Here is a 72,089-nt window from a genome sequence, read left to right as displayed (position 1 = left end):
ATCAGCACTATCCAAGGAGATCGGGTTGCTTTTGCTACCGAGCACATCAATTTTTTGGTCTTCTCTTTCTTCTTTGAGACCATCACCTTGGCCTTTTGATTCTTCACTACAAGGTCATGACCATCCTTGAAGTACCTAAAAGGAAATTTTTCGAAAAGAAGATTTCATCAACGTCTATGCATTGAATAACATACGGCATTTTCATGATGTTCCACACTACTACAACCCTTCTCTTATCCATGCATGGCCTATCTTCAGGATAATCCAATTCGCACTGTGAAGCATGCACAACAAGGTTGACTCAACGTCACACCAAGTCTATTTGGTATGCAATTGTCCATGTACACATATGCCCAATCAAACAAGTTGATAGGTGACAAAGAAACTTAGTTTTTTAAATCACCATGTTTTTTCAGCAATCACATTGTGGACAAAAGAATCTAAAAGGGTTTTTCTAAAAATCCATCATACAAGTTGATAGGTGACAAAGAAACTTAGATTTTTAAATCACCTTGTTTTTTCAGCAATCACATTGTGGCAAAAGAATCTAAAAGGGTTTTTCTAACAATCCATCATACAATAGCCTTACATGCCTTCATAAGTGTGCAAGCAAACTTGCCTAAGACCCTTGCATATGACAATCCTCCCGATGGTTTGGACACATCCTAACCCATGTGCTTCTTGATAAGCTTGCCAATACTTACCAAGGAGGAGCCCATGACCCAAATAACAATTTGAAAATGTGCATGACTTTATGTACCACCTTTTTCCAATACAAAAAGCCCACTAATGCATTCGAGACATATGAATTCCTCCAAGGGTTCCTAATAAACAAGATCCATGTCACCATTGCCCAAACCGATGGTAACAGAGACTTTGAGGATTTTTATCTTTGAAGGAGTGTTCTTTTAACACTTGGGCTAGATGCTGCTAACCTAACCTTGTCCTTCACATAACATAGATTGTCAAGCTGCTCTCTCCATTGGGTGGAATAACAATATGCGAAAAAGCATGCAGCACAACAGTTAGATTTGTAGAAGTTCTAGTGACATCCTCACATGGGCCACTACATCATTTGTAATACTAGCCAAAGGATGCCTAGCATGCTTCGAAGCAGACATAGTAGCACACAGAAAGCAACACACTATCAGAGAAAGCAAAACACATAGACACAAACATACACAAAGAAATACACACAAATGCAAAAAGACAGAAAGCAACATGCCACCTAGCACCCCAACAATGGCATAGACACAAAGCAACATAACTGACACGGACACACATGCCCAAACAAACAAAACCTTAAGACAAAGCTGAGACCTACTCCCCCTTGTTTACAGCGCACTCCCCCTTAATCACCAGCATGCAACTACCTATAGCAGCACAAGGACATAGGCCAAGAAAACCACATATGACAAGCAAGCACAAGCACGAGGGTACATAGGCCCAACAAACAATAGAGGCCCAACGAGCACGATATCATAGGCCAACCTAACCAAGACCACATGCCCATGAGTAGTAACATGCCAACCATCATAACCCAAACATATAATAAGGAAGATAGAGAAGACACAATAATGGGAGAGAGACAAGAAACTACATGTACCTATATCAACCCAATCGAAGAGCACGAGCAGTAGCATGCAACCTAATCAAACACTAATAGACACGTCCTAGGTTGAGGGAGCCATACAGAAGCCTAATGAGGAAAAGCATAAACACACCACATAGAGGTCAATCAAACCACAAACGCCCATGACATGCATGATGGTGCCTCGAAAAGAGGAGGCCACTCTTCCTTTTTATAGCCCACTCCCTCTCTATCACCAGCATATGCAACCACCTACAATAGCATGAGGACCTAGGCCAAGCGCACCACAAATGGCCAACGAGCACGAGCAGGAGAGTGCATAGGCCTAGCGAACGACAGAGGCCTAGCAAGCATAATGCCAAAGACCAACCCATCAATGCTTAACCAAGATTGTATGACCATGAGTAGCAACATGTAACACCACTCCCCTCATAACCAAAACATGTAATAATGAAAGATAGAGAAGATACAACGACGGGAGAGACAAAAACCTGCATGTTACCTTTATGCAACCCGATCGAAGACCACGAGCAACAGTGCATGTAACCCGATTGCAACTGACAAAACTATACACAGAGGCCCAATGACCAACAAGCATGAGCATGACATAGGCTGAGCGAAACACAGATGCCCACGTCTCATGAAGGGAAGTGCCGAAAAGAGAAGCCCACTATCCCTAGTTAAAGCCCACTCCCCCTCGCTATTGCATGGAAGATGTTGGGATCCTATTATTAAAGATAAAGGAAAAAAAATAAATTAAATGAAAATTAAAGAAAAATAAAGGATGTTGGGGTCCTATTGGTTCTCTTAGGACAATACCATCCATGTCAATAATGAAGAGTAGTAATTTTTAGTTACTATAATTACTACAAGTGGGGAGCTATGCATGACAATGAAAGAAAGAAAGATTGTAGAATTCTATAGAAGACCCAAAAAGTCTATAAGACCAAAAAGAATTTTTTTTGGGATGCATGAGTAGGTGCTAAAATCAATGCCATTAAGGTACACTTGAGCCCAATATCTCCTCTTTAGGAGGCATGGTGCTATTGTTGGCTATAGCCTAGGAGGCAACTAAAAAGATGTGGCATTTGATCCATCAGTGAATTAGATGTGAAGACAACATAGAGAAAAGAAGAGCTAGGTGCCACCAAAAGAAAATTAGGACTTACATATTACGTAGGCCTTGTGAATACAATTGACAGAAAATGCAACTCCTTTATACGAGTAAAGGGAAACAATTACAAAACTGAGTCAAAGGCCTTTGTAAAATCCACAAAATAACAATAGACTCATTGCCTCCATGCTCTCACCTGCTCAATGATCGTTCAAAGAGTGAAAATGTTATTCAGGATGAAGTAGTTCCTCTTGAAACCTGGATGACCTATGGTATTTTCCCTCTCCTCACAATAACCCAAGGCTCCAAAAATGCTCCATATGATTTGGCCAATGAATGAACATTATAATAATCTGGTATAGGGGGTCTCCTACTTTATGAAAAAAGACAATAGTGTGGGTTGTCCAAGATGGGGGAAAAGCCATGTTAACCATCACATTGGTTAACATGGTTTCACCCCCGCTCGACCTATCGTAAGGTGTACCATAAGGCGCTTTGCCATCTTATTTGCACAATGGGCACTTGTCTTTTGTAAGACGACACTGGAACATTTAAAGCAGCCTTACCATGAGCTTAATGTCAAATAGAGAAAGTCTACCAACTTAGTGTATATAGTCGCTTAAGACTAGTAATAGAGGTCGAATCATTTTTAAATTTGGTCCTCCTAGTGTGAAAACTAGTCAATTGTATATAAGTCATTTTTAAGTTTGACCAGCCTAGTGTGAAAACTAGTCAATTGTATATAAGTTATTTTTAAGTTTGGCTGCCCGAGTGTGAAAACTAGTCAATGGTATATAAGTTATTTTTGACAATAAGCAATACACAATCATTCCCTTGCGATAATTTACTTGTGAGCTATCCTTCTTCCCTCTTCTTGCTTGCTTGTATGCTTTTGAGGTCATGCTTATTTGATGGATGCATGCTTGAGTAGTATGGGCATTCCTCTTTGATTAGCTTCTTCTGCCCCTGCCTATTATGAGAGAGAACCATCCCGAAGAACCATCTCTTCTTGCCTCCATCTAGGCATTGAGAGCTCTCCCTTCACCCCTTTGGAAAGGAGCATTCCGATGTGACAACGGAGTGAGGATGCAATGAATGAGCTAACGCACCCAATAAGGCAAGACCTAACGACATATGCTTTAGCAAGGCTAAGGTAAGCTCTTGACTTGAACATATTTGGCACCACTACCGAGGACTAGCCTAGGGTTTAGCTCTATTTTTCACTCCATTCTAAGCTATTGGGATCACCCAATATTTCTTCGTGTGATTAGGAGCTTACACTCTGAAAAACATACGGTTTTGGAGCATTGGATGTGTTCAATTTTGAAAGTTATAGTTTATTTTGCATATGGCATTCTATGTTCATTTTTTGGTAAAGTAATACCATGGTATTTTATTGATTTGCATAAAATTAGAGCACAAGAGGCTTAGATTCCACACCGAAAACATGAACATTGAGCTCCATTAGGTTGTCAAATTAAAGTGAAGTTGTTAATTTTTATTCATGCATTTCAGGATTTTTTCATGTATTGTTAAATTGGTACAGTGAAAGCATATAAAATCATCTAAAACTAATCAAAAAACACTTCATTAGTTGCATCATAACCCTTAATTAGGATTATGAATACTAATACTCTATCAAGTCTAAAAAATCACAAAACCCAGGCCAAACTAGCTCTTGGGTACAGGACATTAGCCCACAACAAATAATTAGAGAAAAAACTTAGTCAAAGGAGAAAATTGATGGTGACATTCATAATTATGTCATAGGAGGAGAAATTTCTACATTTGGTCATATGTAACAAAGAGAGGGAGGGTGATTTCCACCTACAAAAGGAGCCCTCTCCCCATCTCATCATAAGATTTACTCTAGTTTTCCACTAGGTTGTCACATTAGTAAGCTAAAAATGGCCTTACATGCCCAATTAGCCATCTAGTAAATGTGAATTAGCCTATGTTTCCTCATGTGTGAAATAGCTTCTTCAAGCTTTCCCATGGTGTGCTTCCTTCAAGCTTTGCCACGGTGTGCTTCCTTCATTTGGTCTTCATAGTGGAATTCTCTTCCCTTCAATTACAACTTGGAGACTAATTGGTTATAAGTCCATCTTATTTCATGTGATTTTGATTGATATTAATGCCACCATGGGTTATGCTTATAACTCTCTTTAATCTTCTTTATGCTCTTCCTTGTGTATCTATCCAACTAGTCATGAGTGAGTATGATACATTTCTTCATATAACTATTATCTTTTTGTGATAATGTTCATCTTCTCAAGTTCCTTGGATACTCATTTTCTTAAAAATTATGTGACCCAACTAGTCATGAGTGAGTATGATACATTTCTTCATATAACTATTATCTTTTTGTGATAATGTTCATCTTCTCAAGTTCCTTGAATACTCATTTTCTTAAAAATTATGTGACCCAACCACCCAATCCATACGAATGAGCCATATCAACACACCCAATCCATCCAAATGAGTCATATCAACACACCCCTTTACCTCTATTCAAGACGAAATATTTTCTTCCAATAAAGACTTGCCCTTCTCTTTGGGGCTGATCGGCTAGCTCAAATTAATAATTCCCTATAGCCTTTCTTATTCCCTTCCATGGATTATAACATCACTTTTGATGTCTACATCTTTGACTTACTTGATAGAGATAAAAAGTGTTTCTTTTCCATGATTTTACATTGAAGCTCTACATATGACTGCTACAATAGCATGACTAGTACGTAATGCATGCAAAGAATTCCTTTTCTTGATCGATGCATATGAGTAATAACAAACACTATTAAGGACCCTTGACGCTCGCTCTCCTCTCTCCAGATGCTCCACTAATCCCAACAATAACCCTACACTGAGCTAGGTCATTGGTCAATAAGGAATTTGAGAACAATAAATTGTGACTAGGGTGTGAGATCTTGAAAAAAGTTACAATGATCTTAGACACATGACAACGTACGACTAGCTTGCCTATCACATGACTCCATCTACACTCTCACTAGAAGGAGGAGGAGGAGAGAGGCTCACATGGCTCATCCAAACCAAGGGGACAATAGTAGGGAGAGGTGGAGGAAGTGAGGAGGTGAGGGACAATAGTAGGGAGAGGTGGAGGAGGTGAGGAGGTGAGGGACAATAGTAGGGAGAGGAGGAGGAGGTGAGGAGGTGAGGAGGTGAGGGTAGTATTGGCCTGCCAACATTAAAGGCTACCCGTGTTGTTGGCACTCTTTCCACTCGTGATCTATCCTCTTCCTCTCAATTTCTTGAGCCTCATGGGTTGGGGGTTTTGTATTCCTACCAGATTTATTGCTCTTACGACTTTGTGAGCCTATTCTCTAAAATGCTAAGTTAGACACCAAGCTATGGCTACTATGATTAAATGAAATGAGCATAGAAGTGTGTAGATTTGTAAAAAAGAATAATCTCTTATCTTGCATTGTATTAGATATTCTAATTCATAACATAAGATTTTTCTTATTCAATTGGATGATTATGGATTAATAGATTTTTCTTATTTAATTGGATAATCATGGATTAATATATAAGATTTTTTTAAAATACATGATATCTTCAGTTAGATTTTTTTAATGGGAAAGAAATTTTAAATATTAAATATGATTAAAATATTAAAATATTATATGATTATAAAAATCATATATTTAAAAATAATTCATGAGTTTTAATTTTCTTTCCCATTTACATATATTATTATAGCTGAAAGAAAAAAAAAACCATACCTTTAACTTATGTATATATATTATATAAAATAAAAAGTAGCTAATTTTTAAATGATATTTTTTTAAAATAAAGAAATATATATATATCTAATATTATATTATTTAAGTTATTTATATTTTATTTAAAAATAAATAATATCACTAGAGTATTATATATATATATATGTGTGTGGAGAATCTATAAATTAAATATATATGTTTTATATGCATGTGTGAAACTATGAGTGGATACACCCATACATGGAGTCATGATGACATGGTAACTCGAGTTGATGATGTGGTAGGCTGGATTGCTGGAATGGCATACATGTGTGTGACATGTGACACCAACTACAAGATGATATGCCATGTCACATGGTGGATGTTTTGATAACATGGATTAATGATGTGGCAATTAGAGTGGCAACTCCCTCCTTGATGATGTGTCAATGCATGTGACATGGTATCAAATAAAGTGGCATACCATATCATCAATGATGAAGTGGCATGCTATGTCATCATTGGCATACCATATCATCAATGATGAAGTGGCATGCTATGTCATCAATGATGAGGTGGCATAATAAAGTGGCACATTGAGGTGGCATAATAAAGTGGCACATTGAGATGGAATGCATGCCATGTGTACGTGACATGTCAAACACATGAGGTGGCATAATAAAGTGGCACGTTGAGATGGAATGCATGCCATGTGTACGTGACGTCAAACACATGAGCATGTGCATGGCCACTTTAGGGGTCACCACCTAGGCTTGGTACATTATCTAATGTGGGTTAGGTAATGTACCAAGCCTAGGTTTAGGCTTGGAAGGAAAGAAACTACTCAAGTAAAGATATTTTCACATAAAATGGATGAAAATAAACCTTTTTGTACTCAAAGTAAACCAACTTCTTTTTTATAGATTCATCATGATTAGCACTACAATCTCACATAAGATTATTGCATAATCACATAAAATGAAACTTTATAATTAATTCACTAATTATTTATTATAATTATTTTATTTTAATTTTAATAAATAATTAGTAAATTAATTATAAAATTTCATTTTAGATTCTTGCATAATCACATAAAATGAAACTTTATAATTAATTTTCTAATTATTTACTATAATTATTTTATTATACTAATATTTTTCTATAATATACTATTTATGTTCAACTACTCTAAGACTTTGAAGTAAATTTCCAATAGAGATCTTGGAAAATCTAACCGTAAAAAATGAAATTTAACCATATGATCACATTGTCCTCATAATTACCTATCCTTGTGTCATTTAATCAAGTAAAAATAAATATTATTTGTGATAAAGATGTACTATAAAAAAGTTATTCTTTTTTGTAAACCTTCAAAATATATAATAAATAGTTTAAAATAGAAATTACATGCAAAAATTACTCTATAAATCAAGTTAAGATCACCATTAGATGTTTTTTTGGCGTGCAAAGTGGGGATGGCATTTGAGTTAAAACAAGAAAGGTATGAACATTTTAAGTTCATACTGTCTACTTGTTCATACTGTTTACCTGTTGAAACTTGGGACATGTTGTATACACTATATTTGACGAATGAAATTTGGCATTTGAGATTTTTGGTTTTCAATCAGACCATATGTTGGTGTACTACTAAGGGTGTGATGTTTCATTAAAAGACCTCAATGTTAAATTCCTTGGCCAACTCGAAGAGATTAGCCATTTTTATTGAAAATTTATTGTTTCTACTGAAGGTAATGGAGCTGACACACTTAAAGAAGCTTGAAAGGAGCTTGAAAGGTAGATTCAATATGTATAGCAGTCAAAGAAATGCAAAGAGCCTCTTTATAATTCATGAGATATTTACTTAGAACCTTTCTATATGCAAGTGATACCCTAAGACAAACTTGCTCATCTTGAGGTGCTCCATTTCCAAAGAATTTTTAGACCCCCTACAAAAGATGAAACAACTAGTAAAACAACCTAATGATATTAAATAAACAAGTCCTCATACCTTAATGAAAAGGCAAAAACTTATTCTCCTTTCATTAAAAAAAACTAATCCACAGCTACAAAATTTGTTGCCCAAAACCTTTCTTTCATTGCTTTGGTTAACCTTTCTCAATCATTCGTGGTCTCCTCTTATAAAGTGTTGTGCCAAGTTAAGACTACACTATCCAATAAATCCTAAAGTATTTTAGTCAACTTCTTCATAAACCATCATCAAATGTGCCTGCTCTAAACTCCATATAACTTATCCTTCTAATCTGTGAAACTCCAAAATGTTGAACACTTGCACTAAAAAAAAGAGTAGAAACAAGAGACAAACTGCACTTCCAAAAATAGAATTCCTTTCTTTAATCACGTTAAGGCCTTAAGGTTACAATAGAAAGATTTTAAGCTAAAACTACCCATCACCTCCACCAAAATATATGACACAAAATTAGGGACTTTATGTTGGTTATTTCTTGAATACAAAACATACCATGATAAAAGCACAACACTTTGTACCTCTCTCTCTCTCTCTCTCTCTCTCTCTCTCTCTCTCTCTCTCCTCTAAATATGAACACATCAAAAGTGCCATTGTAGTCCATAAAAAGACGTGTTACCTAGGTGTAAGCCATTTCTTAGTAGTGTTGGATAAGTGAGTGTTTAGTATTGTGCAATTCGAGTTGTAGCCCATAAAAAGAAGTGCTACCTGGGTGTAAGCCATTGCTTAGTAGTGTTGGATAAGTGAGTGTTCATTATCGTGCAATTCAAGTTTTAAAGTTTTGTGGTGTGAAAGATCCTATCGCTACCTAAATATGATAATTTTGTTTATGTCTTTGAATGTTGGTATCAGGCCCAGTCCTCTCACATTCGAGGAGTTCAACTCATTACTTCGGGATGAGGAGATGAGGATGCAAAGTTGTAGTGGTGGGGACCAATCTTTCTTTGTTAACACAAAGAAGAAGGATAAGAATTCTAACTCCTTAAATCAAAAGAAAATGATTTAATGTTTTTATTGTAAATAAGAAAGGGCATATAGCAAAAGAATCCAAGAAAAAGAAAGAAGATGCCATAGTGACACTCTAAGACCAAGGAAGAATCCAGTCATGTTGTAAAAATAGAGCTATTTGTTACCATTGAAGAAGTGTGGTGAGGAGACAGCTAATGTTGTAGCACATGATGATTCTTAGATCATCTCAATAGTGGGGCTTCTAGGCACATAACCAAGGACTGGTATTCCTCCCTAAAATATGTGGAAGATGACATCATGGTGGTAGTGGGTAATGATGCAAAGTGCCTAATACAAGGTTTAGGTGTACTATTTCACTTATTTCTAAAGAAGGTTCAGCTGTACTATTTCACATATGTCTAAAGAAGGTTCAAGTGTACTATTTCACTTATGTCTAAAGAAAGTTATACAAAAAGTCTTTCAAATATTCTTTAGGTTCTAGATATGAAAAGAAGCCTCTGTTCTATCTCGGCCATCCATGGACCGTGACTTGACGTAGATATTAAGAGAAACCTCTGTTCTGTCTCGGCCCCGTCCATGGATCATGACTTATAGGTTCATTTTGACAAGAATGGTGTAGTCATTCTTGATGAGATGATAAGGTCATTGTGAAGGGCATTCAGAGGATTAACTTGTATGAACTTTTGGCATTTGTAATCAAAACGAACTTAAGCAGCAGCAAACTTTAGCATGAGACATGGGCATCTCAGTATGCAGACTTGTTCAGAGATGAGAAAGGTAGCTTGTTGAGCATCTGCCACCAATTTTTTCAAGTTCGGATGTATGTGAAGCTTGCATGATGGGTTAGTAGTACCAAAAAACTTTTCCACAAGAGGCCAATTTTTGGGGCCAAGGCTCCTCTTCAGATTGTACATGCTAATCTCTATGACATGAATCCATCTTCAAAAACCACACTTGGACTTTGTGGATAATTCTCCAAGGCATAAGGTAATTGGCACTAAGTGGGCTTATAGATAAAAATACAGATTTAATAGTACTTTAAAAACTTTGAAAAATTATGACACGGCTAGCCGCTCGCCAAAGGTTTTACACAAGTTGAAGGTTTTAACTTTCATAAAATTTTTGCTCCTAGAGCCAGGTTAACCATAATCCGCACCATTCTTACATTGGCAGCATAAGGGGGATGACATGTTCTCCAAATGGATGTAAAATATGCTTTCCTTAATGAGAACCTCGAGGAGGGTACAAGAGGATTAATGCATACTTCATGAGTATCGATCACTTACGCAGCCCTTCATATGCAAATTTGTATGTCATTTATGAGCAAGGCAACCATTTTCTTAATACAGTAATACATAAGTTGACACACCAACACATGATAATGCACAAGAAGTTGATAGTTTACTATCCACATGCCAATGGATAGGCAGAACCTTCCAACAAGATCTTGTAAAGAAATCTAAAGAAAGTAGTAAATGAGAACTGAATAAACTGGGATGAGAAGCTGCATTCCACATTATAGGCATTGCAAATTGTGGGGATCACCAAAAAAAGATCTCACAAACATAACATATACTTAGTACAGAGTTTAAGATGACATATCTTAGGCTCATACATTATTGTTTGGGGATTGAGGTCTGCCAAAAGCTAGATAACATTTTCATCTCTCATCATAAATAGGCAAGTGAGATACTCATCAAGGCATTTGACATAACTAAAGGCAAGGCAAATTAGTACCCCAATAGAGGTTGATCTGAAGCTATCCATCGAAGACACCCTAGACCTTGTGGATGAGATCTTATACAAGAAATTGGTTGGTAGTCTTATTTTCTTATGTAATATTAGATAAAACCTTAGTTTTGTAGTTGGTGTTTTGATCAGATCTCCAACAAGCCTTGGGAGAATCATTGGAAAGCATATATGTGGGTTGTTGCAATACATCCAAGGTACTCGGGAGTATGACATCACCTACGTTGTGGGCAAGAATCTTAGTGGATTTTGTGACTTAGATTAGGTGGGTGATTTCTACACCATGTGATCAGTAATAATTGGGTATAGTTTTTCCTTAGTTTGAGATGCATTTCTTGGATTTATAAGAAATAATCCACCGTTACACTCTTGTCGATAGAGGTTGAGTACAAAGATGCATACTTTGCATCATGTGAGGCATTGTGGTTGAGGAGGATTCTACGGGATATGGGAGTAGTGTAGAAGAGCCTCTACAATGCTGCAATGTGACAATTAGAGTTGCGTAGCCATTGCTCGAAATTCTATGTTTCATGATCGCACGAAACACATTAAGATTTATTATCATTTTTTGCATGAGCTCATCATGTTCAGGGAGGTCGAGATGTTCTATTGCTTGACGATAGAGAATTGTGCAGACATCTTCACAAAGGCTCTTAGCAAAGATCAGATAAAGTGGCATCTTCATTAACTCGGCATTAGACCACAGAGGTAGTTCACCTTCAATGAGTGAACATTGAGGGGGGTTGTGAATATCAATGCTCCACCCTCACATTGTATCATCCAAGAACCACCTAGCTCATATTTGTACAATGCTTGGAATCCCCGTATGGTTTAGAGACAGCTTAGACTAGATTTGGCACGCTACCAAATACGTGACATGCTACATTAAACCGTTATCTTATAACGGTCCAAATCTATCATTGATATGGCTGTAGCAGAGCGAAGGGTTGGATTTTACATCAAATGGACGTAAGAGAACTCTTTCTTGCATAGTAATTTTCAAGAAGAAGTATACATGATGCACATGTAGATTTTGTGTGCATGTTACAGAAAGCCTTGTATGGCTTGAAGCAGGAACCCAGAGCATGGTCAAACTAAATCGGGGAAGGCTTGAAGCAGGAACCCAGAGCATGGTCAAACTAAATCGGGGAGTATCTTATCACCATTAGATTTCAGATATCCAATGTAGATTTTTCACTTTATGTGAAAAAGATAAATAGAGAGATCAAAGGTAAGAATAGTGCTATGCATAGTCTAGTACATCTTTATGGGCCAAGTCTACACTGTGGATAGTGGCACCGACTATGATCGTGCACCTACCCAGGCATGTCATGGCTACCTCGTGTAGACATGCCTATATAAATACATGGTCAGCCCCTTCTCCACACAGTTCATGTGAGTAATCACAGTTCATGAGTAATCACGACGATGAGTTTTCTCCCTAGCTTCTACCAGCATACATCCTCTATCTTAGCTGTTCCAAATCAACCATTAAATCTCCTTTCATAGGAGCACACCCATGTGGGGATTTTCCATCTATTATATCACATTAGTAATACACGACGATGAGTTTTCTCCCTAGCTTCTACCAGCATACATCCTCCATCTTAGCTGTTCCAGATCAACCATTAAATCTCCTTTCATAGGAGCACACCCATGTGGGGATTTTCCATCTATTATATCACATTAGTAATACAATGTTCTTCTCTATATTTGTTATTGTGCAATTTAAGTTTTAAAGTTTTGTGCTGTGAAAGATCCTATTTCTTATGAGTGTTCTCCTATATACACTACATGTTGTATTCTCTTACAACAAGAACAACATAACAATGTAGTTATACTTGTAGTATCACCACTCGTGAAATAATATTACACCGCTCATGAAATAAAGCCACATTTAAGATAAAATATTTGAAGACAAAGGGTTGTTTGTGAGGGTAGCCATCAAGTTCCTTCATTGTTTACACCTTCAAACCGTCATTCCATTGTGGGTGTGCCACAAGCTTCCCTCTTAGTATCGTTGCAAAGTCACCAAATACATACAAAAGTTAAATGTTGAAGATATTAACTTTTGGTGTCATAAGGTAGATATAAATATTATCGATTGATGGTAGGCCATGGTAGGCTCCTAAATCTAGTTATACAAGTATGTTCAACGTAACCTACCATCATTGTGAAAACGATCAACAACCTTTCAAGATCTTGACCTAAATTAATTTCTCAAAGTTTAATGGGTATTTTTTTTTGCATTTTTTTTGGCATACACATCATTTCTACCAGCACTTAGATAAAATAACAATGTTCTAATAAAAAAACTTATACTTACACATTAGGAAAACAAGCATGGATGCACATACATTCTTGATAAGGCTTTGAAAGGATAAGTTAAAACTATGGCTTGGGATGGAATGCTCATTAACCTTTCTATATTTTGGATCATAATGTTTGTATTATAATGGTATACAATACATCCTAACACACAGGTGCAGAGTAGATGTTTGAGTATCCATTTCCACTATCAAATCCCTAATGATAGAAGTGCCAAAACAACAATCTTGAAAGTTTAACACAAGTAATCTTAACATGAAGTTTAGGGGTGACAAGTTCACCATCATATAATGACCCAATAAAAAATCATTATGCCTATGCATTTCTATTTAGTGTCAACATGAAAGTTTAATGGTGACTTGTGTGCTTCATCTTTCTTATGTTGAGCCAAAATGTGTAGAAAGAGCTCATTTTAATAGCTAACAAAATACCATTAGAGATTTTAAGCTTCTCAATCTCATAATTCCTTTTGTAAAGTGTTTGCAGTGTGATGATGATAAGTCTTCAATGAGCTAAAAAAAGAGATCATGGTAAATCCAAATTATTTATGTCATAAAATTGATATATATATATCAAAGAGTACTTTATTTCCAAACCAGGATACATGTTCACAATGATCACTTCCCAAAGTTGTTTATAAGGTTTACAAGGACAAGCTTATCTATGTATTGTTAAATTTGGGTAGGAGTGTTGGGGAAACATAGCAACACTCCTACCCCTAAAAGGAAAGGATTATTCACCCATGTTTCCCTAACACTCCTACCCAAGGATTATTCACACATGTTTCCCTAACACTCCTACCCAAGGCACCATTTAGGCTAGTTGAACAAAGGAACACTCCTACCCCTAAAAGGAACACTCCTACCCCTAAAAGGAAAGGATTATTCACACATGTTTCCCCAACACTCCTACCCAAGGCACCATTTAGGCTAGTTGAACCCCTAAAAGGAAAGCATTATTCACACATGCATGGCATGAACAAAGACTTGAGACTATATCCAATTAGGTCCTTGCATGTACAATAAGGATTTATACTAACTTAAATGTTTTAGAATCATCAAAATGAAGATTGAATACATCTCCTCAAATAAATGGCAATTGTTATGATAATTATTACTATCTATTTGGTTAATTAATTGATAATTTAAGAATTACAATGTACTTTGTAAATAGTCTATTGAGTGCAGGAGCTAGAAATGGAAAGGATTTGAAGAGAGTTGGACTACAAGTTGGACTACTTCATCATCAAAGTCTCCAAGTTGAAATTAGATAACACATTTCTTGTGCTACTTAAGGGGGGCCAAATGGGGTTAGCTTGCCTCAATTAATCCCACATGGTGAGGGAGCTATGTGGATGGGCTTGTAATGGTCAAAGGGCCAAAGGGTCTCTATCACTTCCCATGAGACCATGATTTTTAGCTAGGAAGATTGGTTGATGGGCGATCCTCCGTGTCAACAACACCAAGGTTTCATGTGGGAACTTGCTAGTATATTATTAGGGGATGACACCAACATGATGTTATTGCTTGGGTATTAAGGTTCTTGACCTAGGGCATATGAGTTTTTATATATATTAATAGTAGATATTTATATATATGTGCTGAAAAAGTCAAGTACACTTTTAAGTCATATACATGTGAAATTTCCTCACTATAGTCCTTTATTTTTCACACTTGACTTCATTTAAGAGTTTACAAAGCAAAGACCATCTCTCCTCTTCCAACAGAAAACTAGACTGCTCTTGAGAAATCTAATAGCCCAACATAATGCAAGCCTCCATCATTGCCGAGTCAGTGGTGCAACCTCTTGGGGATTGTTTTTCCAATCTGTCCCCTTTCTTGGCCAAATTTTTACTGTGGGCCTGGTTCCCACTAGGTTCTCTATGAATGCACAAAAGTATAACCGATTTATTTTTCTTTGAGGTACCATCTTCTGGTTCTGGGCCCAAATCTAGGTAATCTGCATTTCCAGCCTTCACAAAATCTCTCCTGCAAAATATAAACCAAGGGTTAGGAACCCCCAATATGTTTGAGCCCCCTCCCCCCCCAAGAGTAAGGCATAAATCAGGTAATGGTCCTTTAAAGATTCAGTAGGAGTTGATCCAATCCATCTCCTCTCAACTTATTCAAATTACATATAGACCAACACATGCAAACACATTTATGCATTACATCTGTCACATCAATACCAACAAGGGAAACCTTCTAAAAAATTATAGCATTCCTAGTGCTCCAGACTTCCCATAAGCAACATGCTCTGATTATGTTAAACAGTAACCCTGCATTTTCATCATTAAATGTCCATTTACCAAGAATCCAATCCCCCTAGTAACCCTAAATTCCCAAACATTACTCAACCCATTTTGCAATCCTGCCCCAGGCTCCTCTGATGATTGGGCACTCCCAAAAAGCATGTTTACCATCCTCCAATGTAGACCTGCACTTGGGACAGCTTCCAATAGAAATATTTTTTTGAAGCAATTTAGGTCGAATAGGAAGGGCCCACATGCCAATCCTCCATAAAAACACTTGAAATCTCCTTGGGATCTGACTCTCCCACAATAGCTTTCATCTCTTCTTCCAAACATTTGAACTCCATCTCACTCTCCAAATCTTGTTGCATTATTCAACATTGCCTTCCCCTCTTCTCATCCAGAGTAAAGATCTTTGGTTTTGCCATTTACTAGCTTAACTCCATTGATCCAAGCCCAATCCTTAATCTAGGAGGTCTCATCTACAGCAGTGGGGCACCACCCACTTTGAATATGATCAAGCACATGGATCAACAGATCTCTCTCTCTACCAGAAAGATGAGCTCCCAAGTTAGTTGGTCCAAGTCTTTCCACCCAACCACAATCCAGTCCCCAACAGTCATTCAGACACCTTAGCCCTTTATTGTTCACCTTCTTTGCAGAGGTAACATCAAGTAAACCCAAGGGGGGGTTGAATTTATGTGTCCACCACCAGATCACCAGCTTGAGCATAGAGTTTCTAGTCATTCTGCACCCCCCATCCCAAGTCATCAAGCTTAGGCTGTCTTTCCATCTTTTACATAGCATCTTGCAGAATGCAGAGTTTGTTAATTTGAGAGGGGCCAAAAAAAAACAATTTATCTTTCCAGCCCAAATCTAGCCATCTACCTTTAGCATACACCCCTGATGATTCAACTAATTCCCTTTACCATTATGGACAAGACCTCTAGTGCTGGCTGGTAAGTCAAATTGTTGACACAATTATAAGCCTTAAAGGGAGCCCTTGAGTTCTCACCCTCTTTACTGTGACTCACATCATATGAGTGTCACCCTCACCAACCGCCCGATGACGGAACTGCGGCACCACCTGAGTTTACGGTACTCTGGCCATGGCGAACTTGCAACCGCTTGCAGAGGCAAGACTCGCTCTTCTCACAGCCAAAGCTTTGCAGCAGTTCGAAGGCTGAACTCCTTGGGGAAGAGCGTTTCAATCCAAGCAGAACGGTTCGCTATTTCGAGCAGGGGGCTTCTGCACCATGGAAGGTCACTTTTCGTCCTCCTGCCGAAAGCCGGTGTTGCAGAACGAGGCATCTCTGAACCCTTGTTTGAACTTCGCGAGAGGCAGTCCCGCTCTTTCCACGAGCTTCCCTCCGGTTTGAAAATGGAGGTCATACAGCAGGCTGCAAACCCCAACCCTCACTCGAAGAGTTCTGGCAGGCCCCCCATTGTTTTCCTGCACGGCAGCTACCATGCAGCTTGGTGCTGGGCTGTTCACTGGCTCCCCTTCTTTGCAAGCCAGGGTTACAACTGCTTCGCCCTTAGTCTCCTTGGGCAGGTAGCTCTTCAACCTCTCTTCTATTTGGATAACAAGCTACCATGTCAAAATTACTAAGCTTGTTCATGGTGCAAATGTTAATAGATGGCCTAATGGAGTGAAGATCAGAGAGAAAACATTTACTGCTGATAGGGTAAAAGGCCCTGGAGAGCATGGTCTCCTCTTGCAAAGGAGACAGCTTTGCTGTAGAAGACGTGTGCTCAAGGCTTCTTCATGAAGTCCTTTCAGGGCTCTCCATCTGGTACGAGGCCTCTGATGTTCAGCTTACCCAGAAGGGCTCTTCTCTGCATAGAAGGATCAATAATACCCAGGCCGCCTCTATGGCGAGGCTGAATGATGGCTCTCCAAGCCACCTTGGCCCGTGCTGGTCTGCCATCGCTGCCTGCCCAAAGAAAGTTGCAGATCAACCGCTGTACGTTATGCCCTGAAAAAGGCCCAGCAGGAGGTGATGTACCACATGGTAGTGAGGAGGACCTGGTTCGCTACCACTGCTCTACTGATGAGAGTGATTGGTTGTGCTCTAGTATAGAAGCTTCTTCCGAATGCTCAGCAAAAGGGACCCCTACCAGCCTAATGTTCAAAAGCAGGAAGACCTAGGTGTGACGAGTTGGGATTCAGCACCTGTTCAACTAATGTGAACAATAGCTTTGTTCAGAAGTTGTAGAAGGTGGAGGCCTGAGATTGATAGGTCTTGTTTTGTGCCTTAAGGACATAGCTAGGGTGGCTTTATTGATGAGGCTAGGCTTATATTTCTTTGGCTCAGTGTAAATTGATTAATGAGTGCTGTTATTAGCTGTTGTTTTTATTATCGACTCCAAGCTTTTATAAGTGAGTGAATTGTGTGACTACCAGCCCAAATGGCCACCCAAAAGGCTCTAAAAGAATCTTTTTTTTTTCCTGGTCGGTTTGTGCTGGCTGACTGCGGCCTTTTTTTGGTTGTCCAACACTATTTAAGCGTGCAGCCGCCTGGACCAACATTATCATAATCAACACGTCAACCAAGGTGATCATCGCATTTTGATCAACATCAACCAATTGACACACGATCTACAGCCAGCGCTAAAACACCTGCTCAGCACACATAGCAGCAGCCCGACAGTCATCTTCATCATTCGGCTGAACCAACACAACATATTAACCTACAAGCTGCAGCGGCCTGCTCTCGGTAAATCAATGCATCCAGCAGCTGCGGTGCTGCCTGTCAGAATATGCAGCGGAGATGATGACCAAATCTGGGAACACAACAGCAAAAACGTAGGCAGAAAAACAGCACAAGAGAGAGAGAGATGTAGGCGTGTAACTCTGCTCTATATACACAAGAAGATCCCGAGAAATGATACAAATAAGGTATGGGGGCTGGGGTCCTATATATACATCCCATAGAGGGCAATCGGCCAGCAGAAAGAGTGCCCACGACTGATGAAAAGGTCCCACGACTGCATAAATGCAGTCGGCCAGCACATGAATGCCCACGACTGATGAAATCCAGTCGGCCAGCAGCCCAGTAGCCCACGACTGATGAACATACAGTCGGCCAGCACTGGAGTGCTCCCGGCATCCTCTGGCAACCCTCCCAAGCCTCAGAAAAATGGGAATAAATAGGGGAAAAATACGGGGAGTGAGGAAAAATGATAAAACACCTCATAAGGGCGGGCACACCCACAACAAAGGCCCTGGTGTATAAATCTAGACAGGAGATGACTTCTAACACCCCCTCTCAGCTCCTGGCTGTGTAACCAACCATTGGGAGCTGGGGTGCCGCCTGAGCAAATCCTGAGAGAGCGACTTCGTGAAGAGGTCCACCGTACTGTCCTCCGTCGAACAGAACTCTAGCAAGATGTCATCAGCAACGATCTGTTCACGAACAAAGTGCCTCTGGATGACCATGGGTTCCTCCAGCGGAAGCCCAAACCTGCAATGTAACCTCCTTCTGCTCCATAAAACTGCTCCTGGGCCATAAGTAGATCCCCCCGTGTCCGAATCTCCTCCCCAAACCGAGTCACTCCAACCGTGGAGTCGGACTCCATCCAACAATCCCCCTCCTGTGTACAAGAGTCCATGATCCTTCGCATGCTGCAGAAACCACAGGAAACGCAATCCTGCCTCCCAAAGAGACATCTGCAACCATGAGCTCAACCGCCTCATCAGGAAGCTCCCGTCCAATCTGGTGTCCATCAACCAGATCAATGAACCATACAGCTTCTGAGTCAAAGAGACATCACACTGCTCACAAGGATCAATGCCTTTTACGGTGCACAAACAAGTCCTGGAAACCTGATGAAACCTGTCAACCACCCCCTTTGAATCCGGAACCACAAAGCCTGGAGAAACCACCTCCTTCTGCAAGTAAGCACCTGCTACCTGCCTGGCTTTCCGAAAGGTCCCCGTGGAAAGAACATCCTCAACTACTGGAAGTTCTGTCCCGAACACGACGAGACATCAGAGCATAAGTGACCTGTTCAGCTTCCTCTGACTGACGAACACAAGAACTACCAACATCGGTACTGGAAAGTTCCTGCCAATTGCTGCCATCTACTGGTAAGCTATCCACCATCTGGTCTCGGAAAGCCTGTACCTGCAACGTATCCACACTTGAGTAGCCATTACCAGACTGCCACTCATCACAAACCTGAGGACCTGGGAGAGAGAGTGCTGAAAGCCTGTAAACTCCATTCTCCACTCCACCTTCCCAAACCACTTGGCCTGTTGCTTTGTCCCGGAGAGCAACAAAATGCTCATCAAACTCCACCCGTACGCCAGTCTTGCAAACCTGATGCACTGACAACAGATGAAAACCAAGTGCCGGAACATACAACACCTGGGAGGAATGCTTCCCCCCTCTGCCACATCGGGAACTATCTCCATCCTGCCCTCACTGTGAACTGGGATAGTGGACGTATCCCCAGTAAGAATATGACTAGAAAGCCTACAGAGATCCTGTAAACCGGAACGGGAAGGAGTCATGTGCCTGGAAGCACCACTATCGAGAATCTACTCCCGAGCAACGGAGAGTCCTCCAATCTCCTCCCTGCCTGAAGAAAATGAAGCATCGGTGTCCACCTCCTCCAGGTGCACAAAAGCGGGAGTCTTCATTATTTCCGCTAAGGAATCTTCACCCTTCTCGGTCTTCCGCTTGGGACATTGCCTCCAGTAGTGGCCTTTCTCGCCACAATCATTACAGGTCCTCTCTGCCTTCAGTTTCTCGCGGTCAGCGTCGGACTTCTTCTTAGAAGACTTCTTCGATGAAGCCTTCCCTTTGCCCGAGTTACGGCCTTTCGACCGTTGGCCAGTTAAGGCCTCCGAACCTCCACCCTGAGGAGGGTTCGTGAATTGTCCTCCTGGTCCAGGACCATGGGCACAAGCTCCTCCCACGTGATGGTGCTGAGCCTGCCACTGGTAATCAAAGACGAGTAAAATGCGGAGTACGAAGAGGGCAAATGTGACAGCAACGTGATGGCCATGTCCTCTGACGATATCTCCTTCCCAGCCTGAAGAACTTCCTGCTGAAGAGCCTGCAGCTTGTTAATATGCTCCCGCATCGTCGACGACTTTGCAGGGCTCATAACCCGCATCTGTACTTCCAAGGAAATCCTCTTCATGGGCGATACCCTGTTGTAAAGTGAGGCCAAATGCTGCCATATACCTCTGGCCAGCGTCATGTGCTTTACACGATTGATTACCTGTGGTGTGCAGTTGAGGAAAATAAACGAACGGACCCTGGCGTTGACACGATCCCACATCTGTGTCTGGGCCTCTCGGTCCTTCCGGATTGACGGTAACTCCCCTTCCTCTACTTCCGGCCGTGGAACACCAACAACGATGAAATCGGCGAGGTCGTAAGACTCTAGAACAGATTCCATCATCACCTTCCATATGCCGTAGTTGCTCCCGTCCAACTGACGGTCCACCGGGAACGTGGGGAGTGTCGGGATCTTCACATGTCTCTCGGCCATCTCAAACAGATCTGCCATAGCGGGGATGTACTCTGAAAAGGGTGGGTGGGTGGGAACAAAGAAGGAATAAAACCTGCAAGTGGCTGTCCAGCAAATCAGCCCGCCTTCCTCTTGCCTCTCCTCTTCTCGATCAGCCCAAAACAGTCCACCAATCAGCCACAAAAACAGTCCCCCTCTTGCTCACACAAGTCCCAAAACCTATCTAGAGCCTAGGCTCTGATACCATGTCAGAATACGCAGCGGAGATGATGACCAAATCTTGGAACACAAGAGCAAAAACGCAGGCAGAAAAACAGCACAAGAGAGAGAGAGAGATGTAGGCGTGTAACTCTGCTCTATATACACAAGAAGATCCCGAGAAATGATACAAATAAGGTATGGGGGCTGGGGTCCTATATATACATCCCATAGAGGGCAGTCGGCCAGCAGAAAGAGTGCCCACGACTGATGAAAAGGTCCCACGACTGCATAAATGCAGTCGGCCAACACATGAATGCCCACGACTGATGAAATCTAGTCGGCCAGCAGCCCAGTAGCCCACGACTGATGAACATACAGTCGGCCAGCACTGGAGTGCTCCTGGCATCCTCTGGCAATCCTCCCAAGCCTCAGAAAAATGGGAATAAATAGGGGAAAAATACGGGGAGTGAGGAAAAATGATAAAACACCTCATAAGGGCGGGCACACCCACAACAAAGGCCCTGATGTATAAATCTAGACAGGAGATGACTTCTAACACTGCCCACATTGAGCTTCAATGCAGATCATCTCTGAGCATTCAGTTGCAGCGCTCCTTTATCATCCACACCAACCAGCCGTTGGCTCTACACACTGCAGCTGTCCGGCTGTACCTCATCAACACAAACATCTTCATCATTGGCTCTACCACTGCAGCGTTTCTGCTCCCTCTGTATTCAGCAGCACACTTGTGTCTACTGCAGTCTTGTGTTTGCAGCCTCTACATCTTCATGGAGTGCCACCGTTGTCCGGTGACTCTGAGTAGTAGACCAGCAAGGAAGCAAAGACGAAGTCAAAGCAAGAGGCTCGGTCGGTGACGAAGGCTCGCATCGGTCACATCAGAGTGCCTCTTGTACTGGATTACTTCACCATTATACATACAAAAAATTCATGGAAATACTTTTCCATTTATTACCTGGGATTTGCAAAGGATGCAACAACCCAGCCTGTCTAAAGCGTTCAGTTTTATTTGCCTGACAAATTTGACACTTGAGAACATAATCTTCTACATACCCTTTCATCTTTGGCCAATAAAAAGTGTTTTTCACTAACGATAGTGTCCTGTGTATCCCAGGGTGTCCAGGAGAAGGGGCGTCGTGACACTCCTTAAGAATCTTGGGCCTAACATCTGGGATCTGTGATACATAAATTTTGTCATTACGGAATAGTAAACCATTCCGAATCATCCACTGGCCTCTTACAGCCTGAATGGTAGACTGCTCAGTCATTGAGTCTTGGTCAATTAATGAGCATCCGTCTTGGATCTTGTGCCAAAATGGACCAAAATAACTATCAGTCTTGCAAAGCTCTCTCAATAACTGAAATAAGTCAGTAGAAATCTCGGTGAACGACAAAGTATTCACCTCTCTAATTTGACTAAGCACATCTACAACACTATTCATGGACCCTTTTCGATAACGGATCTTAAAATCAAAATCTTGCATTAATTCAGTCCAACGAGTTTTCCTTCCTCTCAAATCATCCGCATCACACACATACTTGATTGAATGATGATCAGTCAATACCACAAACTTGGAGCCATATAAATAATGTCTCCAAACCTTGAGAGCATGAATCACAGCATAAAGCTCCTTCTCAAGGGTTGGCCAACGAGATTGAGTGTCGTCTAGCTTGTTACTTTCAAAAGCAACCGGTCTACCATCTTGAAATAGAGCAGTCCCGATGGCATAGTCACTGGCATCAGTTTCAAGAACATAAGGCTGACTAGGATAGGGTAATGCTAAGATAGATGCTTCCTTGGTCATCGGTAGTGTGAGCTGAGAGTACTCCCGCATAGATTTCCGAAGAAAAACAACAAAACCGAGAAAAGAACGAAGTTGTTTCACTGTTCGCGATATAGGCCAGTCCAGAACCTTCTGAACTCGGTCATAGTCAATGCTGAATCCATCTCTAGTGATCTTGTGTCCCAAGTAAATGATGTTTGTCATAAAAAACTCACATTTACTTAACTTAGCATATAGTTGATTCTGTCTTAAAATAGATAAGACAATCGTGAGGTGTCTAACATGATCCTCAAGAGTACGACTATATATCAAAATATCATCCAGGAACACCACCACAAATTTTCCCAAATGTTCACGAAAAAGATCGTTCATCATTTGTTGAAAGTGGCTGGAGCATTGGTTAACCCAAAAGGTAATACGAGAAACTCGTAATGGCCATATCTAGTCCGAAAGGCGGTTCTTTCGATATGCCTTTCATGAATACGTATTTGGTGATAGCCAGTACGTAAATCTATCTTTGTGAAATATTTCGCTCCTGCTAATCGGTCAATCAGGTCATCTGATCTAGGGAGAGGATAACGGTTCTTAATTGTCAGCTTGTTCAATCTCTTGTAATCTATACACATTCTCCAGGTGTTGTCCTTCTTTCTCCTAAGCAACACAGGTGCACCCCAAGGTGATTTACTTGGACGGATCTAGCCCATCCTCAAATAATCTTCGAGTTCTTTAGCCAACTCATCTTCCTCAGCTTGGCTCATCCTGTAAGGTGGAATACTGACAGGATGGGCACTAGGGATCAAGTCAATACGATGATCTACCGCCCTTTCAGGTGGTAAACCCGATGGCAGTTCCTTAGGAAATACATCTTGAAACGAATCAAGTATCTTCTGTAATTCTTTGCTTTCAAACACACTTAATTCATTGACATCCATGCAAGGGATGAGAAAGGAAGAAAGTGGAATCAATACACAATGGAAAGCGGTATACAAAGAAGAATCCATTATATTTCCAAAATCAACTTTATTTACAAGAGGTCCCTGAGAGGGATGAATACAATCACCTAAAATACTATACTGGATGTCCCTATGCTGAAAAGAAAAAATATGACCAGACCAATCTATCTGGACTTGAAAAGTCTTAAACCACTCAATCCCTAATAACAAGTCTACTTTTTCTAGGTGCATAACATAGCATTCCAGAGTATCTTTGTAGTCCTGAATCTGGATTGGAAGCATCTCCACCTTTCGATCCCATACTTGCCTTCGCGCAGGTAGACGTATCTCATAGGTATGATCGCTGGGTGCCGTATCAAGACTCAATTTCTGCACAAGTTTGTAGTTAACAAAGTTGTGTGAGCTGCCAGGGTCTAGATGAATGTGAATTTTATGGCCATTCACTTCTCCATAAACTCGGAGAAGATCATGCAAGCCAAATACTTTAGAGTTGAACAGACAATCAGAACATGTACTAGGGTGAGAAAGTACAGTAACTAACGTACCTGTCAAAGACAACTGGTTAGCTGCCTTCTTTGGCTTGGGTCCTGCGTTGGTCTTTGCACCCTTTTGCTTTGGACACTCGTTACGCATGTGTCCTTTTTCTTCGCAGATAAAACAACGTCCTTCCTTCTTGAGCTTTAAAGCCCTAAGGAGTCGTTTCTTCTTCGCTGGTGTCGAACTTGAATGCTTCAAAGGTTGGTCCGAAGACTTTCCTTCAGTCGTGTTAGCCATAGGTGTAGAGAACTTTCTTTTATGCTTGTTCCCCTGCTCGGTAACGGGTTTCGACTTGGAAGAGACCATTGTATCATCATAGATACGAGCTGAATGAATGGCTTCGTCCAATGTTTTGCATTTGTTATTTTTAACTTGTAAACGATATGAGTCTGGTAAACCAGCTACGAAGAACCCCAAAAGAGTAGTGGGATCCATCTTTGTAGCTTTCATCTGCAAGTCCCTAAACTTCTGGAGGTAGACCTCATAAGTGAGGTGCTGCGAGGTCATGGTCAAAGCTGTAAACCGGGCAACAACATCATAATCATCCTCTTTCTTGAGGAATTTCTTCTTGAAGACGTCTTTGAATTGTGCCCAAGTTGTTGGCTTAGGGTTGAGTTCCTTCCACCAAAGCAAAGCTTTGCCAGAGAGGAAACCTGCTGCTAACTGGATCTTTTTTCCATCATCATATGGATGAAACTGAAAATGGACCTGCCACTTATGTAGCCAATGTCAGAATGCACAGCGGAGATTGGTGGCTGTCCAGCAAATCAGCCCGCCGTCCTCTTGCTTCTCCTTTTCCCGAACAATCCCAAACAGTCCACCAATCAGCAACACAACAGTCCCCCTCTTGCTCACACAAATCTCAAGAACTATCTAGAGCCTAGGCTCTGATACCATGTCAGAATGTGCAGCGGAGATGATGACTAGATCTGGGAACACGAGCAAAACGCAGTGCAGAAAATCACAGCACAAGAGAGAGAGATAGAGGCGTGTAACTCTGCTCTATATACACAAGAAGATCCCGAGAAATGATACAAAAAATGACAAGGGGCTGGGGGCCTATTTATATGGCCCCCTTGGCCTGCTGTAGGCAGCCGACTGGACACAAGAAACCTCCACGACTGAAAAATCACAGTCAGCCGGGTCGGCCAGCATGAGAGAAGTCCCACGACTCATGCAGTGCAGTCGGCCACTTCCAGAATCTCCACAGATGCAGTCAGCCAGGTTCAAGGTCCTCCTGCCACTACAAGACTGCCTCCCATGCCACAGAAAATAAATAGGGAAAAAATGGAGAAAAATACGGAGAGTAGGGAAAAATGAGAAAACACCTCATAAGGGCGGGCACACCCGCAACAAAGGCCCTGGTGTATAAAAATAGACCGGAGATGACTTCTAAAACACCCTCTCAGCTCCTGGCTGTGAAACCAACCACAGGGAGCTAGGGTGCCGCCTGAGCAAATCTTGAGAAAGCGACTTCGTGAAGAGGTCCACCGTATTATCCTCCGTCGAACAGAACTCTAGCAAGATGTCAACAGCAACGATCTGTTCACGAACAAAGTGCCTCTAGATGACCATGGGTTCCTCCAGTGGAAGCCCAAACCTGCAATGCAACCTTTGCATCCTCACCACCTCACAAGCAGCATCACAAACAACTCAGTACTCTGCCTTTGTACTCGACAAGGCAAAAGATGACTGTCTCTTACTGCTCCGTAAAATTGCTCCTGGGCCTGAAGTAGATCTCCTCGTGTCCAGATCTCCTCTCCAAACTGAGTCACTCCAACCGTGGAGTCGGACTCCATCCAACAATCCCCTTCCTGTGTAAAAGAGTCCATGATCCTTCGCATGCCGCAGAAACCACAGGAAACGCAATCCTGCCTCCCAAAGAGTCATCCGCAACCATGAGCTCAACTGCCTCATCAGGGAGCTCCCGTCCAATCTAGTGTCCATTAACCAGAACCATTCTGCTTTTGAGTCAAAGAGGCATCACACTGCTCACAAGGATCAACACCTGTTACGGTGCAGAAGCAAATCCTGGAAACCTGATGAAGACCACGCAAGGCCTTCTGAAACTTGTCAACCACCCCCTCTGAATCCGGAACCACGAAGCCTGGAGAATGCACCTCCTTCTGCAAGTAATCAACTGCCACCTGCCTGGCTTTCCAAAAGGTCCCCGTGGAAAGAACATCCTCATCTACAGGAGTTTCTTTGTCCCGAATACTACGAGACATCAAAGCAAAAGTTACCTGTTCAGTTTCCTCTGACTGACGAACACAAGAACTACCAACATCAGTACTGGAGAGTTCCTGCCAACTGCTGCCATCTACTAGCAAGCTATCCACCATCTGGTCCCGGAAAGCCTGCACCTGCAACGTATCCACACTTAAGTGGCCATTACCAGACTACCACTCATCACAAACCTGAGGACCTGGGAGAGAGTGTGCTGAAAGCTTGTAAACTCCATTCTCCACTCCGCCTTCCCAAACCACTTGGCCTGTTGCTTTGTCCCGGAGAGCAACAAAATGCTCATCAAACTCCACCCGTACGCCAGTCTTGCAAACCTGATGCATTGACAACAGATGAAAACCAAGTGACGGAACATACAACACCTGGGAGGAATGCTTCCCCCCTCTGCCATCGGAAACTATCGCCATCATGCCCTCATTGTGAATTGGGATAGTGGATGTATCCCCAGTAAGAATGTGACCAGAAAACCTGCAAAGATCCTGTAAACCAGAACGGGAAGGAGTCATGTGCCTGGAAGCACCACTATCTAGAATCCACTCCTGAGTATCCGTTGCGGAGAGTCCTCTAATCTCCTCCCTGCCTGAAGAAAATGAAACATCGGTGTCCACCACCTACAGGTGCACAAAAGCCGGAGTCTTCATGATTGCTGCTGAGGAATCTTCACCCTTCTCGGTCTTCCGCTTGGGACACTGCCTCCAATAGTGGCCTTTCTCGCTACAATCATTACAGGTCCTCTCTGCCTTTAGTTTCTCGGGATCAGTAATGGACTTCTTCTCAGAAGACTTCTCCGACAAAGCCTTCCCTTTGCCCGTGTTAGGGCCTTTCGACCGTTGGCCAGTTAAGGCCTTCGAACCTCCACCCTGAGGAGGGTTCGTGAATCGTTCTTCTTGGTCCAAGACCATGGGCACAAGCTCCTCCCACGTGATGGTGTTGAGCCTGCCACTGGTAATCAAAGACGAGTAAAATGCTGAGTACTGAGAGGGCAAGTGCGACAGCAACGTTATGGCCATGTCCTCTGATGATATCTCCTTCCCAGCTTGAAGAACTTCCTGTTGAAGAGCATGCAGCTTGTTAATATGCTCCCGCATCGTCCGCCGACTTTGCAGGGCTCATAACCCGCATCTGTACTTCCAAGAAAATCCTCTTCATGGGCGATACCCTGTTGTAAAGAGAGGCCAAATGCTGCCATATACCTCTGGCCAGCGTCATATGCGTTACATGATTGATTACCTGCGGTGTGCAGTTGAGAAAGATAAACGAATGGACCCTGGCGTTGACACGATCCCACATCTGTGTCTGAGCCTCCCGGTCCTTTCGGATCGATGGTAACTCCCCTTCCTCTACTTCCGGCCGTGGAACCCCAACAACGACGAAATCGGCGAGGTCGTAAGACTCCAGAACAAATTCCATGATAACCTTCCATATGCTGTAGTTGCTCCCGTCCAACTGACGGTCCACCGGGAACGTGGGGAGTGTCGGGATCTTCACATGCCTCTCGGCCATCTCAAACAGATGTGCCATTGCGGGGATGTACTCTGAAAAGGGTGGGTGGGTGAGAACAAAGAAGAACTAACACTTGCAAGTGGCTGTCCAGCAAATCAGCCCGCCGTCCTCTTGCTTCTCCTTTTCCCGAACAGTCCCAAACAGTCCACCAATCAGCAACACAACAGTCCCCCTCTTGCTCACACAAATCCCAAGAACTATCTAGAGCCTAGGCTCTGATACCATGGCAGAATGTGCAGCGGAGATGATGACCAGATCTCGGAACACGAGCAAAACGCAGTGCAGAAAATCACAGCACAAGAGAGAGAGATAGAGGTGTGTAACTCTGCTCTATATACACAAGAAGATCCCGAGAAATGATACAAAAAATGACAAGGGGCTGGGGGCCTATTTATATGGCCCCCCATCAGCAGTCGGCCTGCTGTAGGGCAACCGACTGGACACAAGAAACCTCCACGGTTGAAAAATCATAGTCGGCCAGCACAGCAGAGTGGGTCGGCCAGCATCAAAGAAGTCCGAGGACTCATGCAGTGTAGTCGGCCACTTCCAGAATCTCCACAGATGCAGTCGGCCAGGTTCAAGGTCCTCCTGCCACTACTAGACTGCCTCCCATGCCACAGAAAAATAGGGAAAAAATGGGGAAAAATACGGAGAGTGGGGAAAAATGAGAAAACACCTCATAAGGGCGGGCACACCCACAACAAAGGCCCGGGTGTATAAAAATAGACAGGAGATGACTTCTAACAGCCAAGTGTCCACGATCTCCTTGGTACGTTGCTTTTGCTCGCCCCCGAACGGTTCCGGAGTAATATTGGGGCCTAAAGCAGAGGCCAAGGTATCCATACCCGAAAGAGTAGAGAGGGTAGTGGTCAATAGAGAGATGGAGTTTTGCAAGGCTTGCATCTGGGCGGCGATTTGTGCCTGACGTTCCAAAGAAGAATCTTCGAGAGCTACTTTGAACTCTTGGAAATGTGATTTTGACACATAATTGTCAAAAAGATCGGCATCGGTATCTTCCGTAGCCGGCAAGCCGTCGCGTTCTACAAGGGGCTCCAACTCCGATTCTTGGGTCGACATCGTGAAGAGGGCAAGTGGAGAGAAAATTCGATCTTCGCACAATAAAAGTGCAAGGGAACTTGAGAGCTTGAGAGCTTGTAAACTTGAGAGATGTGTGGCAAGAAGCCCACTTAAGGGGTTTATATAACTATCCCCAAAAGCTACTTGAGTTTTTGCTTTTGTGTTATATATATATATATATATATATATATATATATATAAATATATAAATATAAATATATATATATATATATATATGTAGATACATATATATATATACATACACATGTATATACATATATATATATACATACATATATGTATATACATATATATATATATATATACACATATATACATATATATACATATATACATATATACATATATATACATATATATGTATATATGTATATATGTACATATGTACATATATGTCATGTGCACAGTGTGTATCTACCGTGTGCTATACGCATGCAAGACTAGTTTCGAGGCTTGGGGAAGCTTGGAACTAGGCAGGCTGATTGACGAGCTGAGTTAGGGATATACTAACGGGCGGGCACCCAAGTATGGACGGGCGGGCGGGCAGGCGGACGGCCAAGTGTGGACGTCCGATGACCGGCCAAGAGCCTATAAAAGGGTGGCCAAGATTAGTTATTGTATTATAGAGAGTCTCGCGAGTTTGTGAGAGCTCTATGGTCTTGGAGCCTGGATCTAGTGCAGACGTGCACCTGCTTTATGCAGCCGAGGCCTGCAGCAATCTCGAGGCCCGCGAGGGCAGCTTCGTGGCGGTATGGGACGTCACGAGGAGGAGATCGGTCGGTACGTCATCCTAGTTAGCTCAGCTCGTGGCTCGGTGGGGACAGCCAAGACTGTGGGCTTGCCCACGGCTGACATGGTTGGGAGGTGAGTCAGGCCTGCACCCCCTTGCTTGTTTGTTTGTTCGTTTGTTTGCAGGATTCGAGTTTCGAATCAAGATCGATCACGAGGGAAGATCCGTGGGGATTTGACAGTGGTATCAGAGCATACCTCGTGAACGAGCAGTCGGTAGGTAGAGAAGAAGAGGTCGAAGAACGGTATGTGTTAAAAAAACTTGCTGTTTTTTCTGTGCATACTGCAGTTTTCAGATTAGTATGTGTTTTTTCTTCATCAAAGAACCCCATGTTGATGGGAGATGGTAGGTTTAGATGGGTTGAATGCTTTTGCAAAGAAGAGGAAAGATGTTGTGCAGTCGCATGACCTGCAGGGAGAGAAACAAAAAAAAGAGAGAGCGAAAAAGCAAGTTTGCTTTTCGTGGACAAGGAGAGAGAGAGCACGTGTGTGTGTCGTTTGTACTGCCGGCTGAGTACTGATGTATTGGGCGTAAGCGTAGGCGTTGGGCTACCAGCAGATATAGGCCAGGCCAGGCGGCCTAGGCCTGCGTAGCCAGGCGGCCAGGCCTGCCAAGCCAGGCAGCGCCTAGGCCAGGCCTACGCAGCCTAGCGCAGGCGGCCCAGGCCACGTATAGCAGGTTGGCGCCCAGGCAGACCAGCGCTCACGCCAGGCAGTCGGCGCCCAGACCACGCACAGCAGGCGGGCGCCCAGGCATTCGTGGCAGGCGCAGGTTGGCGCAAGGAAGTAGGCGACGTCAGCATCAGCACACGCCGGCGGGTATTTCCAGGAGAAGGAAAAAAAAAAAAAAACAACAAGGAAAGCACGTTTCTTTTTTAGCTTTCAGTTTTTTTTTGGAGTTTAAAATTTTTAAGGTTTAAAAGTCCTCTCCTCTCTAAGGTTTCCAAGGTGTTTTTTCTTTTTTAAGAAAAGAGAATATATATATATATATATATATATATATATTCAAGGAAAAAAAAAACACAAAAGCTAAGCATAGCTTTTCGAGATTTTTTTTGGCTTTTGGGAAACCTTTATAAACCCCGTCACGTGGGCTTCTTGCCACACATCTCTCGAGTTCTCAAGTTCTCAAGTTTTCAAGCTCTCAAGCTCTCAAGTTCGCTCGCACTTTTGTTATGCAAAGACTAAATTTTCTCTCCACGTACCCTCTTCACGATGTCGACTCAAGAATCAGAGTTGGAGCCCCTCGTGGAACGCGAAGGCTTGTCGGCTATACGGACGGAACCGATGCCGATCTTTTTGACGATTTTGTGTCAAAAACAGATTTCCAAGCGTTCAAAGTAGCTCTTGAAGCTTCTTCGGCGGAACGTCAGGCACAAATCGCAGCCCAGATGCAGGCTTTGCAGAACTCCATCGCTCTATTGACCACTACCCTCTCTACTTTCTCGGGAATGGATACCTTGGCTTCAGCTTTAGGCCCCAATATTACTTCGGAACCGTTCGGGGGCGAGCAAAAGCAGCGAACCAAGGAGATCGTGGACACGTGGCTACATAAGTGGCAAGTTCACTTTCAGTTTCATCCATATGATGATGGAAAGAAGATCCAATTAGCGGCAGGTTTCCTGTCTGGCAAAGCTTTGCTTTGGTGGAAGGAACTCAACCCTAAGCCAACGACTTGGGCACAATTTGAAGACGTTTTCAAGAAAGAATTCCTCAAGAAAGAGGATGATTATGATGTTGTTGCCCGGTTTTCAGCTTTGACCATGACCTCGCAGCACCTCACTTATGAGGTCTACCTCCAGAAGTTTCGTGACTTGCAGATGAAAGCTACAAAGATGGATCCCACTACTCTTTTGGGGTTTTTCGTAGCTGGTTTATCCGACTCGTAACGATTACAGATTAAAAATAACAAATGTAAAACTTTGGACGAGGCCATTCATTCAGCTCGTATCTATGATGATACGATGGTCTCTTCCAAGTCGAAACCCGTTACCGAGCAGGGGAACAAGTCTTGATACGACTCTTAGCGACCATACCTATGAGGTACGTCTACCTGCAGGCAGACAAGTTTGGGATCGCAAGGTGGAGATGCTTCCAATCCAGATTCAGGACTACAAAGATACTCTGGAATGCTATGTTATGCATCTGGAAAATGTAGACTTGTTATTAGGGATTGAGTGGTTTAAGACTCTTGACGTCCAGATAGATTGGTCTAGTCATATTTTTTCTTTTCAGCATAGGGACACCAAGTATAGTATTTTAGGTGATTGTATTCATTCCTCTCAGGGACCTCTTGTAAATACTATTGATTTTGGAAATATAATGGATTCTTCTTTGTATACCGCTTTCCATTGTGTCTTGATTCCACTTTCTTCTTTTCTCATCCCTTCCTTGGATGTGAATGAATTAAGTGTGTTTGAAAGCAAAGAATTACAGAAGATACTTGATTCGTTTCAAGATGTATTTCCAAAGGAATTGCCATCGGGTTTACCACCTGAACGGGCAGTAGATCATCGTATTGACTTGATCCCTGGTGCTCATCCTGTCAGTATTCCACCTTATAGGATGAGCCAAGCTGAGGAAGATGAGTTGGCTAAACAACTCGCAGATTATTTGAGGATGGGCCAGATCCGTCCAAGTAAATCACCTTGGGGTGCACCTGTGTTGCTTAGGAGAAAGAAGGACAATACTTGGAGAATGTGTATAGATTACAAGAGATTGAACAAGCTGACTATTAAGAACCGTTATCCTCTCCCTAGATCAGATGACTTGATTGACCGGTTAGCAGGAGTGAAATATTTCACGAAGATAGATTTACGTACTGGCTATCACCAGATACGTATTCATGAAAGGCATGTCGAAAGAACCGCCTTTCGGACTAGGTATGGCCATTACGAGTTTCTCATATTACCTTTTGGGTTAACCAATGCTCCAGCCACTTTCCAGCAAATGATGAACGATCTTTTTTGTGAACATTTGGGGAAATTTGTGGTGGTGTTCCTGGATGATATTTTGATATATAGCCGTACTCTTGAGGATCATGTCAGACACCTCACGATTGTCTTATCTATTTTGAGACAGAATCGACTATATGCTAAGTTGAGTAAATGTGAGTTCTTTATGACCGACATCATTTACTTGGGACACAAGATCACTAGAGATGGATTGAGCATTGACTATGACCGAGTTCAGAAGGTTTTGGACTGGCCTATACCGTGAACAGTGAAACAACTTCGTTCTTTTCTCGGTTTTGTTGTATTTGAGAGGAAGGAAAGCTCGTTGGGCAGAGTTAATGCAAGATTTTGATTTTGAGATCCGTTATCGGAAAGGGCCCATGAATAGTATTGCAGATGCGCTTAGTCGGATTAGAGAGGTGAATTCTTTGTCATTCACCGAGATTTCTACTGACTTATTTCAGTCATTGAGAGGGCTTTGTAGGACTGATAGTTATTTTGGTCCATTTTGGCAGAAGATCCAGGACGGGAGCTCATTGATTGACCAAGACTCGGTGACTGAGTAGTCTACTATTCAGGCTGCAGGAGGCCAGTGGATGATTCGGAATGGTTTACTATTCCGTAATGACAAAATTTGTGTGCCACAGATCCCGGACATTAGGTCCAAGATTCAGAGGGAGTGTCACGACTCCCCTTCTGCTGGACACCCTGGGGTACACAGGACACTATCATTAGTGAAACACACTTTTTATTGGCCGAAGATGAAAGGGTATGTAGAAGATTATGTTCTCAAGTGTCAGATTTGTCAGGCAAATAAAGCTGAACGCTTTAGACAGGCTGGGTTGTTGCATCCTTTGCAAATCCCAGGTAATAAATGTGAAAGTATTTCCATGGATTTTATTACCGGATTGCCAAGAACACATCAAGGCCACGATTCTATTTGGGTTGTGGTAGATCGCTTTACAAAAATGGCTAGATTTTTACCAACCCGGAAGACTATTACAGCTACGCAATTAGCTCGGCAGTTTATCGAGCAATTGTTTAGATTGTACGGGTTACCGCAAGACATAGTCAGTGATAGGGACTCTAAGTTTACGAGTGACTTTTGGAAACTTGTTTTTGAGAAGTTGGAAACAACTTTGAATTTGAGTTCCTCTGATCATCCTCAATCTGATGGCCAGACTGAAAGAGTGAATCAGATTTTGGAGGATATGCTTCGAGCATATGTATCCAAAAGACAGAGTTCATGGGAGGATTATCTTCCTATGTTAGAATTTGCATATAACAGTACTAAGCATACGAGTACAGGGTTTAGTCCTTTCATGCTTATGTATGGTTTTCAACCTAGATCACCTGTTACAGTAGGATTCTCAGGACTTCAGCATGATGCAGCACGTAATTTTTTGCAAGATATGCAGGAAATGTTACAAGTTGCAAAGGAATCTATTAGAAGTGCCCAAGATCGAGATAGGTTTTATTCTAATAGACATCGTTCACCTAGAGAGTTCTCTGAAGGAACGATGGTGTATTTGCGAGTTCCGAAAGATTTCGAGACTTTACGGACAGGTCGATCTCCGAAATTATCCCCTAGATACTGTGGACCATTTCGTGTTACGCGACGGATTGGTTCAGTTGCATATGAATTGGATTTGCCTTCTCATGTGAAAGTTCATCCTGTATTTCATGTCAGTAGACTTAAGGAAGTACTGGGTGGAGCAGATCAGTTAGTTACTCCTCAAGAAATTATAAATATCGAGGACATGACATTTGTTCCGCACGAACCTGAAAAGATTCTTGGCTTTCGTGAAAGAAGATTGCGTCATACGCTTATCACGGAATACAAGATCAAGTGGAAGGATCGTGTTGAGGAGGACGCTACATGGGAGACATTGACTTCTCTTTAGAGAGATTACCCTGGCTTTTTAGTGAGCTCAGGAGTGAGCTCTTAGAGGAAGGGGAGTATGTCATGTGCACAGTGTGTATCTACCGTGTGCTATACGCATGCAAGACTAGTTTCGAGGCTTGGGGAAGCTTGGAACTAGGCAGGCTGATTGACGAGCTGAGTTAGGGATATACTAACGGGCGGGCACCCAAGTATGGACGGGCGGGCGGCCAAGTGTGGACGCCCGATGACCGGCCAAGAGCCTATAAAAGGGTGGCCAAGGTTAGTTATTGTATTATAGAGAGTCTCGCGAGTTTGTGAGAGCTCTATGGTCTTGGAGCCTGGATCTAGTGCAGACGTGCACCTGTTTTATGCAGCCGAGGCCGGCAGCAATCTTGAGGCCCGTGAGGGCAGCTTCGTGGCAGTATGGGACGTCGCGAGGAGGAGATTGGTCGGTACGTCATCCTAGTTAGCTCAGCTCGTGGCTCGATGGGGACAGCCAAGACTGTGGGCTTGCCCACGGCTGACATGGTGGGGAGGTGAGTCAGGCCTGCACCCCCTTGCTTGTTTGTTTGTTCGTTTGTTTGCAGGATTCGAGTTTTGAATCAAGATCGATCACGAAAGATCCGTGGGGATTTGACAATATGTACATATGTATATATATACATATGTACATATATATGTACATATGTAGATATATATGTATATATGTAGATATATATGTATATATGTAGATATATATATATAATATGTACATATGTAGATATATATGTATATATGTAGATATATATGTATATATGTAGATATATATATAGATATATCTATATATATATCTATATATATACATATATATCTACATATGTACATATATATGTACATATATCTATATATATATCTACATATATACATATATATCTACATATATACATATATATCTACATATGTATATATATACATATGTACATATGTATATATCTACATATGTACATATATATGTATATATGTAGATATATATATGTATGTATATATATATATATATATGTATGTATATATATATATATATATATATGTATGTATATATATATATATATATATATGTATGTATATATATATATATATATATATATATATATATATATATGTATGTATGTATATATATATATATATATATATATATATATATATATACTGTTTTCTTTAAAAAAAACACACACCTTTAAACCTTGGAGGGGCCTTTAAACCTTTTTTTAAAAAAAAAGTTTAATCTTAAAAAAAAACAAAAGCGCAGAATGCTTTTCTGGATTTTTCTCTCTCTTCCCTCCTGGAATTAGCGCTGTCGGCCTGTCTGCAGTCGTCACCTGCGCTACTGCCGTCGCTGACCGTACTGCCGGTGCTTTCGCTTCAGCCTGCGCTTGCGCCAGCCTCGCGTAGGCCAGGCCACAAGCCGACGTAGGCTTGGGCGCCTGCCGGCCTGGCCTGGGTGCGTGCATGCGTAGGCCTCGGCGCCTGCCAGCCTAGCCGCCTGCGTAGGCCTGGCTAGCTGCCGCTGGCCGCCTGCGTGGGCATGGTTACCTACACGCCTTTGCCTACATGTTCGGGTAGCCCACGACCAGCACGAGCATGCGACCCAGCATAGTCAACCGAATACTTCTCTCGCTCTCTGTCTCTCTCCCGTTCAACCCAAAAGTAACTATGCTTTTTGTTTTCTGTTTTCTCTCTGCAGTTCGTGCGACTGCACAAACATCTTCAGCCTTCTTCTGGCAAAGCAAACAACCCTACCATCTACCTACACCCTCATCACGGGTTTCCTATGATGAAAAACAACATACTGAATCTGAAAAACAGGAGTATGCACAGAAAAACAGCAAGCTTTTTGAACACATACCTTTCTTCGATCTCATCTTCACTACCTCTCGACTTACTCGTTCACGAGGCATGCTCTGATACCACTGTCAAATCCCCACCGGATCTCCTCGTGGAATGCTCCTGGTACGAGACTCGAATCCTGCAAGCAGACAAACAACAAGGGGGTGCAGGCTTGACTCACTTTCCAACCATGATAGCTCTGGGCAAGCCCACAGTCTTGGCTGTCCCCACCGAGCCACGAGCTGAGCTAACTAGGTTGACGTACTGACCAATCTCCTCCTCGCGACGTCCCATACCGCGACGAAGCTACCCTCGCTGGCCTCGAGATTGCTGCCGGCCTCGGTTGCATGAAGCAGGTGCACGTCTGCACTAGATCCATGCTCCAAGACCATAGAGCTCTCACAAATCACGCGAGACTCTATATGACCAATGACTAACCTTGGCCACCCTTTTATAGGCTCTTGGCCGGTCATTGGGCGTCCACACTTGGGCGCCCGCTTGTCCATACGTGGGTGCTTGCCCGTTAGTCTATCCCTAACTCAGCTCGCCAATCAGCGTGCCTAGCTCCAAGCTTCCTCAAACGTCGAATCTAGTCTTGTGTGCGTGTAGCACACGGTAGATACAGTGTGCACATGACACGTACGGTCCACCAATCAGCAACACAGCAGTCCCCCTCTTGCTCACACAAATCCCAAGAACTATCTAGAGCCTAGGCTCTGATACCATGTCAGAATACGCATGACCAAGCAAAACGCAGTGCAGAAAATCACAGCACAAGAGAGAGACAGAGATAGAGGCGTGTAACTCTGCTCTATATACACAAGAAGATCCCGAGAATGATACAACATGGAATGGGGGCCATGGGGCCATTTTATATGGCCCCAAATACGCAGTCGGCCTGTGCTAAAGGCAGTCGATTGGCCCTGAACCTCCACGACCACCAAATACACTGAGTCGGCTAGAACAAAGGCCCTCCTGCCAACACAAGGAAGCCACCCAAGCCATCGAAAAAATAGGAAAAAATGGGGGAAAAATACGGAGAGTGGGGAAAAATGAGAAAACACCTAATAAGGGCGGGCACACCCACAACAAAGGCCCTGGTGTATAAAAATAGACAGGAGATGACTTCTAACAATAGAATGGGATGATGACAGTCATCCAATAATATAGATTGGAATCCCGTCATTAAGTTTAGCAGAGGGGGATGTCATGTGCAAGACATGCATTGCATTTGGCTGAACTTAGAGCTAATCTTGAGGAGAGCAACCAGATAAAGACAGATCAAAACCAGAGATTAGGAGCATGAATTGCTAGTTTTGGCAGGGATTTGACTAATGATGGACATGGAGGGGCTGTTGGCTGGCAGATACAGGTTGATGTCCAGTCAGCTGCAGCAAAAGTCGGATGTTTGTCCAGGTAGGTGGCCGACCAGCAGTCGGCTGGTTTATGGTGTCATGTCCAGCCTATAAAAGGCAGTTTTGCTCAACGATTTGATTCATTCAGGCCAGCAATGGGCTGGGTCATAGGATTAGGCCTAGACTAGGGTTTACACCTTTCATGGAGGGCAGCCAAGCACTGTAAAGACTGTTATACCTTTTTTGTACACTATGAAATATACTGAATACTCAGCTATCTCTCTCTCTTCAGTCTCTCTGCATGCGTTTTGCATCAGCATGTTTGAAGATGGTGTTTAGGGCTGAAAGAAGACTCCCAGAGCTTCCGCATGTAACATTGGTGGTCAAGAGGGGTAATACTCTAGCACCTACTCTATAGGGTACCCCACTAGGGAACCAGCAACAAGGCACTAGTACAAATTAGCCTAGATCTTCTCAGTGGTGAACCATTGGTCAAGTCGCTCAAGGTCCACCCTCCCCCCCCCCCCCCCCCCCCCCCCCCAGTTAGTATCCTTTGCCACCTTGGAAGGGATGGCTCTGATTGGTCTTCTCTTACACCTCATTTCGGCCCCTCGGCCAATGTCGCTCAGGCCACATTTGAGTTAGACTTTGGCCACTCTTCCGAAAGGAAGAAGAAAAATCGGGCTAGACAAGGTAGTAAGCGTATGGAAGCTTTTGCCCTCGTTCAGATCTATCAGTTACCTGACGATCCATTTGTGCCAATCATCGAAGCCCATCCAACTCTTCCCTATGGCTACCCAATCACTCGGATAGTCGACAATGGAGCTACACACCATATGGCACGCAATGCTGACATTTTCATCTCTCTGCGTCTTGCTAAGGTTGAAGTTTGATGTGGCAACAATACACTGATGCCCATCAAATCTGTTGGCACTGTATTATTTGACACTACGTCAAGGCCCCAACTAGGATTCCTTGGACAATGTCTATCTTGTTCCTAACTTGAGACTCCACTTACTTTCTCTATCCCAGTTGACCCAACTTGATCGTGGAGTTTACTTCAACAAGCGAGTTGTCGAGGTAATTGATGAGACTACCGGTCTCGTTGTTGCTTGAGTTAAACCATAGAAGGATGGCTTATATCGGATATCCACCTTTCTATTTGAGCCATCTTGCGAGAGTTCTAAGTTTCATCGGGTTCGTGTCTATGTGATTAGAGCTCCTTCGGACATTGAATGACTATGGCACTATCACTATGGTCATCTTCTCTATGACACCCTCTATGAGTTGTCTAGGGACTAGTTGGTTGAGGCATATGACTATTCGAGGTACATGTGGGTATATTTCCTGAAGCATAAATCAGATGCCTTCCAATACTTTACCACGTGGGTTTGGTTAGTCACTAACCAAATGGGTGTCTCGATTGGGATTGCTCTCACAGTGACAATGGTGGTGAGTTTATCTCCCATTAATTTGCCGAGTTCTTGCAAGAGCAAGGCATCCAACGCCAGCTCACCTCCACCAACTCTCCCTCACAAAATGGACTAGTCAAGGGCAAGAACGGTACCGTTATGGATATGGCACGCTCCATGCTCTTTGCAGCAGAGTTGCCTGAACGCCTTTGGTCAGAAGCGGTCAACACTGTGGTGTATCTTCTGAACCGTTGTCCTACGGTTGTTGTCTCTCTCACAGGATCCTGTTTTAGGCATTTTATGATGAGAAACTGAATGTTTCCCATCTCCGTGTCTTTGGGTGTTGTGCTTACACACGCACTCCGAATGACATGAGGGGTAAGCTTGAGCCAAGGAGTGAGTTGCTCATTTTTGTGGGCTACTCTTCTGAATCAAAGGCCTCAAGTCTTTGATCCAAGATCGAACAAAGTCTTTGTTCGTCGAGACATTGTCTTTGATGAGCGGGATGGACTTCGCCTTTCGTTGTCCATATCTCCCGAACAAGAATCTCCGACTGTGCCACATGAACCCAATGAGTCGACTATTACTCCGCCACTTGAGGAGCCTTACTCCTCTCGACAACAACCCAGGGACCCTTTACCCCCTTGGTACGAATAGACCATGCAGGATTTAGGCATGCTTCCCAGTGATACCCCCTTGGACGATCCTCGTCACCAGGCTCAATCCTTGTGCCTCATTTGCCTCTGTGTTCTCAGCAGACTTTGTAGCCAACATTGTGGAAAGAGGCAATCAAATAGCCAGCTTGGAAACAGGCTATGGAACAAGAACTTGAAAGCGTTGACTGAAATGGCACGTGGTTCCTTGTGGATCGTCCTTGTCATAAGAAGGTCATTGGAACTAAATGGATATTCCGTACCAAATTTAAAGCGAATGGTACTGTGGAGTCTGGACAAGTACAAAGCCCGGCTTGTAGTGCAAGGCTTTCGCCAAAAAGAAGGCATTGACTTCGACGAGACGTCTGCACCTACAGCTCGAACGATGACCATCCATCTCTTACTGAATCTGGTGGCACACCACAAATGGCTAGTCTACCAGATGGATGTCAAGAGTGCTTTCCTAAATGGCATTCTTGAGGCGGCAGTATATGTTGACCAACCTCCAGGCTTCCCGCTCCTCGTGCATTTGGACAAAGTCTTCTGCTTGCATAAAGCTCTTTATGGGCTTAAGCAAGTGCCCCTGAGCGTGGTATCATCGCATCAATAAATTTCTTCGCAACCAAGGTTTTCAATCATCCCATTGTGATTCCAATATCTATATCCACACAAATCAGGCGATGGTGTGCTACCTAGTGTTGTATGTTGATGATCTTTTCATCTGTGGTTCAAATCAAGCCAAAGTGGCTAATATAATGGCAGAGCTGAGACAAACATTTGAGATGACTTACCTTGGTCTTCTCTCATATTTCCTTGGCATGGAGGTGATCCAGCATCTTGATGGTATTTTTTGTGTCACAACAAAAGTACTGTCTTCAACTCATTACTTCCTATTTTCCTGATGGTGCTATCCCTGTGGCCACCCCACTGGATCCAACCATCAAACTTACAAAGGAAGAGGATTCACTGCCACATGAAGAGCGAGCCTACCGACAAGTGGTTGGGAACCTCATATGGCTCACTGACTCTAGACCTAACATTTCCTATTGCACATCCATTTTAAGTCAGTATTTCAATGCTCCGAAGGAGTCACATTGGAGTTCAACGTTGAGGGTTGTTTGCTATCTAGCATGTATCTATATGTTTGGACTTCAGTTCAGTGGTGGGTTCACCTTGTGTGGTTATACGGACTCCGACTGGGCCGGGGATAGCGATTCCCGATGTTCTCATGGTGGTTATTTGTACTCACTTGGATCTGGCCCTTGAAGGAGATAGCACAGGCGGAAGCATAAACAACAAACTTATGAGAGAGTGCAAAGGAGATTGAGAGAGTTGGACAAGATCACCTTTTATAACAGCAGTAAAGCTTTACAATGGCGCAACTGAGTGTTGAACAATGTGCAAAGGAAGTGGATGATGGAGAGAATAATGGGGAACCCCTCGTATAGTGCAATAGGGACTTGGCCGACTGCCTCTAGGGCTAGCCGATAGGCCCTGGACAAAATAAATAGGAGAAAATGTATAAAATACCCAATAATAGGTATAGCCCCAAAACATAGAGATGCACAATTTCTAACACCCCCTCTGCAACTCAGTGTGTGCAAGAGTTGGAAGAAGATAAGTCGATGAAGATGCAACCATGGATTCTCGAGCATCGCAAGTACTGGAATCACTTCGGAGAGAGCACCCGCCAACCTGTTTCTTCAAAACAAGATGCCACCACGAATAGCAAGGAACTTTGCTTGGCCACGAATTCCTACACAAGTGTGCAGTGAACTCCAAGAATAGATGATGAGCTACTGAACACACCGCACCCATAATCCCCAACAGTGGACGGAACACATCACGTCCCAAAAGCCTTGAACAATGAACTTGGAACAGATCTAGTTCATAATCTCTGCTGTACCAAAGATAACCATGTCGTGTTATATGTCCTAATGCTTGGAACTCCGAATCACGGTCCCCATGCACTAGTAAGTGGAGCTGCAATCAGCCTCTCCCTCTGCCGCCCACAAGCCTCTTCTGGTTGGAAGCACATGGGAGGAAACTGCATGTGTACTAGAGAAGTACACCATCTGGGTTCTCTTGAGCCGGAAGCGCCCTGAGAGCCCTAGAAGTGGTACTAGAATTTGTATCACTATCCTGTGCCGTGTCTTTGCCTTTTCTCTGAGATGAAGCCTTGCCCTTGGTCTTGTCCTTCTTCTTGGACAAACAATCTTTGGATCGATGGTCTCTTTTTCCACAAGTAAAGCAGCGACTCTGACCTTTCTTTTGAACTGAGGAAAGTGCCTGGTCAGAGCTGTTGGCTGACACCTTCAACTTACCTTGTGAGATGAGAACGGACTCCTCCTCCAAAAGTAGGAAGCTAAGATCATCAAAATCCACCTGAGTGGATGTGACCTGGCATCGCAAAGATTAAGAAATCACATCATAGTCCGGAGGAAGCTTGGTGAGGATAAGAGCAGCCTGCTGAGAAGAGGAGCACCCATAGCTTGCTGGATAACCTTGGCCTTCATGAGAAAAGACTGCATGGAATTGTTTTCAAGGAATAACAAACCGCAGAGCTGTCCCTGCAAGGTAACTGCCCTCATCGATGAATCTCATGCAAAGAGATCCTCCAATTTTGACCATACCCGATGAGCAATTGTGAGAGTTTGCATGGTTGATGAGACCTCCTTTGTGATGGTCCACACAAGCACAAAATGCGCCTTCGAGTCCCGATTCTCCATGTCTTGTAATTCTGTAGCAAATTCATCCTCTTGATCTTGAGTCCACCTCCTAGAGGTTTGAGGATGCTCGGGCTTCCTTTCAGTCCCTTGATCAATGTCCCACAAACCCTTGTGGATGAACCAGATTTGCATCTGAAGCTTCCAATGAGCATAGTTGGGTCCTTTCAACTTGTCATCCTTGTTCGTACAGGGGGGGAGTCATATCCACAGCAACAAAGAACAAATCTCAGCTGTCACATGCACTCTGCACTGTAGTGCATGGTGACAAGATGGCTCATCATCATCAGCGCAACATTGTACAGTATTAGCACCCTTTAGGATTGATAATTGTCGTATGCCGTGTTCCCATTGTAATTCTCAATCCAGGATATGTTAGGCACGAGCTACGTAGGTCATTCCTCAGCCATAGTGAGTCAGTCGAAGTCCCTTAACCCACTTGGAGAGAATCATTCATGCATTAGAAACCTTAGGGTTTGCATTAGAAAGCATTCCGCATATTGCATATCATTCATCCATTGCACATAGACCATTGCAGAAGCCTCAGGATATCATCTAGTATTTTATCCAATTTATCTTGCATTTTCCCATATTTTACAGCATTATTTCAGCATTTAAATACCATTATTGAGCTTGTACAAGTCGTGTAGCAAGTTGGCTACAGTCGGCCAGCTTCACAGCTGACCGACCAGGCTTGTGAGCATATAAATAGCCTTGCTATTGCATCATTCTAATCATCCATCAAGCGTTGTAGTCCTCAGCCCTGGAGCATCATCGCTTACATTCTCAGCCACGCATCAGCAAAACGCAGCATCCCTTGCAGCCGGCCAGCCTCAGAGCTTCATCAACCTTGCATTTTCAGCATACACAGCAGCTGGCCAACATGCATGCTTCATCCTCCTTGTGTTTTCAGCAGCTAGCAGCATTCAGACCACATACAACTCATCGTTTTGCTTCAGCCACTTTGGTGAAGGTAAAACTCAGCATTCTCATTCATTCATGGTGCATAACACAGCCTAGAAACAGTCCCAAACAGTCCATACCTCAGCCTCAGATTTGCACCCTTCCCTCGTTCCATTGGGAAGAGTGCATAGGCTCGAGATCGGTCATTATTGGTGCTTATACAGACGTGTACAGTTCAGCCCGACTCTTGCTTCTCCGAGATCTTGCGTTTGGCTTATCGTCAGTCCAAAGTCATTCTCTTCAATGTAATCAAGCAAGTACTATTCCGGTAACGGGATAGGGGGCCCTTCAGTGGGTAATTCAAGACTCCATACAGTGTACAGTCTCTCTCTCTCTCTCTCTCTCTCTCTCTCTCTCAATCTCTTAAAGTTTGAAGTCATAAAAGTGGATTGCTAAACTTGCGAAACTCAGGATACAGAAGGTGGTGTGAGACTTGTGTGACAGGATCCTTAATTACGAATATTTCCGCTGCATGTTACATCAACTCTCAAACACTTCTCTCAAGTGCTTTCCAACGAAGCGAGGCACCAGGTGTCACAAACGGGGGTGTGGTTATACATAATTTAATACTGAAATTACAAGATTTATCATCCTTTGATCATTGTCATATCCCACATACATAGCCATAACAATTGATTATACAATGTGGAAGTACTGAAAAGAAATGATACTGCACTAGGGACCAGAAGATGGGCTGGTCTCCCCCCCCCCCTTGAAGGATATGTATTGCCTTAAGGGAGTAAGAATTTTACAAGTACATAAAACGGGTGGATTGACCCAGCCATACACCACCGTTTCTTCCAAAATGATTGAATATGAAAACAACTTACAAACGCTATACTTGCCTACAAGTAGCCCAGCTACAAGTTAGCAATATGGTGTCCAGCATCCTTCACCAAGATTGCCCAGCAATCCGGGTTTCTTCAAATGTAGCTTAACTTCAATAAAATCAACCACCTAATGGCTGAAAATCAGCCTTAGGAGAATGCCCATCACTTCCCAAGGGTTTTCCGGCATAGAACTTGTAGCAACCGGATCCAAGATGATTCTTCCATAGCTTCAATCTTGGGAATAGTCTTCTTCTTCTTCTTCTAGCTTGAATGGAGGCTTTCACTTATGAAAATCAGAATTCAGCCAGCTTCTAAGTGTTTTGGGGAAATAATAACACTTTGGTATGGCTGGAAAAATACTCTAGAATAAGTGCATTAGATAGAGCAATAAACAAGGGCCAAGAAGTACTCTTGAATGAGGCTGGAAATCTGAATTTATAGAGGTCTATTCAGCCTAGAAGGAGGCACCTAGATGAAGAGGAGGAAGTGGAGGTTATTGCTCATGAAAAGATGTGGTAGGGAGAGGTTTGTGCAAGACTTTTGGATCAAAGAATGGCTATTAGCAAAGTAGCAACTCATGTAGCTAAAAGAGGAGGAAAAGTTTACTTTTTATCTTTTTTTTTTTGAGTTAACGAGCTTGCATAACTCTTTTGGAGAAAAGTGAGCTTGCATGCTTTACTTTTAAGAAAAGTAAGCTTGCATGGCATACTTTTAGATGCATGAAAAGATAAAGCATTGTATGATGCATGCATGTAGCTGAAAAAGCTTGCATGTCGCATGCATGGGGGTTTCTGGCCATGCATGTCACATGCATGGGGATTTCTGGCCATGCATGTCACATGCATGGGGGTTTCTGACTATGTATGACTATGCATGAGGGTTTCTGACTATGCATGTCGCATGCATGGAGGTTCTCATCATGGAGAAGAAGTTTATCAACAATACTTCGCTAGATTGTCATGCATGCATGCATAGAGATAGAAAACCCGCATAAGAGTGGGCTGTCTTCAAAATGTCAATTATTCGTGTACAAATCTATCAATACAAGTTAATTGAAGACAGGTTATGCAACATACTAACCCATGGGTGCAATCCAAGCATCCCCAGATCCATGAGCTTCTCATGCAATAAAATACAAGCATTGTCCAGGCAAACAAAACAATACACGCAAATAAAAATAAGCCATGCACACAAATGTATGCATTTAAACACATACTTTGGAAGAAACCCCATCTATCTATATGTACTTGATATTCACAAGGGCTATGGTATGTGGCTCTCCAAGATCCATCACATATCCATGGCATTATATATTGCATTTGGTTCTCCAAGATCCATCAAATGCTTAACATGCTTCTATGCAGCCAGGATCTCGTAGATACAGCTAGCATACACATACATGGGAAGCTCAACCATAAACATTCCATGGCTACATGTAGTGTCCAACACCCATGTCCATGGATAGTAGAGAATTTACAATATGAATCCCGAGAAATTGGGGAGTAGTTACACCAGGAACAATCAGCCTCCTCTCAAAGCTGAGGGAGAAAGATGCTGGACAAGAGCAAAACAGTCCAAGATCCACCGGGAACCTCCTACCGGAAGGGCAAGGACTCGTGGAGGAAGAAGACAATGTAGGGCCACTTGTCTTGTAGCACCAAATGCAAAGAACTAACCAAAAACAGATGCCGGTGCAGAAAACACAGCCACAACTCCACCTGTTGCCTCTATAGAAGAAAACGCAGCCAAGTACTTGGCCGGCTTGCCTCTGTAGGAGAAAACACAGCCACCAAATTGGCCGGCAGTAAACAACAAGCTGGATGGACCTGAAAACGCAGCATAGTTGGGAAACGCAGCCACTTGTTGTCATGGATCTGCAGCCGGGAGAGATATGGAGGAAAACACACAGCAAAGGAGGGAAAGGTGGGTAGATTTGTAGAGTTTGGAGCAGCCTGGACCTAAGCGTATGATACCATGAAGGAGATAGCACAGGCAGAAGCATAAACAGTAAACTTATGAGAGAGTGCAAAGGAGATTGAGAGAGTTGGACAAGATCACCTTTTATAACAGTAGGAAAGCTTTACAATGGCTATAGCTAGCAACTGAGTGTTGAACAATGTGCAAGGGAAGTGGATGATGGAGAGAATAATGGGGAACTCCTTATATAGTGCACAATAAGGACCTGGCCGACTGCCTCTAGGGCAGGCCGAGAGGCCCTAGACAAAATAAATAGGAGAAAATGTATAAAATACCCAATAATAGGTATAGCCCTAAAACAAAGAGATGCACAATTTTAACAACCCTTTCTCTTGGTCTAGCAAGAAGCATGATACCGTTGTAGGTTCTTCAGCTAAGGCCAAGCACCGGGCCGTCTATGACACCACCACTGAGGCTATGTATCTCCATCAGCTTCTTGAGAAGATGCGTGTTCCCATGGACACCGCTACTACCGTCTTTGTCGATAGTTAAGAGTACGATTGCCCTTGCTAGTAATCCTATTTTTTCTAACCGTACCAAGCATGTTGGTGTTCATTTTCATTTACTAGGGAACATGTTGAGCTTGGTACCATCAAGCTCCAGTGCATTCCTATGGCGAACAACCATGCTGACATTCTTACAAAGTCCGTCAATCAGCCTATCCTTGATCGCCATCGGTCCTCCACCATCACCCTCAGCATCTTGAGAGGGGGACCATCCCCACCATTTGGATTACTTTATCATTGCTGTAAAGGGTGCATGAGTAAGTGAAAACCCTGTGAGGGCATTGCTCATGTGAAAACCTGCTACATAGCATTTACCATCTTGCATAACCTTTGCATCGTTTTCGGTTTTTTTTGTGTTTGGGACGCATGCATGAATGAAAACCCAAAAGGGCATTCATGCATGTGAAACCCTTTGCATTGTGGCATTGTTATTATTTACCTAAAAAAACCTTTTTTTTTCTGGTCAGTTTGTGCTGGCCGACTGTTGCCTTTTTTTTTCCTTGTCCAACGCTATTTGAGTGTGTAACCGCCTGGACCAACATCATTGTAATCAACACATCAACCAACGTCATCATCGCATATTGACCGACATCAACCAATCGATACACGATCTGCAGCCGGTGCTAAAACACTTGTGCAGCACACATAGCTGCAGCCCGGCAGTCATCTTCATCATTTGGCTGAACCAACACAACATATCAACCTAACGTGCTGTAGTGGCCTGCTCTCGGTAAATCAACACATCCAGCAGCTGTGGTTCTGCCCACATTATCGAGCTTCAACATAGATCATCTCTGAGCATTCAGTTGCAACACTCCTTTATCATCCACACCAACCAGCCGTCGGCTCTACCCCCTGCACACTGTAGTCGCCCGGCTGTACCTCATCAACACAAACATCATCATCATCGGCTCTACCACTTTAGCATTTCTGCTCCCTCTGTATTCAGCAGTACACCTGCATCTACTGCATCCTGTGTTTGCAGCCTCTACATCTTCACGAAGTGCCACTGCTGTCCCCGACGCGAGCCTTGTCACTGACCGAGCCTCTTGCTTTGACTTCGTCTTTGCTTCCTCGCCGGTCTACTACTCAGAGTCACCTCACATCAAAGGGCCTCTTGTACTGGATTACTTCACCATTATACATACACTCATTATACCTGCATCTCTGGAGGTTTGACAGAAACTCAGTACCAAGGACTTTGTGTGAATATATGCTCTTATGTGTGTGTGTTTGTGTGTGTAGTGCGTGTGTGAGATCATATCTTGATACAGAGTACTACACCCACTATTGGGCGCTGATGACGTTAGTGGGGATGTCGTAGTCCATACTATGCATAATGGAGTTGATAGTTATAGTCTTGTGGGTTGACTACCATGAGTCTATAACATGCACGTTCCTAAAAGGTGAATTTGGGCCTGTTCCTGGATTCATCTAGGTATATATATACACTCATTCATCCGTAAGTCAGTGTAGGTCTAGCCTGAGGCTTGGGGTGCTTTGGACAAAGCTATGGCTGGGCGGTGTTCTTGCCAGCAACCCCTTCGACTAGTCTTGGTGTTTATATTTGTGCAACATGGTGTTTTGGGGAATTGGATTCCTGATGTCATGCAGGAAAGGAGGAGGTCTATTGCACAAGACATTGGCCAGTAGCATTTGATAGAATGCTGAGTGACAGTAGGCGATAGGTGTCAGAGGGGAGTTGGGTGTCTTAAGTGGTCTGGTTATGCTGTTGGGTAGCCACTTGGACATACTTATTTTTGTCTTAAAAAGATGCATTTATGCTAGACACTTCCCCTGTTTGCTATTGTTCTGATTGCTTGTTTCATAATTTTTCAGGGGGATAGTGATGCTCCTGCATCAGGAGTTGGTGGAACACTTCAGGTAACGATACCTAAAGTTAGAGCAAATACAATTTACATACTAAACTTTTTTTTTGGGGGGGTCTTTCACAACATGGCTGGGCATGTTTTATTTGTGTGATTTCCTTTTATGTTGCCTCCAATAGTAGTCTCATGCAAGGGATGTCGCTCATTTTATCCGACACAAAGTATCAGAGCGGCCTGTCTTGGTCGGGCATTCATTTGGAGGCTTGATTGTTCAACAATATTTGGCCCATGTTGCAGAATGGGATTCGGAATCACTCCCTGCATCTACTGCTGAAGGTATGGATTGAGCCGCCCGAAATCCTTATCAAGAGTGATTATTTTATATGATTTTAAGAGGGAATTTAGGAGGCCATAGTATATCAAGTTTTGAATCCTTTTGCAGGGTGGGAAGAGCCCTACCCAATGTTAGCAGCTGCAATCTTGGCTTGCTCAGTTCCACCAACAGGCAATGGGTAAGATGTAGGGAACAATAGATTTAGCTTTTTTTGTGGCTTTTCTTTTGGAACATTTGTCCTTGTCATATGGAACACCCCAGAGCCTGAGGCTAGACCAACACATAGATTGTGATGAGTTTTGAAGCATGTGACAGCTTACATAGCTATCATAGGTTGAATGCAGATCATCAAGGAAAGTTTTTCAACTTTGTTTTCTATTTCTTTTTTTTGTTGAAACATTATTGTTTACTTCTTTTCATTGCTTGTTAGACCTCTGGTGCAAAGATATCTTATGAGCAAACCAATCGCTTCCATCAAGGTGAGTACTGAAGTTTTGAATTGGAGTATGTAATTCTATTTTTCATACTTAGTTTTGGTTTGGTATGCAATGCTGTGATTTTGACACATATGAGGATTTGTGGTAGGTGACGCTTAGCTTTGCGGTGAAGGCATTTGCTTACAGTCAATCACTTTGCAAGGAGACTTTTTTTTCTAGAGAGATGCCATCATCTCTTGTTCAAGTGTAAGCAATCTTGCCTTTTTGTTTTAATCATCATCTTGAGACAATTGTTTATATTTTAGAGCATTGTAAATTTCAAAGCCTGCTTGCAGTTGTGTGGCTCCTTTGTGTTTGCTTGTCATCTCTGTGATTACAGAACATAATACTCGTATACCTAAGCATTGAGATAGATAGAATGGGTCATAAGAGTCTTCTGAGACCAAATACAGCTGATGAGACCCAGTCGTGCAAGTACATGTCTGTACAAGGAAATGAAAAACTGGAAATCAAGCGATCCTAGCATCAGATTGTGTGGATATCCTGTCCTCTGAGAGTTTTTGCGGAGCTCCATTAGGTAAAGTCCTAGGCAGTGCTAGTCGGGGAAGTAGACAGTCGTCGACAATGGGCCACACTGAGCATTTGCAAACCTAGTACTTGTCCGTCTTGACCTCCGTAGAGCAAAGTCTACAAATCCTGTCCTTGTAAATATGCTTTGCTTTCTCTATCCCCAACTCAAGGTGATGAGATGAGACTTGGATCTGCCCAATTGCGATCTGCATGGCACGTGACATGCATGTATAGATATCCATGGCCTCTGGATGAATCGATGCGCTGTGGTTTGTAAGAAGTGATCTTGGTAGAACTGCACTTCGGTGTTGTGCTAACCATAGAGCGTGAGTATGTAGGTTAAGGAGATCAAAGCGGATGACCTTGTTAACACCTGATGCGTGAGGTGAAGGGAGAAGGCCTCTAGACTGTACTAGAAGGGTGGTAGGTCCTTAGGAAGACCCTGTGGGAGAAATCAGCAGGTAACTCTAGTGCGCCGTGCCCTATCATGCCTTTGCTCTTCCATTTGTTGGGATGACCTCAAAGCTTTCATGTGCATACCTTAATTTGGTGCCACATAGACATATTTATTCCTTGCAGCTGCCTTCTTAGAGGCAAAGTTAGAGGTCATATATGGGCAGTTTGGAGCAGTTTTGACAGCCCTATAGATGCTTAGAGGTACCCAGGACATGCACCAAAGGCTAGGACATATTATGGGCACAATATGACATTTTTGATAACTTTTTACGGCTTGAAAAGGGTTGGCTGACCTGATGTCACATGCAACATGCACTGAGGTGCAACATGACACATTAGCTCATCAATAGTGCTATACTTATATAGAGAATGTAGTACCTTTTTTAGGAATATTTTGTCGTATGACACCGTGACCCCATTGTGAGCCCCAGTTCGGGACACGTTAGGCATGAGCTATGTAGGTCAGTCTCCCAGCCTTAGATGTTAGGGTTAGTCCCTTAACCCACTCGGAGAACAAGCATTTAGGTCATTTGAGGTTAGGCATGGTAAAGTCAGTCCTTTAGGTGCATAACACAAAGCATGTCAAAGCATTTCATAGCATGGATGCATGGGCCACCCATTGGGCAGCCAAGGCAGGTCACATGCCTTAGCATTTGATGCTAGACATTGTATGGCAGCCCATATCCCTATCGGCTTGCATGGAGGGCTGATCACAGGTTTTTCCAGCACTTGTAGCAATCGGCCAGCAACAAATGCCAGTCGGCCAGCATTAAGCGCTAGTCATATAAGCAAATACTCCTGCTTGTAGGGGGGTTGGGGCCCTTGAGTTGGTAAATTGGGATCCTATTTGGTGTCATCTCTGTTGTCTCTCTCTCTCTCTCTCTCTCCAGCTCTATTAAAGTGGATTGCTTCATGCTCACTTCATAGAGGTATAAAGAAGGTCTTGCTGTGTGCGTTACATGATCTAGTGAGTTGCATGTTACATTGGTATCAAAGCTTCTGGTTGTGACCTAGCTTGACTACCTAAGTGTGAGAAAATCCGTGAATGGTACAACTGAGGTGGGGAAAAAAGTTAAAAACCACTTAGCCATTCATCATGTCAGGAGAAGAAGTAATCCAAGAAGGCATCATTATAGAAGAAAGTGTCCACGAAGACACCACTGCGGAAGAAAGTGTCCATGAAGATACCACTGTAGAATAAAGTGTCCCTGAAGACACAAGAAAAAAAGAAATGCTTCCACAAAGCCCAAATATACTCCTTCAAGATCTAATGGAGCAAAACAGGTTACTTAGGCTATAGCTACAGCAAGCAAAAGCAGTAGAAGAAAAAAAAGAAAGCCTAAAGAGCAACCTAACGAGCAACCTAAACAGCAGATTACAGAGTAGGGTCCCCAAAATTCTCAGCACATGCTTCTTCTCATGGAGCAACAAAGAAGACGGGAACTTGATGAGGCACGATAGATAGAGGAAGCCAAATGCAGGGAGACGTTGAAGGCCGACGCGAGGCAAAACACACCAACATAAGCTAGATTGGGAAGCCATGCAACTCCAGCATCAGCAGTTGCTAGCGACCCTACATGCTAGTTTATGGCAAGGCTTCCCAAAATGGCACTTGGTTCTAGTACCTCGTCTGCTCCATCAACCACCATCATACAAGCTCAACCAAATTTCAGTAAGTAACCTTTTGTCCCACATGGGAGTCTTTTGATGTAACCTTTTGGTGCCTATATAAAGGCCAGCTTTCTAATGGAAAAGTGTAACATGCGGAAGCTTGATGAATAGAATCGGTTCTTCAATGGACAGAATTCATCAATCTTTCGTTACGAAGATAATGCACAAGATGGAGAGATATGTGCACACAGAGAGAGAGAGAGAGAGAGAGAGAGAGAGAGAGAGAGAGAGAGAGAGAGAGAGAAATGAAAATGAAATGTTATATTAACGTCTTCAAAAGGCCATAATGACCTATGAGACCAAAAAGTTACATCATGGTGGATCTGATACAATGTCTGGATTAAAAACTAGAAAATGAAAAATAAAGATAATACTAATGGCACCTAGAAAATGAAACTGGAACTGGAAGGTAAACAGAAACCCTTATAGGGTATGAATATAGTGAGGGGGGGGGGGGGGGGGGGTACGCTATGGAGGTGAGTGGAGTACAGTGAGGGGATACAATATCATGTGGGACGGGGGGTAATACTACGGAGGTGCCTCCATCTCATAATATGTGCTGCATCGGACGCTGGCGGATCTCCTCAATTTCCTCTGTGGTCAACACCCTGACTGGGTGTCCTGCATGTCTCGCAAGAATAATCCGAATCCGCCGCTGCAACCTCCGTCTATGCTGGGATGCCCTCCTCCGTAGTCGTGGGCGTTTGGACCACCCAAGCTCAATCGCACGATCAATTAGTGTACCGCTGGTGTGGGCATGTCCTGCTGTTGCTGTGGTCCATCTGGCGCAGTGATGGCTGGACTAAAGAAGTCTGTAATGTGCCTCTGAGTCTGGCTCTCTGTGCGCCTAAGCAGGCTAAGAGAGAGAGTATTGGGTTCCGAATACCTTGTGTAGGGCCCCCATCACGGATGGTGTATTTGCTTTATTAGAATGATGAGAAAATAACGCAAATTGTAGATCTTCTGTGGCTGTAGACTTTCAGCTTGTAGAAGACTTGACTCTTGACCTTCAAGCTTCACCTTGGCTTAGGCTCCCTTTGGTTGTCCCGGACCTCGGAGTTCTTCAGCCCTTTGTGAATTATGAGATGCCAGCCAATGCTTTTACAGTCCTTTTTATGTTGGTCAATGGGTTCCAACACGGGTCGGCCTGTTTATCTATCATCCCATGACCTGAATATTGTTCTTTATTAGGCGCCTCTTCACACCATGATCTGGCTGCCTCTGCTATGCTGGTCAGCCTGCGCATGGCTGCCCAGGCTGCCCGCTGGGCTGGCTGCCCGCTGGGCTGGCCTCCATGGCTGGTTGCCTGGCTGGCCAAGCCCATATGGGCTGGCCGACAGGCTGCCCAGGCCCCAAGGGCTGGCCAACCAAGGCCTAGCCCCTTCTTGGGCTATTGGCCATTGGCCATGGGCCTCTTGGCCCTAAGGGTGGCCCACAAGGCCTACCCTTTCTCTTAGGCAAGGGATACAAACCCCCTTTTGGGGTATCCCAAAGAGCTACCCCTTACTTCTACATGCAACTACATGCTCTAAGACTCAGATGTGTGGTATCTGCGACATCTCGTGCACATTCATGTTTGCCGTCCTCGAAGGACGGCTTGGTGCTCCTTGTTCCAGATTTCTTTGTTCTCTTCTTTGTCGAAGTTTGCCATAGTGGGAATAGTCATGTCCTTTCCGGACCGCAATAAAACCATCCACTATGCGTGTGGGAGACTTCCGTAGGCTAAAAACCAACCTATCCTTAAAGGGACAGGAGTCACACCAAAAGGGGTGGTCCTCTAGAGTCTAGAAAACCAACCACACAAGCGATTTTATTTTTTTGTTTTTCTGGCTAAATCTTCACACTTGAAGAAGACTCTCATACCAATGTAACATGCGGAAGCTTGATGAATAGAATCGGTTCTTCAATGGACAGAATTCAGCAATCTCTCGTGATGAAGATAACGCACAAGCTAGAGAGATATGTGCAAAGAGATAGAGAGAGAGTTTTGGACAGAGTATTGGGTCCCGAATACCTTTTGTAGGGCCCGCACCATGGATGTGTTAGAAGTCAAATCCTGTCTATTTTTATACACCAGGGTTTCTGTTGTGGGTGTGCCCGCCCTGTATAGGTGTTTTATCATTTTTCCTCACACCCCGTATTTTTTCCCCATTTTTCCCCATTTTTCCATGGTGCGGATGGATGCCACATGTTGGCAGGAGCCCCTGGTGCTGGCCGACTGCACCTCATGTGCTCTTGGTGGCTTGCCGACTGCCTATGATGCAGTCGTGGAGGTTTTGATGCTGGCCGACCTGTTTTGTACAGTTGTGGAGATATTTTCTGCTAGCCGACTTGCTTTATGCAGTCGTGGAGAGCCCTCAAGCGCTGGCCGACTGCATCCATGGGGCATATAAATAGGCCCCATGTTCCTCACCATTTTATGATTCAGTTTTGTATGGGATCTTGTGTATAGAGAAGAGTTTACACGCCTATCTCTCAGTGTTTCTTGTGCTGTCTATTTTCTGCACTCTACTTGCTCTTGTGGACCCAAGTTTGGTTATCATTTCCGCTGTGTATTTTGACAGGATGATGTATTTGCTTTATTAGAATGATGAGAAAATAACACAAATCTGTAGATCTTCTGTGGCTGTAGACTTTCAGCCTGACTCTTGACCTTCGAGCTTCACCTTTGCTTAGGCTCCTTTTGGCTGTCGTGGCCCTTGGACTTCTAAAACCCTTTGTGAATTATGAGATGCTAGCCAATGCTTTTATAGTCCATTATATGTTGGTCAGTGGGTTCCAATAGGGGTTGGCCTGTTTATCTATCATCCCACGACATGAATATTGTCTTTTTATTAGGCGCCTCTTCACGCCATGATCTGGCCGCCTCTGTTCAAACTTCAGCCTGCACATAGCTGCCCAGGCTGCCTATGAGGCTGGCGGCTTGCTGGGCTGGCCTCCATGGTTGGTTGGCTGGCTGGCCAAGCCCCCATATGGGCTGGTTGACCAAGGCTAGCCCCTTCTTGGGCTATTGGCCATTGGCCATGGGCCTCTTGGCCCTAAGGGTGGCCCACAAGGCCTACCCCTTCTCTTGGCAAGGGATACAAAGTCCTTTCTGGGGTAGCCCAAAGGGCTTCCCCTTACTTCTACATGCAACTACATGCTCTAAGACTCAGATGCCTGGTATCTAGCTACAAACCAAACACCTTGAACACCTGTCATCATTTTAGAGAGTGACTCACAGTATGGACTTGCACTGCTTCATGTATGGGACTTGCACACTTGACCAAGACCATGTACGGGACTTGTACACCTGACCTTGGATACTCAGAGTGGAATCCTAGTAGACTCGTCCCGGACTGGGGCTCACACCACTCCAAGTCATGCACCTGTTGCATAGATATGTCCACATGGCATCCAAGTGTGGATGCACGTGACAAAAGGTAACTAAGTCTTTTAGTCACTTGCATATGCTCACTTGTGTGCAACTCTTTCTGCATTGCATTCTTGTATACCCTGCGCATATAGGTTGCATACTGAGCCTCTAGCAGTAGTGCTCCATCCATCACACCCCCCCACTAGCTCAGTACTTTTATAGTTTATTTCATGTTCATTTTGTCCTTTTTTTTTTCTGGACATCGAGAAGACATTGACAGTTGTACATTGATTTGTCTCATAGGTCAAGTTCGGCCTCTAGTAGACGTTAATACAGCTTTCTTTCTTTATTTCTTTCTCTCTCGTGTCAATTACATCATCATTAGTATTAATTGTCTTATTAATTCTATTGCTTAATCTTCACTTCCATCCACCTTAGCTTTTATAATCCTAATTTCTAACATAGTATTGGAGCCATGTTCATCTTACTCCTAGCCTTGTAACATTGCAGTGGAAGTATTCATAATTAAGGATCTTGTCACACAAGTCTCACACTGTTTTTTTTAATCTGAGTTTCGCGAGTTTAGTAATCCATTTTTATCACTTCAAACTTTAAGAGATTTAGAGAGAGAGAGAGAGAGATAGAAGTGTACACCAGATTGGGTCCCGAATTACCCACTGAAGGGCTCCCTCCTATTGCTAGGAGTATTTGCTTTTATTACTTTGAAGAGAATGACTTTGGACTGTAGATAAGCCAAACGCAAGATCTCTGAAAGCAAGAGTCGGGCTGAACTGTACACGGCTGTAGAAGCACCAATGATGACTGATCTCAAGCCTATGCACTCTTCCCAATGGAATGTAAATATGAGGCTGAGATATGTGTTGTTTGGGACTGTGTCTAGGTTGTGTATGAATGCTGTAAATGAATGAATGTGTGTGTTTTACCTTCACCGGATGGTTGTAGCAAAACGATGAAGAGATGAATGCTGAAAACTGTCTGTATGCAAAAAACGCAAGGTTTCCTGAGGGCTGAATGCTGTAGGCTGCTGCGTTTTGCTGATGGAGGGCTGGATGCTCCAACGATGATGCTCCTAGGCCTGAAGGATGGATCGCTTGTTGAAAATGCTGAAGAATGCTAAGGTGTATGGCCTGTAGGCTGAATCGTTGATGCGCCTATTGCTGATTGCTGAGATGCTTGATGTATGAATGCAAGATGCTATTTATATGGGTGCCGAGGGCTGGTCGGTTGGCTGCAGGAGGGCTGGCCGACTGGTTCCCTAATGCTACACGACTGAATATTATGTATAAAATAGGTTATTGATTGTATTAAATGCTGGTAAATACTAAATAAATACTATAAAATATGGAAAAATTACGAGGTAAAGTTTTGAGGCTTCTGCAATGGTCTAGATGGCTTAAATGCATATGGGATGAATGCTATGCAAAAATGCACACGTCTGATGCAAACTATAAGTCTTCTATAACGTCTATATGCATGAATGATTCTCTCCAAGTGGGTTAAGGGACTTTAATTGACCGACTTACGGACTAAGGCTGAGGAATGACCTACATAGCTCGTGCTTGACATATCCTGAAGTGAGGATTACAATGGGTTATAGCGTACGAAAAATATCAAATCCTAAAGGGTTCTAATACTGTACAATGTTGCATTGATGATGAGCTTGTTAGAAGTCATCTCCTGTCTATACATATACACCAGGGCCTCTGTTGTGGGTGTGCCCGCCCTTATTAGGTGTTTTCTCATTTTTCTCCACTCTCCATATTTTTTTTTTCTCATTTTTTCCATGGCTTGGGTGGCTGACCTGTGCTCGCAGGATGCTCTAGGTTCAGGCCGACTATCACACGTGTGGATGTGACCTTTGATAGAGGTTGGCCGACTGGCTTATACAAGTCGTGTACCCCACTCATGTTGGCCGACTGGATGACACCAGTCGTGAGGCTGTCGGGTGCCTTCAGCCCTGGCCGACTGGGTATTTGGGGCCATATAAAATGGCCCCATAGCCCCCATGCCATTGTATCATTCATTCGGGATTCTTGTGTATATACAGAGTTCATACCCAGCCACTCTCTTGTCTGCGTTTTTTCTCCTTCTGCTCCCAGTTCAGTTTGTTGCAGGCTGGCGTTTGTCTTCTACGTGGGCCTTTGTTCAGCGTGGAGTCCTGCACATGTTTGCTCTCAGTTGTGTGTCTCATATTCCGTTGCGCATTCCGATATGGTATCAGAGCACAAGGCTGCTTGAAGATCTTGGAGACGTGGAGAGCTTGCAGGACTGTTGAAGTCCTTGAAGACCTTGGAAGAGCTTGCGGGAGACTTGGAGATTCGGGACTATTTGTAATTGGTGCTGATCGAAGGCATCGGTGGACCGTGCGGGACGTGGAGAAGCGAGGAGTAAGCAGTTCAAGCCTTATCTTCATTGTGTTTCCCACCCACCCTCCCTTCAGAAGACCAAGTTCACCCCTCGGAGGAGCAGGACTGTTCGTGTTTTTAGTGCTGTTTGGGGACCCTTGTGGGCCATTCGGGACGTGGCGAAGCAGGGAGCAACAAGTGTAGCTTCGTCTTCAGGTTTTGTTCCCACTCACCCTCCCCATTCACACGACTAAAGTTCACCCCCCGCAATGGCAGATTTACTTGAGATGGCTTAGAAGCATGTGAAGATCCCTACACTCCCCACGTTCCCGGTGGACCGTCAGTTGGACGGGAACAACTACGGCATATGTAAGGTTATGATGGAATCTGTTCTGGAGTCTTACGACCTTGCTGATTTCTGATTTCATCGTTGTTGGGGTTCCATGGCCGGAAGTAGAGGAAGGGGAGTTACCATCGATCTGAAAGGACCGGGAGGCACAGGCACAGGCACAGAGGTGGGATCGTGTCAACGCCAGGGTCCGTTCGTTATCTTCCTCAACTGCACACTGCAGGTAATCAATCATGTAAAGCATATGACGCTGGCCAGAGGTATATGGTAGCATTTGGCTTCTCTTTACAACAAGGTGTCGCCCATGAAGAGGATTTCCTTGGAAGTACAGATGCGGGCTATGAGCCACGCAAAGTCGTTGACAATGCGGGAGCATATTAACAAGCTGCCTGCTCTTCAGCAGGAAGTTCTTCAAGCTGGGAAGGAGATATCGCCAGAGGACATGGCCATAACGTTGCTGTCGCATTTGCCCTCTCAGTTTTTAGCATTTTACTCGTCTTTGATTACCAGTGGCAGGCTCAGCACCATCACGTGGGAGGAGCTTGTGCCCATGGTCTTGGACCAGGAGGAACAATTCACGAACCCTCCTCAGGGTGGAGGTTCGGAGGCCTTAACTGGCCAATAGTCGAAAGGCCGTAACACGGGCAAAGGGAAGGCTTCATTGGAGAAGGCTTCTGAGAAGAAGTCCGTCGCGCTGACAGCGAGAAACTAAAGGCAAAGAGGACCTGTAATGATTGTGGCGAGAAAGGCCACTATTGGAGGCAGTGTCCCAAGCGGAAGACCGAGAAGGGTGAAGATTCCTCAGCAGCAATCATGAAGACTCCGGCTTTTGTGCACTTGGAGGTGATGGACACGGATGTTTCATTTTCTTCAGGCAGGGAGGAGGTTGGAGGATTCTCCGCTACGGATACTCGGGAGTGGATTCTAGACAGTGGTGCTTCCAAGCACATGACTCCTTCCCGTTCAGATTTACAAGATCTTTGCAGGTATTCTGGTCACATTCTTACTGGGGATACATCCACTATCCCAGTTCACAGTGAGGGCAGGTTGGAGATAGTTCCCGATGGCAGAGGGGGGAAGCATTCCTCCCCAGGTGTTGTATGTTCCGTCACTTGGTTTTCATCTGTTGTCGTAGAAAATTTCACACATTCTTCTAACAAATTGGATGAGTACTTCACTACTTTCAAGACAAACACTGCAACAACTATTGAGGCATCATCGATGGTTAAACCTTCAGATTCTTCTACACCGCAACATAGCCAAGTCAATTTCAAGCCCAACATTTAGAAGCAGACAAAGAAGAAGACATTACGAATGATGCTACAACTTGGGATTTAGTATTTAAAGCATGACAACAAGACAATAGAGGAAACTTTTTCAATATTTCTCAATGTGAGCTTCACCACAAGCATAAATGGCCTAACGACGAAGATCTTCAGTAACATTAGAGTGTCTTATTTGGCCGAAGTCTTATTTTAAGTGGGAGGGAATGCCACAATTGTGACTTTATCTCTCTAACTACTCTTGATTAGTCTTCAATCATTGAAAGTACACGAATGAAGGGTTACACCTTGTCACATGGGTCATCACCAAAGGACACGTCTATTCAAAGAGACATCACTACGTCCAAAGGATATAACTATTCATTCAAGAGTGAGACCCTTTCATCAAGGATGTGCCTCTTTATTTGTACCCATTCAAGCTCTATTTAGCAAGGCCTTGTGTCTCAATGCGACAACAACACAGCTTTCCATTCTTTGCCTCATATTTACTCAAGAATATAAGTATTAATCTCTTTAATTATATTTAAGAATATTTAATTAAGCTAAAAGTATCACATGCCCGAAAGCTTTGTGTCATCTTTCAGCCTTAAACACCTTTCTAGAAACATCATGCTGCAAAATGTAAACAGAAGATGGAGAAAAGAGAGAGAGAGAGAGAGAGCTAAGTTTTCAGTATATTCAATATAGTATAAAAAGGATACAATCCTGGCAAGCCATAGGCTGCCCATGAAAAGGTAGCAATACCTAGTCTAAACCCTAGTCTATGACCTAGCACCCAAAAGGTGAGCTATAGCTAACAACGAGCCAAGCGCTTTGCTTATATAAGCCTTTGAAAGAACAATGAAGTGGCTGACTTGCTGTCGGCCAGCTTGCCTGGACATAAAATCACCTCTTGCTGTAGCTGACGCCAGAATAACTTCTCTATTTGCTGGTCGACAGCCACCTGGTCCACTCCACTGCCTTCCAAGCCTATGCTAGCCGTTGTAGCTCCATAATCAAGTCTTTTTCATGTTGCCTCTCCAGCAACTCATGAACATACCGCTGTTGAGAAACAAAGAACCCCCTCTGGGTCAGCCAAATCTCCAATCCCAAAAAGAAATGGAATAAGCCTAAATCCGTCATCTCAAACTCCTTTGACAAGGCAACCTTCGTCATAGCTATGTGCTCCACATGACCGCCAGTGAGAATAAGATCATCCACAAAGGATAATCAAGGTGACCATACTGTGTTCCCGAAAGAGATACAAGTTCGGATTTGCAATTGATCTCTAGAATCCCTTCCATAGAAAGAAGGAATAAATCTTCTGATTCTAAGCCTTGGGAGCCTGCTTAAGACCATACAAGGCCTTTTGTAACCTGTAAACCATCCCCTTTGATCCCGGAACCTCAAAGCTTGGAGGTTGCTCAACATACACCTCCTCTTGCAAGTCGCCATTAAGGAACAGAGATTTTAAAACCATCGACCACCGCTGAGAATAGGCAAGGGCAAGAATTGTCCAAATCGTGGTCATCCTCACTGTCAGTGCAAAGGTGTTCTCATCGTCGATGCTAGGCCGCTGAGCATAGCCCTTAGCCACAAGTTTGGCCTTGTGCTTGTCCACCGACCCATCAGACGTATACTTGGTCTTATAGACCTACTTGACACCAATGACTGACCGTTTTGACAACCTTGAAACCAACTCCCAAGTGTTATTCTTCTCTATGGCTTCAAATTCCACTTGCATGGCTTTCCTACAAGTCTCTCAAGAAAGAGCTTCCTTAATGGAAATGGGCTCTTTGTCCCGAATGATACGAGACATCAAAGCATAGTTCACCTATAAAAGCTCCTCTGATTGACGAATGCAAGAATTGGCCAACATTTGGCAAGCCATCCACCATCTGGTCCCGGAAAGCCCGCTACAGCGTATCTACATTCAAGTGGCCATGACAAAACTGCCACAAATCACCTAGCTGAGGACCGGTAAGAGAGAGTGCTAAGAGTCTCTAAATCCCATTATCCACTCCGCCTTCCCAAACAACCTGGCTTGTTGCTTTGTCCCGGAGAGCAGCAAAATGCTCATCAAACTCCATCCGTATGCCAGTCTTGCAAACCTCATGCACTGACAAAAGATGAAAACCAAGAGATGGGACATAAAGAACTTGGGAGGAATGCTTCCCCTCTCTGTCATCGGGAATGATCTCCAACCTCTCCTCACTATGAATCGGGATAGTGGATGTATCACCAACAAGGATGTGACCTGTTTGCCTGTGAAGATCCTGTAACAACTCTCGGGAAGGAGTCATGTGCTTGGAAGAACCACTATCTAGAATCCACTCCCGAGTATCCCTAATGGTGAGACCAACTGCCTCCCTGTTCAAAGAAGATGGAACTCTGGTGTCCATAATCTCCAAGTGCACAAAAGCTGGAGTCTTCACGGTTACAGCTGAGGAATCTACACCTTTCTCGGTGCTCTGCTGAGGACATTTCCTCCAATAGTGACCCTTCTCGCGACAATGGTTACAGGTCTGCTCTGCCTTCAAGGCATCAGGATCCGAGTCGGGCTCTTGCCCAGAAGACTTCGCTTGTAAAGACTTTGCTTTGCCCTTCTTGTTGTTGCGGCCTTTCGACCGCTGGGAGAAACTCCCCAATCAGCACCAAAAAACAGAAAACCCTCAAGCTCTCATTGTCTCCAAGCTTCAAGCCACTTGGGCTCAGATACCATGATGCACAGCAGAAAAGAGATGAACTGCTGTGAGAAAGAAAAAGCAGAAGTGTAGAGAGAGAGAAGCTGTATAAACTCTGCTATATACACAATATCCGGTACAATACTGATACCAGAATGGTGTGGGGGGCCAAGGTACTATGTATACTATTATGGGCAGCAGGTCGGCCAGTACAGAACAGGCCGACAGCCCATAAATGAGGCCCATGACTGGGAAAATCCAGTCGGCCAGCTCCTGCAACATGTTGGCGAGCACATGATCAAGGCGGTTAGCAAACAGACCATGTCGGCCAGCAGAAGACAGCCCCCCATGACCAGAAAAAACAGGGAAAATATGGAACATGAGGAAAAATGGAGAATACTCCTAACTGGGCAGGCACACCCACAACAGAGGCCCTCACTCCCTACTGAGTAATATGGTACAGACAAGAGATGACTGCTAACAGGATTCACAACACAACACCATCATTAATCTAATCATCATTGAGTTGTGAAACACTCTAAACTTCATCATCTCTTTCTCTCATCGTCTCTGCACACACTCACACCATGGGTGTCTTTCATCCACTAACAGTTGACCCATCTTGAGGTTTCCGTAAGACCTTTTTGGAGATCTGCATTTTCAGTTTTGAGGGCATTCTTAGCTTGATCCAGGTCATTTTTGAGTCTTGAGCTGGCTTTTTAATGTTCCACTTCTAGGGCTGGGGCTGTTTGCACAGATTTTCCCTGTAATGGAGGTTTGAAACAAGAACAACAAATCCATGAAATATTGAGCCATGGAAAAGACTAAAAAAAACACTCAAAAAGAGGCTAATTATCTGTCTGAGAGAGAGAGAGAGAGAGAGAGAGAGAGAGAGAGAGAGAGAGGAAGATTTTGCTATATGCTGGATATTATGTGTAGGTACCAGAAACAACTAGCAAGAAGCTCAAATGTACCGTTGTTTAATCTGCGAGAACTGAGCGCATCACTACCAGTGGGTTGTCCTGCTGGGGATGCACCACCTGTTCTTGTCATTGGAGCGGAAAATGACTTTGTTGTGGTAATTCTCAGATCGTTATATTTTGATTGTTGTGGTTAAGCAAACAAGGAACAAATGCTTATTTGGCCATATGAAAATTGGGGTGCAGTGTGAAAGCTTTCTTATATGCAGCCCTAGAAGGTGTGACTTAGATCTGTTGGTAAGCATTGTAGGGGAGCGACTTTCTTGCGTTCGTGCCCATAATCTTTCCTCTATGGACAGTTTGGTTTAAGGTGTTTTACTGATGAGCATCTTACCAATTGATGGCCTATGTTTTAGGGGTGGCAATCGGCTGTATCACCCACGTGGCTAGCAGCTTTTTGATGTGAAGGGGTAGTTGCTACCCCTCCTTTTGGTCATGGTTATTGATTGTTTGCTTTGAGATTTCTTATTTTCTTTTGTTTATGGTTATTGATTGTTTGCTTTGAGATTTCTCACTTGTGCATAGAGTCAGAGCGGTAATGATTGCTGGAGGTCTAAGTGGCATCCAGACGAGAATCACATGGATTGATTGCAACACAAACCCACCCCCCCCCCCCCCCCTGCGGCAGCCCCGCCGGGGTCCCCCTTTACACTTGGTCTCCCTGTCTGTCTGTGTGCGCGTGAAAATAGATATGTATGTGTTCGTGTGGGTGGGCATGTGCGCACATGTTTATGTGTGTGCCTGTGTCAGATGTTCTGACATAACAAGCATAGAAGGCATCAAGGCCCATGCTAAAACATTATGAGATAATGACTTTTTAAACCTTCTCATTCTGATTGATCTTTTTGGTTGTCTTCAATGACATTAATGTTTGTTGCATTTTATGTTGTAAAAATTGTAGGATATGCAAGGTCTCCATGACACAGCTGCGGTCTACGGAAGCAACCTGGTGGTGCTACCCTCAATCGCACATGACATAATGCTTGATATGGCATGGAAAGATGCAGCTGAGGTGGTGGGCTCTTGGCTGAAAGAAAAAGCACTGTAGATTTGCAAAAAATGATAGATTGAATCTAGGGAGTGTTCTTTACTACATCAGATTTTCTGTTGGTCCATGATAGGCTTCTCTTTATGGTTTTACCCATTGGGTCCTCATGTGTGAGCAGCACCGGAATATACATGATCAAGCATGGACAGTGTGTGATGTATTTTGGCACTTCAATAGAGTGAAAGGGTTTATACACACTGGGCAAAACAAGTGAGAAGCTCACAATTTTGTGGCTACTGTGGAGAGGGAGAGAGCTCGTTTACCATGGGGAGAGGGGGACAGCTTGTCATAGAAGCTTACAGCTCAGGTGACATAATGATGATTTTTCTTTTACTGCATGTTGATAATACAGGCTTCCATCTCTACCACTCTGATAATAACTATGGCCTCCTAATGCTGCCATGCACTTTTGACCTTCTCATCTAATATAAAGGGAGAGTCCTTTATTTAGAAAGAGAGGATTTGAGTTGGCCCTTCTTCATTCAAAGAAATTTGAAAGAAAGTTCTATATTTTGAGTTCAGAAGAGAGAGGGGGAGAGAATCATCTCAGGTTTGATGGGATCAAAATTTGAACCCGATGCAATGTCTACTACCATGGTAGCCCAAAAAAGATATCTAGTTTTTTTGACCTGGACTGAATAATTTTATATAACTTGAATAGGATTGAGCCACCTCAACATTTAAACCTTCTCTTAAAGGTTATTCATGGTGGTTTTATTGAGAGAGGATATCTGAGAAGGCACCCGCCAGGACACATTTTTCAGTCACTACTATAAAAACCTAGCAAGGAAGTAAAGACCAAGGGGAAGAAATCTTGTCCCCACAAAGTTTAGAAAGGTTAACAATGGCAAGATGAGGGAAGCACTACATGGTCCAAGAGAGTAGGAAATGAGCAAGAGAAACTAGAACTAGTTTGGGCGATGAAACATGGTGAAAATGGGCTTGAAGGTGCCATGAGGTGACCTCAAGAGTTGCAATGCAGGTCTTGGATGAAGAATGTGTGCTGGAGAGTTTACAGCACTTTCTGCAGTGTTTTTGGAAACTCCTCAGGATCATCCGTGGTCTCTTTATCTAAGGCACTAACACAGGAGGATCCATAATGCCACAATTCGGGAGTAGATGATAGATCCGAGTGCAAGTAAATGGAGGGGTAGCTGCCACATTATTTGCTTAAATCGGGCCAAGAGATTGAACATTAAGTATATGCCTAAGGTGTCTTTTTATAGCTTGAAAGGGAAAAGTAAGGATGTCAAACTTGTATATATGGGTAGCTTCTTTGCCATATAAAGACAAGCAAAATGATATTTATTACTTCTTAGGAAGACGAAGAACTAATGCGGCACAATTCACTCATAAAAATCTTGGGGCATTCCTTGCATTAGTTTCCATTAGTAGGTACTTTTATAGGTGGTGGGGTTGACCGTGAACTCCACAAGGTTTATTCATAGCTTCAATAAAGATGCCTATCAAGAGGCCATACATTGAAGATTGTTAGCCATAAATAAATGCCCACCAAGCAACTATGCATCTAATGATAGAACTTAATGGTGAAGGATGCTTTGCATGCTGAAATTTGCTACTTGACACAAGTTGCACAAGCATGGAAAGATCAAGGTGACAGAACCTTGTGTGTGTGTGTGTGTGTGAGAGAGAGAGAGAGAGAGAGAGAGAGAGAGAGAGAGAGTATATGCGATATGAAAACATGATGGAAACAAGTGAGGTGCTAAAAAGTTGCACAAGCATGGAAAGATCGAGGTGACAGAAACTTGGTTGTGTGTGTGTGTGTGTGTGAGAGAGAGAGAGAGAGAGAGAGAGAGAGAGAGAAGGTATATACGATATGAAAACATGATGGAAACAAGTGATAGAAACAAGTGAGGTTCTAAAAATGGGCCCTCACATAAGTTCATGGTTGGGCAATAATTAAATATGAGCGTAAGGCGTTTTTTATAGGTTCAATTAAAGTATGGTAAACTTACAACTAGGTCCTAGAAATAAAGTCAAACTTTTATATATGGGTAGTTCCTTTGCCATGGAAAGATGGGCATAGTGATATTTATTACGCCTTTGGAAGATAACATGTCTTCTCTCAAAATGCTAACAGCTTTGTTTAGAATCAAAAGTGTGGTATACTTCAATTGGCTATTGTATGAGTAATGTGAAATGTCCTTGTTTTCAAACATCATTCTCTCTCTCTCTCTTTCTCTCTCTCTCTCTCTCACAACAAAGCAAGTCCTCCCTCCCAAAATAATTATCTTGTTTGTTATTTTTTAAAGTCGAGCATTTGATTTTGGAGCACAAAGCAAGAAAAGGGGAGAGTATAAATTTTGTTCACCTACCTTCTAGAGTGTTGCAAATTTCAATAAGTCACTTTCACCATCTATTTCCTTGCAATGATCATGTTGATTTAATTTCACAACACCATATAAGTGAAGACGATGATGGGGGGGATTTTTCTATGAGATGTTTTGTTGGCTATGAGGTTCAAATGATCTTAGCTCTCTTGTATTATGTTGGGTTTCTTTGTGTATTTCACTTTCTCTCATATACAAAAGTGGCCCGCATTTCATTTATGTGAACATGCTAGATTCATCATAGGGACAGAATTGACAAGGAAAAAACTAAACAATTGCTGATAGAGCATTTCCATTTCGTATTAGCATGCATAGGGACTTAATTTTCATGATTGATTTGAAATAAAGTAACCAATTGCAACTAGAGAATTGTAAAGTTTAGAAATGAGGGAGGCATGAAAATGAAAATTGTCATTGTGTTTCTACAAGACAACTACCATGATAAATGACCTCAAATTTAAACAATCCGAGATGGAAAGCTTTGGACTCAAACTACAAGAAAGTAATGGTACATTCATTTGTGAAAATCAAAATGTCAATAAGAAATGAAAATTCTTAGTGGCATATAAATAAAGAAATTCACACTGAGTCTCCCCTTTCACATATAAAGTCTTATACACCAAACCTTGAGACATGTATCCTCAAGCTATCAAGAAAGGTTTACTTTTGGTACATTGGTTTATGATGATGTTTTGGGATGTCTTAAGGGGTGATGCTGAAGAGAAAATAATGTCAATCACAATTCATTTAGTATGAATACCAACTTCCAAGAAAAATTAAGCACATGCCACTATCAAAGATCTCTAATTTCTATATTTTAAATCATAAAATGTAGAGCAACCTTCAATATATTCTAACTAGTTAATTGAAAAATGCAAAGCAAGCTTTAGCACACGCCAACTTACATCTATCCTACACTAGTAAATTGGAAAATGCAAAGCATGCTTTAGCACATACAAACTTATGCCTACTTTGAACGACTTTTTTTGCAAAATTGACAAATGCTTTGAAGCTCAAACACATGCTAGCTTAGCAACACACACTAAAACTTGAATTGATACATGCTTTGAAGCTCAAACACATGTCAACTTAGCAACACACACTGGAATTTTGAACCCGAATCATAGGACAAGCCAAACATTGGTGACCATTGTAATGTTTTGCAGAAGAAGCACAAGGGCATTTGTGCTTGCTTGTAAGATGGTGGAAAAATAGGAGAAACAATAGGTGCCATAAACAAGGGCTAATAAATACATACTTGATTTTTAGAAAGAGTTGTCAAAGTAAGATGTTGGTAACATGCTAATGACCTAGTCTCACAAATTGCCCCATTTGCATGAAAGGCCAAACATGAGCCACATTTCTCTAATTTTTTCTATAAGCTTGTGGAAGCATATGACCAACACAATTAAAGGCCAAGAAATACTTGCTGAGATTGCCAAAAAGGTGATGGGAAGAGAATGGCAACTCCTTAGTTGACATGCATCCTAGAATTGGCTTGTTTTTATGTATGTAAAATATGGCTTTCCTTGAAAATGCATAAAATCCTCTTAACAAACTTCTGGTTCAAGATGTTATCCATTGTATTAGTTGTTAGATTTGCCAAATGCATGGATGTGCATTATCAAAATTGGGGGGCCTCAAAATTGCTACTTTTGATCAAGCTATTGATAACACCCACATTTAGAATACATAAAAACCAAGGTGTTACTAGCAAGTTCTCTTTCAAAGCTCAAACATACTTTACAAAAATTGCTAGGCCAATAAAAAAATTTGCAACTTGTAATAAATGCGATGCCATCTTGTTGTGACATTACATGCCTACTTCCTCACTAACCCCTTATCTTGTGAGTGATGAATGTAGTCTAGAATATTGTCTTGAACTGGAAGGTTGCTATGGCCTACTTCTCGTCTCGCGGGCACTCTCGGAGTCGGATTTGATTGGGAGGAGAGTGACATAAGTGAGGATGAGACACTAAATTGGGGAGAATTATAATTGGCTTACAAGGCACAAATGTTTCTACATTGAAAAGGGGTCAGAAATGTTTCTACAAGGCACATAGTTTTTTTTGCGGGGGGGGGGGGGGGGGGGGGGAACTTAATGTATGCATATATATATATATATATATATAATTAGAACCATCTCAACATCTTGAGATGTGCCATGTGTCATCTTCAGCATGCACACCATCAATCTCAACGTCTTGAGAGATACCACGTGCCATCTTCAACGATTTCTCTCGATGGGAATCATCTCTTTGTGGCTACATCCCACCTGAGCTAATTCCACTGCATGCTAAATCAAGTGTGGTGCCTACTTCTCATCTCCACTGCATGATAATTCCTCAAGAAATTTTCTCTCGCGCGCAACATCCCATCTCAGATTGGTTTGTAGAATAGTCTATCGTGGGGTTTCCACAGGTTGACAAGACAAGTAATGTCCAAATTGGACTGCTTTGCAAACAATTACTTCTAGTTTGGATGACTAAGTAGCATAATAATCCCACAAAAGGGATGTAGGTAAAGTTGGAATCCCAAAAGGGGTGTGGATAATGTTGGAAATGTGGGTAAAGTTGGATACCTATAAAGGCAAGAATGGGTAAATAACAATCCCACAAAAGGGGTGTGGGTAAAGACAAGAATGGGTCATGAGGAGTACCTTTTGGGGTGGGTGAGCAATGTTCTTTGTTGGATACACACACAATCTCGGCACCCGCACCACCACCTACTTCCTATGTGAGAGTTTCACTCTCACTAGCACATTACACCTTCTAAAAGGATTGTTGAATCTCACATGACACTATATGCTTTGGTCCCACCATGTGTGTGTGAGCAATTTCCAAGGGGAAGTCGAGATGCCTTATGCTACTTCATAAAGCCTATAAAAACTAGAAATGTGGTAGAATTTGTTGAGTGACAGACTTCCCTATTTGCTAGGATTACTCAAGGAAATCACAAACGTCTCGCTAGAGGGCAATATGATCTAATGGAGCATTCCCAATGCTTTCACTATTTGCTAGAATTACTCAAGGGTCTCACAAATGTATGGCTGGAGGGTAATATGATCCAAGGGACCATTCCCAATGCCTTTCTTACCTCCCTCCAATTCATAGGAGCTAGACCTCTCCTCAAAGAATCTCTCATGTGAAGTCTTTATCTTTAATTCCTTGAAAACTTATACTTCATTCATTGATTTAGTGAAAAAAAAATGAGATTGTTTGGTTTCTATCTTGGGGGTCATCTCACTCCTCTCACTTCTTAAACCCTTTCTTGTAGAATGCAAAGAGGCACATGCATAAAGAATCGCAAGTCTCTACTTTGCAACTCTGTTGAACCTTAAGGATCCAAGCTCCATCATGGTGATATAATGAGGATGACTTAATCTTATACTAATTAATAGTATGATTAGTACTAATCTAAGCTAGGGTGGAGGTACCTAAACACAAAGATGATGAATAAACTAAACTAATTAAGCTTTAGACTCAAGAATAATTAGGTTACATTTGAATAGTTCTTTATCCTTGAATTTTGATTCATGTTCAAGCAAAGACGATTCTATGTCTTGAATTTAGTGTTAGGCGTATTTTAAAGTGTAGCAATAAGTGATTTATATGATTCTTTGTCAACACTATTTAACAACACATCAATAGATTCATCTTCTTCAATAACCTTCTTCAAAGCACAAAGTTGTTGGCTAACCACCATGCATGAGATCTAGTTAACAAGGGGCTTTAGCACCTACTCCAGCCACCATTTATATCTAGTATAAAAAACCACCTTCACTCCTTCATTCTCACGAATTTGCTGTTAAAATTCGGGGCACATTTTTCTTTTCTTTTGATGCACAAGCCCATGCTTGGGGATGGGGAAAAGGTCTAGTCTCTTTCCAACATCAAAAGATGTGCATTTTTGGGGACCTCTATAGTCTTCTACTCCCGAGAAGTGGGCCTGGATTTCTCATCAAAGGAGGGGAATTCTTTACTCAAATTCGCTAGTTGCTGCACTAAGTTCAATCTTAGTGGAGATAAGTCAAACCTAACTTTTTTTTAAATGTATTTTTCTCCAATTAAAATTAGCTTTTATATACAATCCTTTAGGACTAATGTAATTGTGATCCTCACCTTAAATAGATTCCTCAGGGAAGAGAGTTAGGTAAATTACCTAGAGTTTCCTATCTTTTTGGAAGTCCATATGATCCAATAGGGAGACTTTGAAGGTCAAAAGACCCTATATTGGTGCAAGTAAGGGAAGTATTATCTTAGACCTTAAATTGGTGCAAATAAGGGAAGTCTTACCCTAAAACCTTAAATTGATTCACAAATAAGAGAAGTTGTTACCTTATAGTTTATAAGCTCTTGGAATTAGGGTGAAATTAAGATAAAAGTTAAAAGTGAAACTCATACAACCTCTAATTTTTAGTGATCATCAAAAATTAAGGTAATCATCTCGAGTATGAAAGTAACCAATCGAAAACTTTAAAAGTCTAAGTCTTCTAGTGCATGTGCACTTAGTGGCACATAGTTTTTACATAATAAGCACTATCTTTTTTTTTGGGAGTCAAAAGATAGGCCTTAGTGGCACATTGTTTTTATCTAATAAGAACTATCTTTTGGTGGTCAAAGTTGTATATTTTATCTAATATAATCACGTTTTATTCTTTGGGTTAGGTAAAGTCCCCCAAATATTGGGGGAAATATAGGTTTAAATCCTTAACAAATGCATGTCTTACTTACTAGTAATATGCACATCCAAGGTTGTAACTCTCTAATAACATTCTCAAACCATTTTTTGGAGGATATCCTAAAACCACTACTTGTAACTCCCTAACGAGGTTAGATATCCTCAAACCATTTTTCGAAGGTTAAACACTATAATAAAAGGAAAAGTAACTATCTTTTTGAGAAGGATAAAAAATGATTGAAAAGTAACTATCTTTTTGAGAAGGATAAAA

At 42.9% G+C, this 72,089-nt stretch overlaps 1 protein-coding gene across 1 annotated transcript; it reads left to right on the top strand.

The window, feature by feature from the left end:
* Positions 1 to 16,708: 16,708 nt before the first annotated feature.
* LOC147624555 (alpha/beta-Hydrolases superfamily protein) lies at positions 16,709 to 65,241 on the top strand. Its single transcript, XM_086819570.1, has 8 exons — positions 16,709 to 17,263; positions 49,286 to 49,330; positions 49,458 to 49,611; positions 49,718 to 49,787; positions 50,040 to 50,088; positions 50,195 to 50,292; positions 63,699 to 63,837; positions 64,641 to 65,241. Exons 1-8 carry the CDS (start codon positions 16,748 to 16,750, stop codon positions 64,785 to 64,787), a joined length of 1,218 nt encoding a protein of 405 aa, XP_086675696.1. The 5' UTR covers positions 16,709 to 16,747; the 3' UTR covers positions 64,788 to 65,241.
* Positions 65,242 to 72,089: the final 6,848 nt, after the last annotated feature.

This window comes from Cibotium barometz, chromosome 25 (genome assembly GCF_041138505.1).
Source record: "Cibotium barometz isolate CiBa-2024 chromosome 25, ASM4113850v1, whole genome shotgun sequence".
NCBI classification, from domain to species: Eukaryota; Viridiplantae; Streptophyta; class Polypodiopsida; order Cyatheales; family Cibotiaceae; genus Cibotium; species Cibotium barometz.
This window is presented reverse-complemented; position numbering and strand designations above follow the sequence as displayed.

Excerpts from the sequence above, each read along its gene's own strand:
- LOC147624555 (XM_086819570.1), top strand. The coding sequence starts at position 16,748 with ATGAGTGTCACCCTCACCAACCGCCCGATGACGGAACTGCGGCACCAC. Across the intron at positions 49,331-49,457 it reads GAGTTGGTGGAACACTTCAG|TCTCATGCAAGGGATGTCGC; the intron begins GTAACGATACCT and ends CTCCAATAGTAG. Across the intron at positions 50,293-63,698 it reads CCATCATCTCTTGTTCAAGT|GTACCAGAAACAACTAGCAA; the intron begins GTAAGCAATCTT and ends TATTATGTGTAG.